Below are 72,089 nucleotides of genomic sequence, written 5' to 3' on the forward strand. Positions count from 1 at the left end.
TCTGGCCACGATTGGTAAATGTGTCTTCTTCACTAAACAAGATACATGATACATCTGGAGTATCTTGCCCTAAGGCCCATGTACAGAAGTGAACACGATTCTCATAATCGTTTCCATGCAGATCTTGATGGAGAGAGATATGATAGGGATCGAACCTATATTGATGGACAACGTGCAAGACACTTGCCTTACTGATGTCACTTCCTCGTGCGATTGCACTAGAGCTAACGTACGGATCAACTGAAATACGACCTAGAAAATTAATTTCTCCCTCTTCTGTCGTCATTCGTTTCTTTCTTCAAGCTGTAACTCGTTGAAGAGGTTGATAAATAATTGCCAAGATAGTTGACGTCTGCTGGTATATCTTCCCTCATACACCGTACAAGAACGAACTGCATTCTTCCTACACTCTCCGTACACCATGAACATGTAGGCTTTTTCTGTATTTGTAAATCCCACCGTCCACTCACGACCTACTGCTTGGACTGTAACGCACTAACTGACTAGCAAGTCGCAAATCCAATCAAGGAACACACAAGCACACGGTAAGCAAACGTAACAACATCGCACCTAGCAACTACACAGGTTGAATGGCACACCAAGTGTCGGTGTGGAAACTTTTCAAAGTACGATATCTCGTAAACGACTCGCACTAAAATCCTGCAACAAACACCACTAGCATCGTGATTCACCCTACTTTTAGTTTGTTAATGTCAATATTCATTGTTCCATTTAAAAAAGTGTATGTTAGCACAAAAATAAACTTTCTAAGTAATATTACAATCTGCTGATTGGCTAACAACACGAGCCCCTGACTACCAATCCATTCTGTGAAAACCACACATCACCATAGCTTTCCATTTCCTCAATATCTGCGACGCAAGTTTTAGACTATCTACCCTGTACGCAGAATAAGAGCCGCCCTGACGATACCCTTGTCTCTGATGAACCCTCGCCGTCGAGGACGACGTGCTAGGATCTGTCACTTAAGAAGTATTCCAGCCATTCACGTGTCTGGAAACCTATTCCGCATGCTCGTACCTTCGTTAACATTCTGCAATGGGGCACCGCGTCAAACGCTTTCCGGAAATCTGGTGATATGCTGTCTGCCGGTTTCCCTTCATCCACAGTTCGCTAGATATCATACGAGAAAATGGTAAGCTATGCTTCGCACAAGTGATGCTTTCTAAATTCGTGATAATTTGCGGACAAAATATTTTCAGTCTCAAGGAAATTTATTATATTCGAACTGAGAATATGTCTGTTAAGACAGGTATTAAAGTATCGGTGACATTGTTGGCCATGGTTATGCTAATGCCATTATCGCTCATTGCTTGAGAAGAGATTCTCATTGTTGCTTTTCTTGTTGTGTTTAGTGTTATGTGTTTTAGGTGGAAAGTGTCTTGGTTAGTTATGCAGCTAGGGGTCTCTTGTGGGCGATAGCTCCTTGCCGCATGGGAGTTGACTGGCGAGGACACAACTTCATTCAGTTCGTCGGCCGAGTCCTGAGAAGGTGTTTCTGATCTTGCTTTTCCAACACCCAAGCCATGGGGATTCTTCTACAGAGTCGAGGGTGTCGTATTGCTGCATATAAAGGAAAGGGCGTGCCTGCTTTTGGCATTACGAACGCATTGTTTTTCCTTATTTCTAGTCCAATCAAATAAGGATTTTTAGAGGAAAAAATTAGTAAGACGCTGGATTTTTGCACAGACCTTCCTTATACCTTTCTAAACAACGTACTACAAGTCCTCACCGATCGCGCTAGAGCTCGTCCGCCGTATTGGAAAATGGCGGCAAAAAAATCACCTTTCGCATGTTGTGGAAAACGGTTGCATTTATGAGCTGAATACTTCAGTATAAAATTAATGCACACATAATTATTTACAAAAAAGGTCCTATATACTGTTTTCATTGCATTAACGGTTCATCTTCAAAACGTGTTTGTATTGGTTTCTTTTCCTCCTTTTGAAATGTTTCGTTGCTTATTTCTTCCATGCAGACATGAACATTTGTTTTGAATAGTTAATTCTCCGGATGGACTCAGTTTACTTCTGGATGGTGAAATTAGCAGCTGCGTATTGCTCGTACCAATGGAAGTTTGATGTCTCCCGCATTTCTTCATAGCACTTTCTCCAGTATTATCTTTCCGGCAATCAACGTGAAGTTCACACTTCATGTCACCACGTCTTGCACCGGATCTTACCAGTGTAGCAAGAGCTTTATCCGATGTGTACAAGTAATTCCTCCAGTAATTAATCCATCACCAATCAAATACTTCTCATGACTCTATATTATAAACATTATTATTTTCCATTTTCAACCATTTTGCGCAGTAAATGTTCAATACTGCAGGAACTAGAGTTCGTTAACAGCGTCACGATGTCTTGGCTCATCACCACACTGCATTTAATTCCTGCAAAATAGAGATAGAGCAAAATTAATAGTGCAGCTCTCAATGAAACACCGTATGACAACAACCCTTAAATACATAACCATCGAAAATTTGACAGACAAAAATCATTTTAATTTCTTGTGGGAGACCATACGAAAAGGTTTCGTAAAAGGATGTTAAATACGAGGACTGTGTGGTCATATTATTAATCCTATGAAAACAGTACCTCGGTCCTTTTTTGTAGATAATTTTGTGTTCTTTAATTTTGTACTGAAGTATTTTGCTCATAAATGCCACTGTTTCTCATAAAAATAAGAAAACGTTATTTTTGTTGACATTTTTCCGATATGGCGGACGTAGCTCCACCTGCTCGATGGGTACTTCCAGTATGTTGTTGAGAATGATATAAGGAACATCTGTGCAAAAATCCAGCTTGTTACTAATTCTCCCCTAAACGTCAACCTTTGGCCTAGTTTGACTGGGCTATTCCTAGCTTTCAGTATTCTTCGTTATATTTGGGTTTCGGATTTGCCTTGAATCGCCTATGAGCAGCACCCCAATTGTTCATTATTTGACGCCTCCTTTTGTTGTCAGCTATGAAATAGGGGTTTTATCACGCAGACTGCGTATAGGGTAATGTTTGTCGTATAGAGCAGTGAGTTTATTAGCCTATACGGTATGTTTGATGTTCCTACAGTTGACAGCAGACAGTAGACAAATGGAAACACGGGAAGGGTGCATACCAGTCAATTAGTGAAGCGTCATCAGTGGAAGGTTTGTGTCAGTAAAGTGTAGACCAACGAAGAGAAGACAGAAAAGGTAGAAATTTTACATATTACGTGATCGGAGGTTTTCCGTGTTTCTCGGGTGTACTGCTGGACCCAATTGTCGGAAGTGGGTGACATTTCAGTGGAAAACCGCTGCTCTAACGTCAGATGGTGCAGATGGATTCATCGGCACACCGTGATGATGGCGGAACGGTTGTCCACCGAAATATCGTGGACATTCGACGATCGGACGCGGGTGTACATCCGGGAACCATGGGAGCGTCCTACATATTGTTTAAAAGTACTGGGGGGGGGGGGGGGGGGGTTAATTAACTTGCAGCTACTCACGGAGATCTAGTGTGGGCTGTAATTATCGTATGGCAGTGAAACCTGGTAGATATGCTAATGCGTTATCCGATTTATGATTGAAAAAGATTGGTACCAATTTGAGCCACTAGGTGCAAATCTGGCGCTGTACAGCGTCTCATCGACGTCTCCAGTCCTCGCATGACGCGGCATGTGAGGTTGCTGTGTGTGGTCGGGTTACTCCTGTAACCGAAATTGCAGATCTGAAGATGGTTCTAGAGGAACCGAAACCGGTCATGTGAATAAACATTTTGCAATCAAGACGGATCATAAGTAACATGAAATCTGCACATGGTGGCCCAAATTGGAACTATTTTTTCCCCTAGTGTAAATCGGTTCCACATTAACGCATTAGAATATCTACCAAGTTTCGGTGCCACACGATAGATACAGGCCACACTGGATACATGTGAGCAGCTGCACTTTAATTATAACCACCTGCTACTGTACTGTGTGAATCTGTGTAAACAGAAAAATATTGTAATTACTATCCTGCTAACTTCCACTGTCCATAGATGAGTAGTATTTCTTCCTTCTCTTCGGTGGTGTACATCGCACTCGCACAAACCTTTAACTGGTGTGTATTTTCATTGTGTTTCCATTTGTTTACTGCAACCCCAGCAAGGGGACGCGTTACGTTATCCCGAGTACTTGCACGAAGAGCTGGTGCAGGGGAGTCAAAGTCAATTTCGTGTTATGTTTTTAATAATTTCATGTTTACATGAATAATACTCTGTGATAAGTTTTTGGACATGTGTTGAAGAAAGAAAGTGGATTACCGAATAAAAAATGTGAAATGTTAATTAAAAAGGCGTACTGCTGCTCATCTCTTCGCAACGAACGAAGTTGCAAGTAAAGCACTCATGCTGGACAATGCCGCAGCGGTAACTAAGCAACATTTGTTTGACAAATTTTTTAAATTTTGCTTCTGAACAAAAAAGTTATTTGGGGTAGTGAAGATAAATCGGACACCCTGTATATAACGTGTTCTAAGAACTGACAGCAAAAATGTATGTTCTTTTGCACAACTTGTTTCAAAATGAACTGTATAAAAAAAACGGCCAATTTAATTAGCTAGGTGATGGATCATCAATGAAGACAAATAAATATGCTTAATTGCTAAATGCTTTTCAGTGTAGATTTACTAGAACACAAATAAATTGTCTTGCTGATTGGTTACTGCTAAGAGGTCATAGAACTGGTAATACAAATACGTAACATGTTACAGGTTTATAGGCGCCCATCCCGAGGGATTTTGCGGCAGCATCCAGCCCTTGGGCAACGCTGCAGCGGCCTTGCAATTGTAGTTGGCCTGTCAGTCGCTAGGGGCGCGGGGCGCGAGGATAGGCAGTTAGGCACCTGTGTACTTCACCTCAGTCTGACGCCACGCGGGCCGCGGTCGTGTGCGTCTGCGCCTGCTCTCGCTGATAGCACGCGTTGCTTTTTTTTTTTTGCGCTGTTTTTGCCGCAGCGGCTGGAAGTTAGGAGTTTCATTTTTGAGTACCGTAGCAGAAGTCTTCATGATGTCGTTGTTCCCGATTGTATTATCGTCACGGGTAGTTCTGCAGACTGCTATGCTAGTAATGATGAATACTAGATACCTCGAGCCTGAACCGACTGCATTCACCCCCGCTCCTCCACTGTCAAGCACGGAGACCATCCAGGGAGGTAAGAAACTGCTTTTCACCAATATGTTCAGGTGGGAAAAATATTTTGTAGTAGTACTAAAAGGATTCTGAGTGTGCGTAATCTTTTGTAATTCATCTGATCTTTCGTAAAACTATGTTGTTGAACATTATTCATTGATTAGTGAGAGAAGAGTTTGCGTACTTTGTGATGCAGGTAACGCTTGTTTTGAAAGTAGCGCGTCAATATTGTAGGTGGCGTGAAGGCCGCTCTAAACAAAACAGTACACAAGTTCAAAAGCGAATCAAAAACAATAAGCGTCCTGCTTGTCTTTAAAAACAGATACCCTCAGAGAAGACAAAACTGCAGTCAATAACATAGAAAAATGTCTCGCATGTCGCGTAATTTCATTTCAGTAACATGTAAAAAATGATAACCTTTATTTATAGGGACCGTGGAGGTTTAAGGCCAGTTACATGTAATTAATCTCCCGAACGCAGTATATGCATGTACTTATGAGACAGGTACTTATTTCCTGTGCGATATATACCACAGTCTAACACGAATGGAAAAGTAAGACTATTAGGGGAATTTAGTACTTGCACATTGTGCAGGTAAGTTTTACGCTTTTGAACTTGGGGATTTAGTAAAGTAGAGCTTGTAACTCGATCTCGACATTGGCCGTGATTAAACCTCGATGAGGCTATTACTCCTTCGGTACTTAACACGTGAAAACGAGCCAAGTGCCGGTGGCTTTTTCGGACGCCGGGCCGCGCTTGCGGCAGCTCGCGCGACGGCAGGTTTCTCGTGACGTCACATCGGACCATGCGGACGTAAGCCAATAGGAAGTGCGGCAGGTTGCGTGGTGTAGCGGTAGCGAGTGGCCTGACCGAGGCTCGTGACGTCGCCGGCGTCGGCGTGGTGTTACACCTCGGGATAAAAGCGGCGCGTCACGCCACCTTGCCACTACCGCCAAGTCCTGGCCCTGAATTTTGGCCTCTGTCCTATATATTAAACGGTTACATCACAGGGTTGTGTATTGTTGGCTATTTGCGAAGGTAACTGAAGCTGCGCTCTTAAACGTCACTCCGTGGGGTGACTAGTTCGGCTGTCACTGTGTTCATGTCAGTAAAGAGTATGGAATTATCGTGCCTCCGTACTGAGGTTTGACCTGAAGCATTGTTCATAATTAGCTGCGTGACTGAGACTAAGCCTTTTGAAAGGATTTTTCCGTTATTAGTGGGAGTTAAATCTTCTGTAACAGCAACGAGGAAATTCACGAGCTTCACCTTTCACGTAGTAACAGTGGAGTGTTTCCTTTAGAATTTTAGATGGATCAAATGCATTGCCTGAATGAATGTGTTAGGTTGTTTACCATAGCAAAGTTTTCATTAATAATACTATAAAGTTGCAAGGAGTAGTACGCATATTTGATTTTCCTTCGAGCTGTTTACATTAAACACAAGAAAGAAAATATTTACTGTAGTAACTACTATATGTTTTAGAGAGCTAGTAGAGTGTTTCTTGCTTGTACCTTCAGATGAATTTTGCAGGAATGAAAGCAATGTAGGAGGGTGAATTCTGAAAGATGAATTGAACTGTATTGTTGACGTCCTTCACGTAACTGATTGGAAGGTATTAGTGGCAAGACAAAATTTGTCTTGCTCTTCACCAGTTGAATGCTGTAGACAAGAGCGTCACTGTTAACGCTATTTCCGTAATTTGTCAGGCGTACGCCAGCGAAATGTATCGCATGACGCTGCGTTTCTTGCTCGGAAGCGGCTATGATAACACTAGTATTAGATAAGTGCCCATCCTCGGTTGTGACACCCATGGTGATTTGTTTGTTCCCGCCATCTGTCAGCTGATAGGTTGTTGCAGTTTACTCCACGCAAACATGCACTAAACGGCGTTAGACTAAATTCGATCGATATCGCACTACTAAGCGAGAGATCGATAACTGTTCCACCGCATCGAGGGACGCACCTGACGCGAGTGTTAATTAACCCTAGCAATATCAACAGCAGAGGGGGCTCTTCATGCCAACTATAGTAAATATCGTGTTCATATAATTTATATTTCAAAATTTTGAGGAAATATTTTCAATTAATGCCTTTACCACATTCTTAAAAAAATTCTGCTAATAATTCAAGGAGTAATCTAAAACATCTCAGCAATGTAGATCACTGAAGCTACTGACAGCTGGCAGATTAATACAAATGAAATGATCAAGACAGCTAACGGCAGCATAGTATTCATTTTTAAGTCATAACCACACTAAAACTGGAAATTTAAATTGGACTAGCGAGGTGTGGGGTTACGTTCATTGGTTTACGTGCTAAATTTTCGCAGTTGGATGCTGAATTGTTTTGAAGAACTGAAGTCTACGCTGTTGTGTTTTTGGTTAGTTGCTGAGGTAGTTACGAACACCCGAAACTTCCCAACCCAGATACACATTTCACTCCTAGCGAGTGCTTGGTGTAGTGATGTTAGGCAATATGGGGCGAGATAACGATGTTAAGGCTCAGACAAGCACGAGCTATGGGCTGTCAGATATTTGCGAAAACTGACTACACGGGGTAGACAGCGTAAATGTCTTCAGCTGACTAAGTGGTTAGCTCTTTTTAATTACTCCTTAGTTAACACTTTCGGAAACTAGGTATACCGATTGGATCTTGTGCAGAATTCTACACACACACACACACACACACACACACACACACACACACACACAGGACACGGACGAATTCCTTCCCCAATCCGAGCTTGTACTTTACTTAGTCCCTAATGACGTAGTCGTCGACGGGGCGTTAAACGGTAATCTTCCTTCCAGTCCATCTTACTGTCGGTACGTAAGAGTTTTAAAATAGCTTTACAACGAAGAGCCGTGGGTGGCACTCGTAAAGAGAAGCTAAGAAGCCCGTGCACTATTATTGCGGCTGGCCGAATGAGAAGGCCAAAGTTAACACTGGAATTTTAAAACGGGCGTTTTCTTCATAAGCGTGAAGATTCGTACTTACTTGAAACTTGCAATTGGACGGCTATTTAACTGTTTTATGAATAAAAGGGGTTGTAGTTGCAGGAAACCAGCGACTGGCACAAATAAGCTCTTTCAAATGCACTGAAACGTGCTAAGTTTCTAAAACGGGCAAAAGATTGTCGGTTAAAGATTCATAAATCGTCTGGTTTCGTACAGTTAGTCTTTTGATGTGTCATTTTGCGCATGTTTGTCGGCAAATTTTACCTCCTGAAATTAGATTAACATGTCAATTCTAGGAATACCTGAGGTTTGGTTATTAAAGCAATTCGCGTTACAGATACGGTCTTGAAATATTTCATTATGCGATATTTAAAGTATTAAATAATTTAGGTCGTAACTGATTGGCTGCCGAAGTAGTTAAGAAATTCTGTTTTCTACCTTGGCATGGGATTCTCATTTTTCTACAGGTGTCGTCTGCAGTTCACAGTAAGTTTTTGTACACGACGATGATACGTCTGGTACCACTAACATCTCCTCGCTTCCTTGTATTTGCGAATGACGGGCGGAAAGAGTGTCGATAAACCTCCGTATGAGCTTCAGTTTGTACTTTTCTCCTCATGGTCATTTCACCAGTTATGTGGAAATAATGTTGCATGACGCTTCCTGGAACGTACGATCCAGTAATTTAAATAGTAAACCCGTAATATAGTTAAGTTTGCTGAATTTTAAATAAAAGTATATTATTAAAGCAGTGATAATTGCTAGGATAAAGTGGCTCATGGAGATCTTTTCTATATTTTTTACGATATATCATAATTTCAGTGCCTCACAGTACATGTAGTTACTGCTCCAGTCCAAAATTTTCTTTAATGTGAACACGTGTGCCTATGAACCACATCACCAGATTATTCTTCCCCATCAAATGTTTGAATTGGAAAAGTGTTTAAAATTATCACATTACTCTAATGATTGTAACTACAAAAGTAGATACTCCTTTCGGGAATAGGCCTACAGACGTGAAAGAACAGTTGATTCCGTGTACAAAACATAGGACTCCACCTATAGTTTACCTTTTGCTTTGACAACGCTACGGAAACCAGTTGCAGCATGTGCCTTTTGTATTACATTTATTTTTTAATCAAGACAGCACCTGCTATTAGCTCACCTCACGGCCCTGTGGCTATGCGAGCAGCGGTGTCGATACCTGTAACTTGCTCGTCACAGCCAATCTAGTCAACCGTTCTTAGCAGACGACATAGTGTTCAGTGCATCTACACGTTCGTATTCGAAAGGATACGCAACACTCGGGGTTATGTATCATAAATGTTGTATGTAATCGCTCCAAATGCTCAAAACTTCACACGTTCAATGAAGACCACCTTTGCACAGAGTATTGGAAGTTAAGGTTGTTAGCGACTTAAAACGAATGTCAGAAGTCATGCACTGTCTTGAGACTTCCATCGAAACAGCTACTCCCGTCTTTTTAGAATGAACTGGTAAAAATAGATTACGTTGGACTACGCAAACTAAAACAATAAAACAGTTGATTGATAGACTTTGATTTTCTGTTAGTCAATAAAGCTACCTTAGTGCCGGTCGTAACGAGAAGTCGGTCGCGTGCCTACTTTCTAGTTCAAAGTAGCGCACTGTTACCTCGCACTGCAGGCGCGGAAGGTGATCGCGGAAAGTGACTTGACGGACATCCGCACCGGCTTTCCGTTAACGTCATTAAATTTGCTAACAATGATAATACTGATGAAACAGGTAATGGAACATGCACGCAAAAAGTGAACGTTCAGTATATAAATGGTGTACTATTTGCAGTACGGAGGACACTATGCTGATTGGAGTAAGATTCATGTCTGCCCCAATGAAGAAAATGCACATCCTAAATATCACATTGATGATATGAATAAATATGCTGAAATTTGTCATACGAATAATACAAGAAAATAAAATTTTAGTTCGAAAATTATTGTAGCGCAGAAGTGGACTTCATCGGTAGCTAGCAGAGAAACGGAGATAAATCGGACTGTTCATGTGGACTGCTTTTGAAAGGTGCATTCAGAGGCTGTTGCACGCAGTGACTGTTATATTGACTTGTAAATAATAGATTCCAGCTATCAGTCGTCCTTTTGAAATTTTATTGGCAGATCTATATTGGCAGATAGAAACTAGCCATTCTCAATGCACTATGATTTTATCAATTCATGTGATGCCTGTTGGTCGGGCTTCATCCACAGTTCATTGACTACTCATAGCTGAAATCTATTATTTACAATTCATATCCCATAGATTTTTGCTATGGCTTGAAGTATCAGAATTAGTGGCCAGTGGTTTATTCAGATGAAACGTAGATTAATACACAGCATGGTGTGAATATCTTCAGTCCAGTATGCGTGGAGTACTGTAGGATAAGTGCTGGTCATCGTTTAATTATTGTGCTAAGCATGGCATAGTGCACAGAGGTATGGGGGGGATTGGCCGTGCTCCACTTGAAGGAGTAGGGAGTGTACTCAGTAGCTACCTCCCTTCCGCGTTTCTCGGGCGTAAACAAGCCCGTGCTGCCGGACTGACCAAGTAAATGGTTTGCTTCTCCGGTTAGCTTACGCCGGACAAAACGACCAGGCAATGGGCATTCTTCAGCGATTTGTCGCACGTGACCAGTTGTTACACAGGGGACGAGAACTGAACGCTCAAATCTCTGGCGCAATGTACCTGTGAATAGTGTGCACGAATATGACTGCGAGGGTACGTGGTGGTTTCACTTTTGCAATCAGTGAACTCCTGACCAGAATAAGCTGCAACAAGTATACGAATGCCAGACGCAGAATGTTTCGGGCATCTTTCGTGGTTATATGGTAGCTTTCATTCGCTCTTGTAGCAATTCTGTTTACGGAATGGACAATAAATAAACTGGAGTTGGACAAAAATATGGAAATACGAGAAATGCGTGCTGGAACATAAATGCAGATGGAAGCCAAAGCTGCAGGTTGCATTGTTAGACCACGAACGGCACATCTGCAATGCCCTCAACAAATTGCAAGAGTCTGTCGTGGTCACAACAGTGGTCTGTGGTTTCAAGAGGCACCGTATAAATTTATACCACAACCACGGAAAGCAAAAAACCTTATCCACCAAGCAGGAAATGCAATCCGAAAACAAAGGAAGTAGGTTACAGTACACTTGTTCGCCCACTGCTTGAATACTGCTCAGCAGTGTGGGATCCGTACCAGATAGGGTTGATAGAGAGGTAGAGAAGATCCAACGGAGAGCAGCGCGCTTCGTTACAGGATCATTTAGTAATCGCGAAAGCGTTACGGAGATTATAAACTCCAGTGGAAGACTCTGCAGGAGAGACGCTCAGTAGCTCGGTACGGGCTTTTGTTGAAGTTTCGAGAACATACCCTCACCGAGGAGTCAAGCAGTGTATTGCTCCCTCCTCCGTATATCTCGCGAAGAGACCATGAGGATAAAATCAGAGAGATTAGAGCCCACACAGAGGCATATCGACAATCCTTCTTTCCACGAACAATAAGAGACTGGAATAGAAGAGAGAACCGATAGAGGTACTCAGGGTACCCTCCGCCCCACACCGTCAGGTGGCTTGCGGAGTATGGATGTAGATGTAGATGTAGATGCCACCGTGAGGACGAACGGGTGTAGAGTGATAGTGACAGGTGGTCATTGAAGAGGATTCTGACGAAAAATGAGAAGACGACAGCTGCAAAAGTTAACGGCAGACAAGTCACAGCAGAACTGAAGCCGCACTCGTGAGCCCTGTCAGCACAAAAACGCGAAGGGAGCTCCATTACCTGGAAATTGCAGGGCGAGATGAAATTCCAAAACCTCTCATCAGTGATGCGAATACGAGTAATATGAAAAGGTGCCGTCGAAGCCATAAAAGCTGGACTGTGGTACAATGGAAAAAGTCATTTGATCATGGACTTGTTTCACACGGTTTCCAACTAACTGCAGAGTTTGTGCCAATAGTGGAAACAAGGCGAGGTTCCTGTGATAATTTGGGCAGACATATCGTGGTGTTCCATGGGTCCCATGGCTGCTCGACAAAGTGGCATTCCTGCCAAGCGATATGTGGCAATTTTGGCTGTGTAGGTCCATCCCATGGTACAGTGGTGGAGCTGTGTTTAAAGACAAGGCCCCCGTTAACACAGCTCACGTCATCCGGGTCCTGTTTTGTGAACATCAGGCTCAGTTGTCGCCTCTCCCTTGGCAGGTCTCAGTAGTACTTTCTTCGTGGTCTACTTCGGAAGGAGGCGTGCATGGCTGCTGTAAATCTCCATAACTGTTACCTGAACGTATCTCTGTTTTGCAGTGGAATGGTATAGTTCCCTTGAAAATCACACAGGGTCTGTATTTATCCTTTCCGACACGACTGAAGCTGTATGGAAAGCCAGTCATGGTAATGGTTCTTGGTATTTCCATGTGTGTCGAACCCCTGTATGTACACTTGGTGTAGCATTCTATTCACGCAGCCGACAATTCAATTCACGCCTGAATCCTCACTTCGACTACAACGGATCTGGGATCTGACGGTTGAGAGAGGAACGCCTCCCGCCGCATACTGTGCCCAGGGGCCGCTGGAATGCACCATCTACAGACCTGACGGTAGGTTGGAAATAGGAAACACTGAAGGTACGAAATTCCCGATTTTAAGAAAGTCAGAAAAACAGTGACAGATTCACATTACAAAATTCATCCGAAGGAATGCAAGTTATTTCACCTCACTTGTAACGTTAGACACAGTTGCAAAATTGTTGTAATTACATAATTAAAAAGCAGGTAAATGAGTTGGTTGGTAGGGTGACATTTTCGCTTCGAAGGAATTATTGAATGTACACAGATCACTTTTTTCTGAAGAGTCAGAAAAGAAATCGTAGTGACAGACACAAAGAGAAATAAAATTTCCTGTATTTCACTTTAAGAAAATTAACCATGGCTAATACCAATACGCAGTTAAATTCTAATGATTTCAACTTAGTTTTGTGGTGGTTCTTTCTATTTGTTAAACACGGCTTTCCTAGAATTTTTAGTTCAGTTTGTAATCTTGCGTTTCCTTTCCATCATGGAGGAAGAGATTGTTTAACGTCCGTTCGACAACGAGGGCATTGGAGACGGAGCACAAGTTTGGACTAGGGAAGGACGGGACAGGAAGTCGGCCGTGCACTTTCGAAGGAAACATCCCGGCATTTGCCTGAAGCGATTTAGAGAAATCACGTAAAACCTAAATCAGAACTGTCGGACGCGTGTTTGAACCGTCGTCCTCCCGAATGCTAGTCCAATGTGCGAACAGCTGCGCCAACCCTCTCGGTTTTCCATTATGAAGCACTGGACACAATATATTCACGTTGAAAATAACTAAAATTAAGTAAAATTTACTATTGTTTGTCGTAGGAAAGCAAGAGAGAGGCAGATTATAAGATGTTTACCACAGCGGTATACAACACTCGGCCCATCCAGCGTTCCTCATGTCACGAACAAAGTAACTTACTGCTATATGTAGTAGAGATATTTTGAAGTACAAGGAGTCTTCTTTGATTCTTCCAATCCTTCTCAAGGTATTAGCCATGACACATCAGCGGTTTACAGCGAAAAAAGTCCAATTTTTGCACTTTTGTTTCCAATTTCCAGTCTTCAATTACTTTTCCTTGTTGGTCCTAGTGGTGTCCATTGGATTTTTAGCCATCTCAGTTCTACTATTACAGATCTCCTCCCCACCCGCCTGAAAGGAATTATGAACGGTGTTGAAAAGAAAAGTGTAGGAGACACAACTGCGTAGAATCGATGTCCACATTCAAAAGTAATTGCCACAGGCCTGAGCAGAGACTCACTGTTTCACGAGTTGAAGGATTCCCGGTTTCCAGAAGTGCTATGGCTGTGACAGGAGCCAGTCCTCCGCTGTGTCCAGTTTTTGGTAGGAGTGGAAGCGTTCCATTTGATATGCTTTTTTAGAGGAGGAAACACAGAAGTCTCAGGGCGATGTGTCTGGACTACAGTGCGGATGCTGAAGCTGCTCCCACAATAACTTGGGCCCTTAAACCTTGTGTGACCAAGGAGACGTGTGGTAGCGTGTTACCGTGGAGCAGGCTCACTCCCTCCGTGAGCAGCCCAGGCCGTGTGCTCTTGATGGATGTGGACAGGCTACAGTGTCTAACAGTACAGGTCACTGTTAATGTTTTTTTTTTTTTTTTTGTGTTAGAGGAATTTGATGAGCATCGGATCTCGGACGTCGAAAAAGATGGCGTAAATCTCCTTGTCTGCTGAGGGCACAAATTCAGATCTTCTAAAGGGATGTAATGACGCATGTTTCCGCTGCCTAGATGTCTCACCACGTAAAACAGATCGTGTCTTACCTATGTGTGAATTGATGATCCTTTTCAAGAAGTATTAGTGCAGTTCTAGTAGGCCTGGCATGAAAATTAACTTGGTAGTTCGAAACTAGTCGCCAGCTTAATAAAATGCAACTGTGACGGAATTACAATAAAGAATAAATTGACCTTCTTTTTTAAAAGATAAATTTTTACCTTGCTTAACGCCTGGCCTGTGCTGCACATCCCCCCCCCCCTACTACTACTACTACTACTACTACTACTACTACTACGGGTGTGTCGGTAGTACACATACGTGTGTACGCTGTCGACTCCGTATAGCCGCGAAATATGCTGGCTCATTCAAAGAGCGCTGCCAAGTCACCAACACAGCTTTCTTTTACTGGCGGACTCCCACGGAATGTGATAAAGCGTAGCCTTCAGCGCTGTGAACAATAAGCCGTCCAGAAATAGGTAACATCTACAGCACAAGAAATCTGAGCTAGTACCATTCTTACCTCTCTCGCACTGTTCGCGATAAGTGAATCACATTGGTCGCCAACCTGGTTAAGAGGGAGAGTTCTGGAGCCCTGGTATCGTCACACTTAATTTGAAATTCTAGTCGTAAGACTAATGAAGAGTTAAATACAGCAAGCTCCCAATTATCCGGGTTAATACGTATCCGAGAGTGCACGGATTCCAGAGAAAACAGCAAAGTTTACTTCTCTTTTCCCTGAACTTTCCCTTTCCAAATTTCTCCTTGGCTTCCTTCATAGCGTGCTCGATGTAGAGACTGAAATATGTCAGAGAAAGGCTACAACCCTCTCACCCCCCCTTTGTCAACTACTGGTGCCGTTTCATGGTCCCCTTTCTCTTGTAACTGCAAAAGTCGTGAGTAACCTTTCTCTTCCTGTTTTACCCCTGCTATCTTCATAAGAGCAAAAAGTGTGTTCCAGTCAGTATCTCAAAAAGTTCGTCTAAATCTACAAATGCTGTAAACGTAGTGTGCCTTTTCTTGCCTTCTGAGATCAGTCATAGGGTCAGTATTTGCTCACGTGTTCCTTACACTTCTCTGGAACCCAAACTGAGCTACCCGAGGTAGCCTCTACGAAAGCGCCATAGAGATGCCCAGTCAACTCGACTGACAGTCGCTGCAAGGGATGAGTTCTGCGCCGCGGTATGGTTTACTGTTAGTTTAGCGACTGTACGCCCCTAGAAGAGTCCACCAATATATTGCCCCCTCTTGCGTGTATCTCGTGAAAAGATCGTGGACGTGAAACTGCCGGTATTAGAGCTCACACGGAGGATACCAACAATGTTTCTTCCCGCGAACAATTCGCGGAACAGGAAAACGGAAGTGAGGTACACGAAGTACCTTCGGCCATATTTTGAGGTGGCTTGCAGGGTATTGATTTAGATGCAGAAACATGGATGCTGCAAAATACACATTGCATTTACCAAACATTCCACATGTTACATTTGAAAGCCCACTGCGTAAAGATCAGATGGGTACGTCGAAAAATGGATGAGGTAAGGATTCAAACTGGGATAAAGTAAGTTTACGCTACAACCTGGCTGAAAGACATACTCACCAGAATTCAGCAACATTTTTACAAAATTACACTTAAAACACACTTGTTTTGTCTAACTCGCTTTGCGTTCATTTTAGACAAATCGTACAGTTTTTTGTGTTTCGATCACTTTTCTCTTGACTGTGGTTCTCATTTTCCGGGGAGTCAGAACATCGTAATCAAACGAATTGTTCTGCGTATTCCAATAATCGATAAACGCGTTTTAGCGCCTCTGTGCGCCTGATAATGAGGTTCCTCGATGGAAGATATACCGAGCACACTTAGTTCACCACGTGCACGTCATTTAGCTGCTCATATCCCCTTTCATAGGCATCACTATTTAACCGCTCGCGGATCTTCTAAGTCTCCATCAGAAATGTATATAAGAGCTCTTTCAGTGGAGGGTTAGTTTTCTTCCACGAACGTGCTAACCTTACCTAATGTTCACACGTTACGTGAGTCCATGTATTTATCTGAAAATGAAGTGGGGGGGGGGGGGGGATAAAGGAAATACACGGATGCGTCGAAACATTGAACAGTGTTCACCGCGAAACGGAATGCGGCTTGGCGACCTTGCGGGCACGTGACGCCATAAGAAACGTATGTCGCTGGAGTATTCAGTCCGAAGAGGGGTTTGACGCACCTCTCCACTCTCTGAAAGCTTCATTTCCAAATAACTACTGCAACCTACATCCATTTGAACCTGCTTACCATATTCATCCCTTGGTCACCCTCTACAATATTTACCTCCAACTCTTCTCTCCAGTATCAAACTGACGGTATCTGTATACTTCAGGATGCGTTCTGCCAACATCAAAGAATACTAGAATATACTGCTATAAAGTCAGTTGATTTAAGCAGGTGGTTTTGCTATATAAGCAAAAGGGCCTAAAATGTAATTCATATCAAAAGAACATAATGCTTCAGTGGTTTCATTTCGAAATTGCTTATAACAGCAGGGATACAACTCAAATTTACGTTGCTATAATTTTATATATACTTACTTTCACTGTTAGTTAGCTCCTCAAACTGATCCCTATAATAAAAAAAGAAAGTCACAATCACGAAGAACAATCTCCGCGGTGACTGTTGCTTTGAACGCTGTGCGTGACTGCTACAACGCACTACTTTCGTAGAAGTACCTCACTGTACGATTAGGCGTCTCTTCAAACTCAAACGGCATTGGTGATTTCATGCTAAAGGCACAGATACTAAAAAAAGTGGTTTCAGGTGGAAACCACTGATACTTACAAGGTTAATGTACAGATTCAGTAACACTAAGATAGCCCAAAACTGCGCAAACCCCCCCCCCCCCCTCTTAAATCACTGTTTTTTCATGCCCTTCGACTCATAATTACAGTGTAGTTCCGTACAAGTTAGTACATAACCATTCGCTCTTTGTATTTTATCCTTCCTACGTTCTGAATTTCAGAGTATATTTCCGTCAACACTGTCAGTAGCTTTCTCTAAATGTAATTATACAACATCGTAGGTTGTCTCAAGGTAAGACGTGTTCCTACGTTTCTCTGGAACCCAAACTGCTTTTCCCTGAGGTTGACCTCTACCAGGTTTTTTTTTTTTTTTTTTTTCTCCATACTTAAGTGTAAATAAGAATTCGTCCCAGTAGCTCGAAAGTGTGAGAGATAACATTCACACCTGACGGCACCTGTTATATTGTAATGGTTCAACAACACCTTCCTTTTCGGCACGAAATTCTCTTTGAGTAAATAAATATCACTGCCTGTTCATACTTAGGCGAAATATGCAAAGCAGTGAAATGTTGGTACCCAAGGAAACAAGCGAGCTGTAAGTTCCCGCTGAGTAAAAAAAGTTCAGAATAGGAAAAGAGTAGTCGGTTGCGGAGACGTTTTCACTACGTTGGATACTGTGAAGTTTGGGACGGAACCCCGACTCGGCACGATTTTGTGGCCGCAGCCTATCTCGGCTGATAGAGCGCGCAGCTCAGAGATAACACAGCTTCCCGGGATCTCGCGGATCGCGGAAGTAACATGGCGTCTAGTTCGTACTTCCTTAATCACCCAAGGCAAATTATCCGATCTCTTCATTAACGCCGTCTGTAATGAACGACCGCAGCTTGTTACACGAATAGTTATTAAACATAATCTGTGGCAACGTTTGGGCCTTGGTAGAAAAATCACCATCACGCAGCCTAACTGCCGTACCAAATGTCCTACATGGACGGACGTTTTATACGACTTAAATTGTGTTAAACGTGTTTGGTGAACTTGTCGAGCTAATTCTGAACTTTCTGATACATAAATATCTAATTATCTAAGGAGTAAAACCAGTTACGTAGATGTGAGTCGTATAATGCCCACTACATGTCTGTTTTGTTCGAACTGTCATTGGTGAGTTTCATTTCCGTGCAGGACTAAAATGAAGACAAATACCCTCAAAGACGTTATAACACTTAAATTTAAATTCGTCGTTAAAGCATTTACCTTCCAGACTGAATATTCACTCAGCAGCGGAGTGTGCGCTGATATGAAGCTTAATGGCAGATTAAAACTGTGTGTTGGACCGAGACTCTAACTCGGGACCTTTGCCTTTCGCGAGCAAGTGCTGTACCATCTGAGCTACCTAAGGAGTGCTAGTTCTGCCATTTTGTCTGCAGGAGAGCTTCTGTGAAACTTGCAAGGTAGGAGACAAGGTACTGGCGGAATTAGTTATGAGGACTGATCGTGAGTCGGCTTGGGTGGCTAAGATTTGTAGAGCACTTGCGAGCGAACGGCAAAGGTCCCAAGCTCGAGTCTCGGTCCGGAACAGTTTTTGTCTGTCAGGAAGTTTCAACATTTACCTTTTCAGAACCGCTTTTGTCATTTCCAGTGCGCACTTTATATCCTCTCTACTTCGGCCATCCTTGTTTAATTTGCTGTCCAAGTAGCAGAACTCATTTTGTCGCGTTTTCCTGTTGTCAGCATTGCTCGATTTAATTAGAATGCGTTCCATAACTCTTGGTCTATTGTTCATCTTACGTTGCTGTTATTTAAGTAGCAGATAAAGTAAATTGCCCGTTGCTTGGTGTGACAGTCAGGAAGCGAATTGCATATAATTCGCGCCCAACTGAGAATGCAGAAGCTAGACGACGGTAAACAGTGATGAAACGCGTCTATTTAAGTGCGTCCTGTGGGACTGGTGTGTATTTTAGAGCTGGACATTGAACTGCAGGAGGTTTGCAATACTTACCCGGTGTCAACAGTTCGTTCTAATGGCGCCCTCACTAAATGAAACCTAAGAGTTCGCGGCCAGCAACGGAAGGCGTATCATTAAGTTTTAGGCGCTACCCTGTCTTTCAGGCTATTAAAATGGCTCACTCACAAGGGAACCTCCCCATCGCACCCCCCTCGGATTCAGTTATAAGTTGGCACAGGGATAGGCCATGAAAAACTGAACACAGATCAATCGAGAAAACAGGAAGAAGTTGTATGGAACTATGAAAAAAATAAGCAAAATATACAAACTGAGTAGTCCGTGTGCAAGGTAAGCCACATCAAGGTACGTGTACACCGAGGAGCACCGTGGTCCCGTAGTTACCGTGAGCAACTATGGAGCGGAAGGTCCCTGGTTCAATCCTCCCTCGAGTGAAAAGTTTTAATTTTTTATTTTCAGACAATTATCAAAGTTCATTCACTCAGACATGATCAACTTCGCTTTCCAAAATTCCAGGACAAATTCAGATGTGCTTGGACACATGCAGGATTTGACGGTCTACACACGGCAAAACTTGAAAACGTATGTTTTGACAGAGCACAGGGGAAACTGTGCGTCTGTGAAACTGTTGCATTCATTTGTTGCCGTTTATGTGACAAACTCTTATGTTTTCATCACTTTTTTGGGAGTGATTATCACATCCACAAGAAAACCTAAATCGGGCAAGGTAGAAGAATCTTTTTACCCATTCGCCAAGTGTGCAAGTTAGGTGGGTCGACAACATATTCCTGTAATGTGACGCACATGCCGTCACCAGTGTCGTATAGAATATTTCAGACGTGTTTTCCTGTGGCGGAATCGGTTGATCTATGAATTTGCGATCAAATGTTTTCGGTTCCTATTGGAGAGGCACGTCCTTTCGTCTACTAATCACACGGTTTTTGCGGTGCGGTCGCAAAACACACACTAAACTTATTACAGTGAACAGAGACGTCAATGAATGAACGGTCAGATCGTAACTTTGCGAAAATAAAGTAAGTAAAATTTTTATTCGAAGGAAGAGTCGAACCAAGGACCTCTCGTTCCGCAGTTTCACTCTAACCACGGGACCACGGCGCTCTTCAGCTTAAATAGCCCTTGATGTTGCATATCTTACACTTTTACTACTCAGTTTGTATATTTTGCTTATTTTTTCATAGTTCCACACAACTTCTTCCTGTTTTCTCGATTGATCTGTGTTCAGTTTTTCAAGGCCTATCCACTGTGTCAATTTATAACTAAATCTGAGGGGGGTGCGATGGGGAGGTTCCCTTGTCAGAAGTGCGAAGGAGCAGCAGCAGCGAAGCGAAAGAAGACTATTTCTATTGTGCATTCTCAAGCTTCGTATTCGGAGCGTGTTATGGCCATTGGTTTACTCTGTATTTGTTTCGCAACTGGAAATAGTATTAGTGTCATTTATTCCTGTGATAAGAGATATTATCAGTGTTACCGAAATTCGAATGTTTTAAAGAGAGGCAGGACTTCAAACGGGCCAACTTGGAGCAAGAGATGCACCACAGGACATTTTAATTTCCACCGTCTCTACTTTTACGAATAAATTCGTAAAAATCTGCCTGCATGACAAGGAAGGATTCAGGATTCACGCTCATGTGAAATTCTCATTTTTTTCACTTACTATTAGCTGCATTTGTTGCTATAGGTACACTTTTCTTCATAAGAGATTCTCCGATGAATTTTGCACAGCATCAAACCATACTTACTAAAATTTTCCAAATGTTAAAAACTGTGGTAAAAATTGAGAATTAACTAAAATTCATTTTTTTAAACATGATGTTTAAAATGTAACTCATTCATTTTTCATGAATAAATTCTAGAGTTTCATACACCTGTAAGTGTCGTTTGTATTTTGTGCGAAAGTCAGTGAAGTATCTCTTATGAAGAAAAGTGTACCTATAGCAACAAATGCAGCCAATAGTAAATGAAAAAATGAAATTTCACATGTAAAATTTTTTTATGTTTTTGAGCTTCTACTGCTATTAGTGTGAATGCTTTATCCTTCCAGGTCATGCTGACAGTTAAATAAATTTATTTGTAAGAGTGTAGACAGTGGAAATTATGTGGTGCATCTCCTGCTCAGTCAGCCCGTTTTACGTCCTACGTCCTCCCTCCCCCTCCCCCCCCCCCCCCCCCCACCGACGGCACAGATATGCCGTTGTATAGCTTAGTGGTTTGTTCCGGTGAACGTATTTTCATTATTTTCGTGAGTTCGCAGTTTTTACGATGGATGACCTGAAAGAGTGAGTCTGTATAAACCTTGAAACTAAACTTGGTAAAATAGATGTAGGAACGTACCGAATGAAGCAAGCCTATGGAGACAGCGCTTTCATGCAGACTTAACTGGAATATGCATTTCGATAACGGGCGAATATAGACGGGTGACGAAGAGCGTTCCGGACGGCTGTAAACTGGCATTAGACCATAAAAGTTCAGATAGTGACAGCAGATTCTTCATAAATGGCAGACCTTAACGGACCTTCGCAACGTCTTGAGAATAGGCCACGACATACGTGAATGTAATATCAGAACTGAACGTCTGAAAGACTGCGGCGAAGGTTGTGCCACGACTTCAAGACGATGAGAACCGACGTTGCACGAAACTCTGCAAGGAACTTTAATAACTGATTCAAGATGATTCAAACTTTTCTCAAGTTGTCACTGCTGACAAAAGTTAATTTATGGCTATGATTCTGAAACTAACCAGCATTAGTTACAGTTGAACAGTCCCTCTAAGTAGAAAGAAAAAAGTTCAGAGCAACATTCAGTGGTTATCGATTTCCTTGGTGGATTCTGCCGAGTTCCACCACGGCATTCTACGATGTTTGAGAGAGGAAACGAATAAGAAACGTTTTCAGAAGTGACGCACGAATGATTGGATACTCTAGACAATACACGACTGCATACACTCGAGAGTAAGGATTTCTTTAATTAAACCCGAGACGACAGTTCAAAAAGTACCATAATCACAGTACTTAAGCTCGTCTTTATTAAAATGAAAATAAAGTTTAGGGGGGCGAAGATCATATGCAGGGGAACAGATTAAAACTGAATCGCAGAGGGTGCTTAACACATTAACAAAGATCTAAGAGATGCATTTCAAAAGTGGCAATAACTCTTGGATCGCTGTATTCACTAGCAAGCAGACTGCTTGGAAGCCGATGGTGCAGAATGAGATCCAGAAAGTAATTTTACTATTTCGGCAGCTTTTGCTACCGCCCCGTAGGAAGTAGTGGCTTGTGCTGATCCATACGGGCTGGTCGAAAAGGTAAGCGTGTCGGAAGTGTTCAGGTCTTATGACAGTAGGCAAAGGAATTAGATAATTAATTGACCTTGATCTGATGCAAAACCCAATCCATAAGGCAGTATGTCGGACTAATTAGATTCTCCCATTTAGCGGCGACGTCCCCCTCATTTTCCCTTAATTTTCAGAAGGGTTCTATTAACACGATGCCGTCCGGCGCCACCACAGTGGTGTCGTGTGCATAGTATCGCGCAGTGGCCGGAGACAGCACTTTAGTATCTTCTGCACTGTTTTCTTTAGGTAACAAGTTACACACGTTAATACTTCATGTTTTTATAAGTACTTGTGCACTATTATTATTTACGATGAAAGCGCGGACGTCTTGTCTGACGTTCCGGACGACTTGGCCAATTGGGAAGAAGTCATTGGATATCAAAAAATGGGAGTGAAGCAGATAATGAAATACGTCCAAGAATAATCCTGCGAACGCTACGGTTGCCAACTGATTCTGGTGAATCAGACGAAGAAGACAGCGCATAGCGGTCAGACTTTCATTTACCGAGGACCAATAATAAATTTAAATTATCTCCGGGTCCAAACATATATTGGGAACGATCTATTTGAATATATTAGCAACGAAACCACCAAGCACTACAGTCAAAATTGCATAGAAGGAAACTATGAAAAAATGCCAAGTTTGTCGACGTTACGGGACCCGAACATAGAAAATGGTTTGGGGTTGCTATGCTTAACAGGAACTGTTAAAAAGCAAGGATCGATTATTATTGGTCAACGAAACCGTTGCTAGAAACACCGATATTCCGCAAAATGATGTCTCGCAACATTTTTCCGACAATAAACCGGATAATGCCAACCGGATTTTCAAAGTGCAATTCTTAACTGATTATTTTTCCAAAAAGTTTAAAGAAACTATTAATCTAAGCCAAAACATCAGTTAATAGATGAATGATATACTGACGTGGACGGTTAAGTTTTAAAGTTTACAATCCGTCGAAAATTGCGAAATATGGCATACTCATTCGGATGCTGTGTGATTAGAGTACGGGATACACATTTCCTCATTCAAGATACATTCCCTGGACAACCTTTAGCAAAAACAGTGATGGAACTATTGACACCTTCTTATGGAGAGTGGCATCACCTCTACATGGATAATTATTATAACAGTGTAGAACTTGTAGAGAAGTTACGTGAAAAGAACATTCGAATTTGTGGAACGATACGGCAAAATAGAGGATTTCCGGAAAAATTAAAGCGTGCAAAAGTCAACGTGTCTGAAGCTTGTCATAAACGGAAAGGTGACAAGTGGCCGGCGACAAGCCAAGTAATCCGAATTAGCGCTGCCGGCTCCAAGCGAATAAATTTGTGAGACACGTGCGGACCGCAAATTTCTAATCAAAATTATTACACGCAGAACTTACGTCATCTCCAACCGCAGATGCAGCCCGACAGGCCTATCTGCCTCTGACCTACTCGCCGGCTCGTTTTTTACATTTCATGAAAATGCTTTTAACTTAAGATTTTTTGACAGTAAACCGCAATTTGACTATGTATTACTATCTTCTGTACTATCTAAATTTCGGCTTTATACCATTTTAGAGTCCAATGCTGAAATCTTTTAGAGCGTTAACATACGTTAAGGCAGTCCAAAACAGGTAAAAAAGACTAACACGTGACTTTAATATATAATTATTACTTTAATAGTTATCTTAATCATGTGCTAGCCTTGATTGCCTGTTTTTGTTTGCTTAGACAGATAGGACGTGTTAATACTCTAAGAACTTTCAGTATTGAACTCTAAAATGGCATAAAAGTCGAAATCTAAATAGCACAGAAGACAAATACAGTAATATAGTCACATGGTGGTTTATTCTTTAAAAAAAAAAAAGTGAGGTTGGCTAAGCACTGTCGAAGAATTTTTAAAAGGAAGCGTACACCGACGCATCAGATTTCATTCCTCTTTCGCACGGTTGTAGCCTGTACTTAGACGTAAATACAGTTTTTGTACATTACCCTTCTCGTGCGTTCTCAAATTCTACACCATCCGTCCAGATGCAGAGTTAGCGCAGTCTGTTAGATCGGGGGATTAAGAAATTGCCCGTACTGATTTAGTCTCCATTTTATTTCATAATCGAACACCACACACTTACGTCGCTATAACTAATCATGAGTCTTCGGAAAGGGATAGTAAAACAACCGCCGCTGTCGCCTCCTCCTCCTCCTCCTCCTCCTCCTCCACCTGCACCACTGTGTACTTTAGAGGCGAGGTATAAGGAATCGTAACTCTATTGTCTACCTTGCGATTGTAGAACGCGTGCCGGCCGCGGTGGTCTCGCGGTTCTAGGCGCGCAGTCCGGAACCGTGCGACTGCTACGGTCGCAGGTTCGAATCCTGCCTCGGGCATGGATGTGTGTGATGTCCTTAGGTTAGTTAGGTTTAAGTAGTTCTAAGTTCTAGGGGACTGATAACCACAGCAGTTGAGTCCCATAGTGCTCAGAGCCATTTGAACCATTTTGTAGAATGCGTAAACAGTGTTGCAGCACCAGGGAGAAATATCTCGCCCAGATTGAATTACTCTTCCTTCCCTGGTACTGCATCAAATGAGTTCTGGTGTTGCGCATGATTTGTCAAAAAAAAAGAGCTTGAACGGCCCTTTCTTAAATATGAATGGTGTGTGTTCTGCTGGCATTATTGAAAATCAAATGTACGTGTCAGGAAGGTGACATTCATACGGTGCGCTTGCAGCAAAACTGTACTGTGAAAACTGCTGGTACTTAAATGGTACTCAAATGGGCTCTGAGAGCTATGATCAGTCTTTTTAGTATTCGTACTTTCATTTGTGAACGAATGAAGTGCAAACCACTTGACTTGGTTCAAAGTTCATACTGTCTTCATAAGAAAAATATTATGTCGATAACTATTTGTGCCATTGCTGCACAGTCTACGATTAAGTAGTGAATCCACGAGACACTGGTGAGTAGAGCAGACTGAATATCCGTAATTACATATATAGCGTGGCAGCGCTGTGGACCTAATATGTACGATCTGATTCATCTACAATGAGTAGACTGCGTATTACAATCATATCGACAGATATTCGTACTCTCTGCGTAGCTTAGGAGAGCCTTATATGTCGGCCATCATTCGTAACAAGCCTAGAATTCGTTTATTCAAAATTTAGAGTAATAAACACACAGCTATTTCGACAGATAGTTATTGCTACAACTTCTTCTGTTCGTCCGTTCAATCTTTCTAATTTTATTATGGGAGTAATACACTCTGTTTCTAACATAAATGGCCATATCTTCAGTTCAGCTTTTGGATCTTTGTACTTTCCAACAAAATAACAATAGGTCATACCAACAAGAGGATTTATCTTGGAACAGATAAGTTTGTGACTGCAAATGAAACCTTGGAGGCAGTGTGGTATGAATGTTAAGAATTCATGAACTAACAAACAGAAATCTTTCTCGCTTTAACTGAGGACACTTCGTCGAAATTCGCCAAAGAAAACACAGCCCCGTATGGCAAACTTAGCAGCAACATATTAGTTAAAAGAAAATGAGTAAGATATCAAATGGTTTAACACCACAATATTTCCTCACTGAGCCAAACGTTATGGGTTCCTGAATGTCGAAGACCAATAGTTTACAACAAAACAGAGCTAAATTTGCTCTGCATGTGCTTTTGAAATATTTAGAGTTTTTTTACTGTAAAGGTAAAATTTGGTGTGTATTGGAATTTCAATATAAAAGGCTGTTCAAAATTAAACGAAGCATGAATTCATGCTTTGTTGATAGGCCAATAGCACTTCCGACGTAATTTCAGTGAAGACGAAAAATGGTGTAAACAATTCAACTTTTTAATGTGCGCATGACTGTATCGATAAATGCTAACCACGATTCCTTATTATACCTCGCCACGAGTATCTACATCATTACACTACAATTCACAATTAAGTGCTTGGCTCTCGCTCTCGAATAGCACGAGTGGAAACTCTAACACTTCAGTCTTACCATGTGAGCTTTCATTCGTCATATTTTGTTACGACGGTCAATATTCTCTCTGTAGTTGGAAGTCTATAAAATGTTATTACACTTAGGAGAAAGTTGTTGGAAATTTCGTAAAAAGAAAGGTCCCGCCGCAACGAAAAAACCTTTGTTATTGCCACGCCAATTGATTACCTCCGTAACTCTTCACTTTCTTGCCGTAATAAGAAACAAACTGCCCTTCTTTATTCTTTTTTTGATGTCCTCCGTCAATTCTATCTGGTCAGCATCCCGTACTGCGCACACACACACACACACACACACACACACACACACTCCTCAGGGCGGACAAGCCTAATGCAGGGGTATATACCGACTGTAACTGTTTATGTTCCTCTCGAAGGAAAATAATTCGTTGTAGCAATAAGAGTGATCCATGGAGGATTACAAAGAATGACTAGACGCAAACGCAGTGCGGCTTGATAACACGCTCAGACCGCTTTTACTTCTAGGAAGTAACTCCATTCTGCATGGACTTATTTCGCGAACGGGGGACTATTCATCTCTTAATTTAATCCCTTAATCCCCATAGAATGAACGAACGAACCAGTCACTTAAGGGAAGGAGTTGATAGTGACAGTTGACTATCGTTGATTATATCAAAATCCTGAGGCTCGTGTTCTTCACGACGGGCTACTTACGTAAGTCAACGTGTTGGTCCTTGAGACTGTGAGCAGGGCAAGGTTTCCTGTGCGCTAATCGTTGACCGTTTTGAAATATTCAAACACGCCGTGATAGCCTTTGTCATGTTTCCTGCTGATAGAATTGGGCATTATTCACTCTGATACACGTAATTATTTTTGATCTTCGCTTGTTGGCGAGTAGAAAATGGCCTGTTAGCGGAAATCTAGAAGCTTCTGCAGAGTCCGAGCCGTTAAGTGGAATGGGGACACAGTTGATTGTGTGTCCGTTGGTAGGGAAACACATACAGATATCAAAGTTTCAGCGCGTTCTGGGCCCTAATTTGCGTGTAATTAACTTACAATTCATTGTATTTTGGGGTGTAATTGCACTAGTGATGTGAAAGCTCTGCAAGAAGTTGATGGGAGCAATAGAGAAGGAAATTTTTCGTAAATCGCTTTGCAGTGTCTTTATAAAAATTCTACACTGTGCATAGATACTACAGGTGACTCAGGTATGTTTTCAATGTCTGGCATCTGGTCAGTGCATCGCACAATCTGTCACTGAAAAGTAGTAACATAATTAAAGAGAAGACTTGATCTAGTCAAATGTTGTGTAGGCGTCGTTATAATTTTTTACGAGACAACACGGTCTGCATCACCTGCCGGCCACGAATTTCCTTTTCCATGTTTTATGATTAGTGCGTCTTGTCTAGACTGTTTCAGCTCCTTTCCGTAATACGTGTATTGACTTCCTCCCCACGTATCTGAAGGGGGTGTTCATTACATCAGGTACCACCTCTAGGTAGAGACCGGGCGGGGAGGGGGTACGGGGTGCATCTGGCCGCAAATCAGCCCCATCTGTTCCGCTGTACATTCACTTTACACTGAGGAGACAAGTCATGGGTACCTCCTGAACCGGCCGGAGTGGCAGAGCGGTTCTAGGCGCTACAGTCTGGAACCGCGCGACCGCTACAGTTGCAGGTTCGAATCTTGCCTCGGGCATGGATGTGTGTGATGTCCTTAGGTTAGTTAGGTTTAATTAGTTCCAAGTTCTAGGGGACTGATGGCCTCAGAAGTTAAGTCCCATAGTGCTCAGAGCCATTTGAACCATTTTTGAACCTCCTTATATCGTGTTGGACCTCCTTTTGCCCGGCGTAGTACGACTTACTCATTCGTGAAGGGGCCTCTAGCACTCTAAGGGAGGGCTCTGTAGCCTTATCGGCCCATTGAGGGGTTAGCAGAAAACTCTGCCTCCACTGTCCTGACTGGACTGCGACTGTCTTGGCGTGGTGGTCCAGCCCGGTGCTCACCCTGTGCGCTCTTCCTCTTCTTCCCCCTTCAGTCTCTGTGCTTATCTTGCACTGTCAGTGTTGCAACTCTTTCCCAGGCATTTTGTGAGTGGAGTACATCTGTTAAGCTGCGAGGGCTGGTAGATGTATCCTTCCTCATTGCTCTTTGCTTTCGGGGCTTCCGGCTGTTTCCTAGATGGGGCACCTTTCGTGCCTTTCTTCCTCTGTCTCTTCTTTTTCTCCCATATCTCGCCTTCATTGACCTTTCGTAGAACTTGAATTTTTTCCCCTGCGTTTTGCGGGGTGGGCTGCCTGTTGTACAGTCATATAGACCTGTCAGTTAGAGGAAAAACTAACTGATGACGTAGTAGTTTGGTTCCTTTGATCGATCGATCCATCCATCCAAGCAACCAACAGGCGTAGTGCAGCAACTATACGCGGCATGGACTCAGTCGTTGGAAGTTCCCTGCAGAAATATTTAGCCATGATGTCTCCACAAATTCCCATAATAACGAGAGTGTTGCCGGTGCAGGATTTTGTGCACGAAATGAATTCTGTTACGTCCCATGAATGTCAGATGTGTGGCCAGATAATTCGCTCGAATTGTCGAGAATGTTCCACAAACCAGTTGCTAACAGCAGTGACGCCGTGACATGGCGCATTGTCATCCATAAAAATTCCGTTGTTTGGTAACATGAAGTCTATGAATGGCTGCAGATGGTTTCAAAGTAGCCGAACACAACTATTTCCTGTCAATGATCGGTTCCGTTGGACCAGAGGACCCAGTCCGTAAACACAGCCTACACCCACCAGCTTGTACAGTGCCTTGTTGACAACACAGGTCCATGGCTTCGCGGGGTCTGCGCCACTCAGGCGCTATCATCAGCTCTTAACTGAAATCTGAATTCATCTGACCAGGCCACGGCTTTGCAGTCATCTAGGATCCAACCAATATGGTCACGAGCCCAGGAGAGGGCTCTGCACGCGATGTCGTGCTATTAGCAAAGGCAGTCGCTGCCGTCGCCCATTAACGCAAATTTCGCTGCACTGCCCTAACGGATACGTTCATCGTATCCGTTGATTTCTGCAGTTACTTCACGGAGTGGTGATTGGGTGATTGGGTGATTGGGTGATTGGGTGATTGGGTGATTGGGTGATTGGGTGATTGGGTGATTGGGTGATTGGGTGATTGGGTGATTGGGTGATTGGGTGATTGGGTGATTGGGTGATTGGGTGATTGGGTGATTGGGTGATTGGGTGATTGGGTGATTGGGTGATTGGGTGATTGGGTGATTGGGTGATTGGGTGAGACTAAATGCTGGAAATTTAGTAGTCTCTGCATACACTTGACACTGCGGCTCTCGGAATATTCAATTCCATAATGAATTGAGAAACAATGTTCCATGCTTCTAGCTGTAACTACCAGTCCGCGTTCAGAGACTGATAATCCCCGACGTCGTGCCATAATCACGTGGGAAACTTGTTCACATAAATCACCTGAGTACACATGACAGCTCTGCTAAAGCCCTGCACTGCACTGCCCTTTTGTACCTTGTGTACGCGATACCACCGCCACCTGAACATGCAATATCGAGGCGTCGGTGTGCAGGCCCCGGCTTGGATGTGATTACTAGGTGGTGCGCCACATCCCACAAGGTGAAAACCTCATGTTCCGCCTCGAATACACGCTGTGCATAGATTTTACTCTACACGGAGACAGATTGGGTACACTGCTTCTGTCTTGGAGGTGAATGTGAGACCTGTTCGGTCTCCTGAAATACGTGACAAGCACAGCACTAAACTTTCAGCGCTTGTTCTCTTAACGAGCGAGCCGCGCGGGGTAGCCGCCTTGCCCAGGGCGTCTTGCCACGGTTGGTGCGGCTCGCCCCATCGGCAGGTTAGTCCTCCCTCGGGCATGGGTGTGTGTGCGTGTTGTCCTTAGCGCAAGTTTGTTACATTAAGTAGTGTGTCAGCTTAGGAACCGATGACCTCTGTAGTTTGGTCTCATATCTTCTTACCTCAAATTTCCTTAACGAGCGTCAGGTGACGACGTAGTTAGACCCTTATAACCTCCTTACTGCCGGCGAACTTCGCAGCCGAGTCACTCCCTGAAAACCAAACTGATAATGCTCAGGCTGAGTGTCGAGTTTTCAATTTTATCCTTCAGAGTGGATTGTGTACTTGCGAAACATTGTTTTGGTCCAGCTGACTGGCTGCTCCCGGACCGACTGCTGGTCTCCCCCCCCCCCCCCCCTCCTCGACCTCGACATACTTGCTGGAATCAAAATTAATGGTATGCCTATTCGCTGAATCAGATTTGCCGTAGGCGTCGCTGTATCGGCAGAGTGCAAACTCTATTAGCGATTGGATCTCAGTACAGTACAGAGTTGCATACATTTCTGTCTTTAATTACCTGCCTTGTGTCGAGTTGGACGGGGTAAAAAACAACAAAATGGTGCCATTGAGATACGCTGCACCCTGATGTCTGCACTGAGTGGCAGTTCTCTTGAAGCTTCACATGAAATTACGTTCCGCTTGAGTCGCAGCAAAATGCACCGTGCAGGAATGAGTGCTGCATTGCATACGCCGTCTGCGGGCGGGCTTGCCGGCGTTATCTGCGATAGCAGTGCTCTCCAGCGGCACTAGACGGAAACATCTGTCGTGCCATTCACGCACAATTTGTTTCCGAAATTTGACACGCGTGAAAGAAAATCCCGAAAACCGCTGTGGTGATGTAAATGTATTAAATGACTGTTAACATGTTCGAGAAAAGATCGTTTAAAATGTTAAATTCCGTCTCAAACGTCCTTCACATCTCAACTTGTGCGAAGATTTGCGATGAGTTAAAATTGTACGCTTGACCAGGAATTCAACAGTAAACTCGATTTCAAAAGCAGAGTGCTGCCAAACACATTACTGGGTGCTTTGTTAATTGCTCTAAAGTTATTTCTATCTCGTTTGCCTCAATAAGTCGGAAGTTCATCTTGCAAAAGTTAAATCTTTACATAATCATATTGAGTTGGCGTAGGCACTGGTAAAGCGTCAGGTAAGGTTTATATTCACACCCATTCCTATGCACTGAACGGTATGGTAGCACTTGTAACCACAGATTACAACAAATCGTATCAAAACTGACGCCTCTTCTCCCCCTCTCACCGCACAAACGGATTTCACTCAGTGCTCTGAACAATTCTGCGTGCTCTGCTCTGAAAAGTTGCTTTCTTTTTTCTTTCTCAGTGAAATTTCAGTCGCAGAGCTTCTACACGGAAAATGGTTTCTGAGAGATGAAATGTAGAACGTGGTGTGGACAGTTCTGTCAATGCCTTTGTGCCCGGAACAGATGGCCGTCGGGCTATCTTAGTAAATTGGCCGCATCAGCTGTAACCGGTTTGTAAAGTGGCAGAATTGAACTGTCCGACTGACAGTGGACGCAAAGCCGCGTGGTCTCCAACTGAGTTACTGCTGTTAATACGGATGTTGTATCCCGATTAAAAATTTCCGTGGTCTTTTGTCAAAGTGTGTGTGTGTGTGGGGGGGGGGGGGGGGCAAGCTGTGTGAACGCAGTCGCCAAAGTGGTATATTACAATGAAACGAACACCCTTAGCTGCTTCCAGGCGTTGACATACGTCAACGGGGACAGATGAAAATGTGTGCCCCGTCCGGGACTCGAACCCGGGATCTCCAGCTTACATGGCAGACGCTCTATCAACCTGAGCCACCGAGGACACAGAGGATAGCGCGACTGCAGGGATTTATCTCTGGCACGCCTCCCGCGAAACCCACATTCTCAACGTATTGCCCCGCAGTACATTCGTAGTGCCCCCGCCCATTATACTCATCACTCGCGGCGCGTTGCAGATTCCCGTAAGAGTTAGGGCACTGTTTGTGCATTCGCACAGAAGATGGTATCTGTTCTTTCGGACATGTCCGAATCGGACATGTCCGAAAGAACAGATACCATCTTAGTAAATATAAAGTGGTATATCACTTACTAGTCAGGGATTCCACACTGAAACGGTAGTTACGCCGTATGATGCGCTTCAGTGTAAGATCTGTGAAACGCTGCGGGAAGATACGTAACGTCTTTCCAACGCCAGTTCAGATATCGGGCAAATACACATTAGAGGCTAATTAGCAAATGTGATGACAACGTGTACTTAATTTTAGAAGTCGTCTGTTGGTATGTGTGTGCTCTGCCGTGATGACTAGTCTGACGATAATTAACTTCTCATTACCGGCAAGAGTTCCTGAAATTAATTACTGACGGAAGGAAAAGGGGAGAGTTTCAAACCTATCAGCGACAGCATTAATGAAGGTGAAGGCTAATAAGGCTCCAATTTGCGAGACAGTTGGCATTGAACCCATTCTAATTAAGAGTGTGGAGCATTTTCGAAACTCTTACGCTTGATAAAGCAAATGGAAGTAGATTGAGGCGAGAAAATCAGAAACCCTACCTGCATCTTTTGATCGGCTGTAATTGTCGTGAAACATGTGGCTCGCTTAAGGCATCAATCAATTTGTCAGACTTCACGTGTTTGTCCAATTATTTGAAAAAGTGCTGCTTTCTTTAAAGTTTGTCAAACGGAACTTGTTAGAGATGTTGGGAACTTTGATCGACGGCCGATCTGACAGTTTACCGTTTACGCATGCGTTCGTCACACAATAGCTATTTGCTTGCCAGACTATTAGCTGTAATTTTGATATATGTCAATTGGAGCAGGTTTCGAAGACTGCAAGTTTATATTCTGCATTGCGCCTCGTACATTGCACGAGTGCCAAAGTACTTCACGACACGTACGTACAGTGTGACAGCCGCTTAAAAAGTTAGGTCAGATTCGACAAAATTGGGTTGTACGACTGCACGCTCTTTTGACAAACCCGTGGCTGTCAAACTGAGAATTTGCCTTCTCAACTGCATTGTCGTCTACCGTGTGCTGTCTAGCCTCGTTGCGATGTGGCAGCGTTACCTTATTCTTTAGCTCTTCCCGCGGCATCATAAAGTTCGGCTTCAGGATACCACAATAGTTTAATAAACCTAAGATATGAGAGAAAAGAAGCAAAATGGCCATAAAATACAAAGTAAAATCAAATAATGAAAAGCGTTCCCAACAAAATATGGAGAGAGCGGAAGTAACATGCGTAGAACATGAATAAAATTAGAAATCTGGAAACTGAACTTACAGATATTGATTGAAGCAGACCAACCACAGAAAAACATACATATACTGCCACTCGACCGGCTGTTAAGCATGAAAGCGCTATACGTATTTCGATAATGTCTGAAAGTAGTGCTTGCACAAGCGATGCTTTACTTGATAAAAGCGAATTGTTCTTAAACTAAAAGGCTGACACGACCAGTCCAGCCTATGGTGCCATGTATGTAGACGAAACAATCGTTTTTCGCTCAAAAAGAACAAGACTTCCCAATTTCGTTGCCGTAGAGTTGAAGATTTCCCTCGTCGTGGAGTGAACTACAGTAGCAAGTCTGGAGAAAGAACACGGTGTATGACAATTATGACCATAAAATTAACGAGCCATACAAGATTATTGGGATAAAATGTTCACATATGCTTTAATACCTGCATACTCGTGCCAAAGATTTAGATGTGACAGTTGCAGCTATTGATACTGGACTATTGTAATGCGGATACACAGGAGTGGCGCGTCCACATATTGCCTTTGTAAAGTGTGCATACTGTTCTACTCCACTGTATTCGTTACTTAACTGAAAAAAATGCTGCTCATAATTAAGATCTGTTTTCCTCGGTCTCTTGGGGTTCGGTACTAAGGATTCGTTAACTTTCATACATAGATTGTACACACATGAAGTTTTACAAATATAATAGTAGTAGGTGCTACAGCACGCGCCTCCGTTATTGCAAGGAATTCTTATTCGGTTTTAGCATTTCGAACTTGGGTACTTCACTTGCTAGTTAAGAAACTGGTGTTTGCCAAAACATGGGCCATGTACGTTATAGATCAACATCTTGAGCTTTGGCATCATTCACACCTTGGGGTAATGACTACCAAGCGCAGGGAATCACCATCAGGGACGTTAAAAAAAAAAAATTCTTGACACTTCCATAGAAGCTACATAATAAAAGTGTAGATTCAGTCGAAGTTATACGAAGGGCGACATTATAGCGAATCCCTGTTGGTTAAATGTACAAAACCCAAAATGAAGATACCGTTAAAATAGTAATCACCTCCATCGCGTTCCTAGCAGTGATGATGAGAATCCAGAAGGAGAAAAGTGCGCGTAAAGAAGCAGTTGTCTCTCGCTCTCTACCTTGGTGAATAGGTACACACATTAGCGGCTAGGCCCGTCGACAGTAGTGATTATTGCCCTTAAGAATCTAGAGCCGGACGACAGATAAAAAACGCAATATCTAAACGTGACAGTTAAAGGAAACCTCTGAGGTGAATATTCAGGAAAGTCACACTGGGTCAAGCGGAAATAGGTGAACGTGGTGAGGTTTCTATTTAAATTAGGGATCCGTAAGCCCAGCATAACTGCGAAGGACGGATTCACTTAACGTAGTGTGTTCACAAACACTTGACACTCTGCAAACCAGGACCTAGAAAGACACTGTGGCAATTTTGATGGGAACAAAATGACTGGAGAAGTTCAGCTCAGCGAATGTTGTATCAAAATAGTGGATTTATTCGTATGTAGAAAACAGGAACATCAGTCATAGATATGAATGCAAATGGAGTATGAGAATAGAAATACTCGTCCTAACAAAAAATGATTCAAATGGCTCTGAGCACTATGGGACTTAACAGCTGAGGTCATCAGTCCTCTAGAACTGAGAACTACTTAAACCTAACTAACCTAAAGACATTACACACATCCATGCCCGAGGCAGGATTCGAACCTGCGACCGTAGGAGTCGCGCGCTTCCGGACTGAAGCGCTTAGAACCGCTCGGTCACCACGGCCGGCTCGTTCTAACATATGGACATACTTCAGTTAATTAAGCTAGAAAAGTTAAGTGGCAGAACACTACTAACAGTCTTGACCCGTAAAATTCATAAAATAAGAGCTTGTATTTCACTAAAGACGTCAGTATTGTATGAGTTTATCATCCAAGACTACATCACAATTTGAAATTTACTTAAGAGTGATTTCCTTGTGCCTAGTCATGGGTTATTAATGAAACAGTTAAGTTCCACATGCCTGCAAACACGATGTAAATTCATACACTTAGACGTTCTCTTTATCATGCACAAGTGCTTGCCCTAAGGACACAACATACCTCGTGTATGTAGTTAAACCAGTAATACACTTTACGATCAATTGCTGTTAAAGCAAAACGTCCATTGCCTCGGCAGAAATACCGGTAGCTCTAGTATTAATGCGTGTGTGCACAATTAAGTTTCCTGGGAAGTGTCATTGTTGCTAACTTTCAGCAGAGCGTATTTTTCTTGCAGTTCCGCCATTATTTACTGTAATGATAAAAGCCGAATAATTTCACAGAACGCTTTATTTTCTGAGTTATAAGGATAGAAAAGGGAAGTGTGTGGTCGGTTGACATTTAACAGCAGTAACTTATTTTCCTGGAACCACAGAGCTGCGTTGTTCATAATGAAATAATTTGCGTTACACATTATTTTACTTCCTGGTAATCTAAATCCACGTCTTCATGACTACTTTCCAATTCACCTTTAAGCGCCTGGCAGAAGGCTCTTCGAAGCACCTTTAAGCTATTTTTCTACCATTACTCTGTAGCAGCGGGTAGGAAAACTGAATACTTAAATATTACTGTAAGAGATGTGGTGGTGGTGGTGGTGGTGGTGGTGGTGGTGGTGGTGGTGAACATGTACTGATAGGTTAGCGGCAAAATATTTTTCACATTCAGGGGAGACAGTGCATTGACATTCCTTGAAAAGACTTCGCCTCAAGGAAAAAGACCTTTGTCTTAATGAGTGCCACCCCAACTCTCGTATCACATCCGTGACTCTCTCCCCTGTTTCACGATACTACGGAATGAGCTGCCCTTCTTCGACGTCCTCCGTCAATACTATCTGGTAAGGATCCCATACACAACAGCAATACTCTGGCACCTGTGATTTAGATTTTCCGGTTTTTTTTCTTTTTTTCTCCTAAATTGGTTCAGGCAAATGCCGGGATGGTCCCTGTGAAAGGACACGGCCGATTTCCTTCCCTACTCCGATGGGACATAGGACCTCGCTGTTTGGTCCCCTCCCCCAAGTCAATCAACCTATCAATTCTGAGGACGAACAAGGGTAATGTAGGCAATCTCTTTAGTAGACCTGTTGCATCTTCAAAGTGTCATGCTAGTAAGACGTAGTTTTTATTTTTCCTTTCCCATAACATAAATGTGACAGTTCCAACTTAAGTTGCTCCTGAGTGATTCCTAGGTATTTAGTCGAATTGACAGCCTTTAGATTTGCGAATTATCGTGTAATTGAAATTTAACTGATTTCTTTTTGTACTCACATAGATGACCTCTCACTTTTCCTAAAGGAGAGACAATTTTCACTTTTCAAACCTTCCAGATATCTTGTCTACATAACTTTGCAATTCAGTTCGATCTTCTCATGACTTCACTGGACGCTAAATGACAGCGTCACCTGCAAATCTTCTAAGGGGCGTTCTCAGATTGTCACCTATATCGTTTATATAGATCAGAAACAGCAGAGGGCCAATAACACTTCCTTGGGGAACGCCGGATATCACTTTCGGTTTTTCTCGATGATTCTTCGTCGATTACTACCTACTGTAACTGAGTCAAAGCATAGAAGACTGATTTAAATGGTAAAAAAATAGGCAAGTTGTAAGCTCAGAGTGGATTAGGTTGATGTACGCGCAGACGTGGAAAATTCCTCGTCTGTAGTGTGTTGGTGCTCGGTATCGTGATTATTACCAAATGATTTCGGGACACGGTCAAAGCAGCGTAGCCGACGAATGGTTTGTTTATGTATAGACGCGTTCCTAATCAGAACGTGTCAGATGGAGAGTTATTGGCGAGCGGAGGGGGCCAAACGATTTATCGCGAGATCAAAGTTCGGCGGTGTGGAGACACGTGGAGGGGCGTTTGACGTCAAGGGCTGGAGGCGTGGCCCGGCCCTCTGGAATAAAAGCTGTTGGCGCGGTCGTCTGCCGCATTCCAGTCGCAGCCATGACTCACCCCGCCGTTGTGATGGAGATGGCGCTGGTCGTCTTCAACCTCACGGCGCACAACGCTACCGTGCCGCCCGTGTCGAACGAGGTCGACTTTGACATCGACTCTATCGGTGACATCGAAATAGGACCAAGTAAGTCAGGCATTACCTGTCGCACGCGTTTAGTTTGTCATACTGACAGACGAGGTTTTTACAGAAATAATGTCGAAGATATGTCACGCTCCACCGTTGTTTACAGGAAACTGAGCGAGCATCCTCTTGATAACTGGTTTTGCAATATATTCGATTTGAAGCAGTATAACGTGTTTAATGCTATCCCACCAGGTAGAAACTAAGTTCTCGCAACTTAGGCAGCTGTAGTCTATGGATGGCGGCTGTCGCTGATACAACCTGTAATCGGTTATTCTGGATTTTCATCTCCAGTTCAGCCTATTAAAACGGCTGAAAATAGCCAGTTTTTTCCAAGATAAATAGAATCAATATGTCAGAATAACTAAAGAAATCTTTGTCCGTTCGCTGTTCGCCGCTTTTCTCGAAAGCAATGAGACGATGAATACTGCAAAAATCATATTCCTCTGTTGATTTAAATTTTTTGAAACTCTGCTCAAAAATCGTGTTTTAATCGAAGATCATACCATTATTTGGGCTAAACGAATAGTGCTCGAGGGTCTAAACTGAGGTTGGAAGACTCTATTTTTGGTGTTTGTTACAAGGGGCTAGAGAAAGATGAAAGTATATTACATACACAGTTGATCAGCTACTTTCCATTTTTATTATAAACTATGAATGAATTGTTTTTAGTTTGATACCTTAATTTCCTTAACTTTTATAATTGAGAAAAAGCGAACTAGTAATAAGCTTACGCTTAAAATTTCTGGAGTTATTTGTAATTATTTGGGACAAAAAAATCTCGTATTCAAATATATTTGCTTTGAAACAGGAATTTGAATAAAACGGATTTTTTCAGAAAATTCAAATGAACACTTTTGATTTCAATGCAGTCGAAATTTTTCAAATAAAAATACTCGTTTTAAAAAGTTACATTTAAAAACCAAAAAATTTATCACTGCTTCTATAGTGAATTGGCATACTGGTTTCTCTCCAGTTACTAATAAAAAATTAAAGGCCTATCGTAAAAGACCAAACAAATACCGAAAATACCAGTTATTCAGAACTAAAATACTGGTATCTGTTGCAAGCGGTCGGTTTTTCCCCATCACTGCTGTAGTTATAAGATTCGTCAACTTTCAAACATCGATTGTGCAAAGCTGCAAAGTCTTAAAGATAATCACCTGATAAATGGTAAAATAGACAAACCTCCATATTTTACAATCAGTTGACTACATATATGAAAAAAATTACTAGGTTCCTTAGCTATATTGGCTAGCTCAGCGGCACTAAAAGTAAATTTTCCTCATCTTCAAGAAGTCAGTTTAAACTCTTGCGGTTTCGCCATAACACGAAAGCAACACCATGGCAAGTGGCTCCGTAGTTCTGTAGTCGCCACACGAGACGCGTACAGGTATCACAGTAGGTTTCTTGTATCAGTGCGCCTCGTGAGTCTGTGAAACAGAATTTGGTCCAGACTTTCGCGAGATTAGATTTTACTATCACTGTATCTACCGTGTAATCTAAACGCGGTAATTAGGAGTAGATACTTCCTCATTGCTGTAATTACATCTGCATCTTAGTTTCTTGCAGGGAAACATGTTAACGTTAAATTTTATGGAATAGCATACTGTGGTTCCAGCAGTATTGACTAGCGACCAGACTGCACTTGTTTGACACTGGTGAACTGTAAATATAAATTTAGACTTCCCGAGCACAGTCTACTCCGCTGATGAAACGCTCACAGGTCTCCAGTCCGACGGGAATAATGATATAACCGGACCACCTTCAGACGAGTGTTTTTCTGCCATCTGGCAAAATGAAAATGACTACGTACATCAGACAACGAATGACGCGCGGCAAAACGTTGTGCTGATGATTTTAATGGTGATACTAGTTGAGTACTCCGTTTCATGTACGAGCAGCTCATGAAACGTATGCAGCTCTGCAATCCAATCTGCCGGATTATGAGAATATATTCGTATCTTCCCTCGTCCTGTGCCAATTTTAGAAAAACCTTTCGCATTTTTGTGTAAACCAGTAATGTACCACTAAACTGCTAATTGTATGAATAGTATTTTGTTGTTGCAGTGTCATCCAGTTTACTTGCGGTATTTTGTGCTCCTTTTTCCAGGTGTTTTGTTAGTATTCTGTTCTGGCTGCCACACAACTAGGTTCCAGGTTGTGGTAGTTGCATTTTATGCAACAGTTACTACTAGGCCGTAACAAAACATTACACTGTTACCTTGTATTCAAAACATAAAGATGGAAAAGCCCAGGATTATGTTCAATGCATTGAGAGGTGGGAAAAAGTTCAGATGACAGTATTCACCCAAGCTTAACACACTGGTGTTTAATGTTGTAAATTGCTCTCTGCTTAGCAGTCTACAGTTGTTAATGTCTGTGCAGTATTTAAATGATTGATTGTGGTAACTGGAAAAATTATTTTCCAAATACCACACCTATAACATTTGTACTAGATTGTAATGGAATTGCTGAAATGGAATAAGGTAACCAACCACTCAATGTAAGTCAGAATTTCAAGAAAAGAAATGAAGAACAGACCAGACCAGAATAGAAAAGACAAGGTTTCAGGTTTCCATTCATATTGGAGCAGAATGTGTGTGAGGCTTGTAATTTGACATTTAATGTATTTTGGATTGCTGCAGTTGAGGGAGTTAATGTCAGATTACAGGCAGTTCTCCAGAATGGTATGTAGTTTGGCAGTGTGTGGTTTTAATCAAGAATGTTCCAGACCTTAGAAGTGGTGACATGCACTGCAGGGACAGAATTTTATACAGTAAGACCAATTTTGAGAAAATAACTTTGAAGGCTTATGGTATGTCATGTTTGTGTTGCAGACTCCACACGTTGTTACGGCATATATGGTTGCTTCAGTACAGATAGCCCATGGACATCTGAGACCCGACCAATCAGCTTGCCTCCAGAATCTCCAGAGAAAATAAATCCCTATTTTTGCTTATACACACGAAGGAATCGACATGACTGCCAAGTAAGAACTTCTGTTACAACAGTATTTGTAGGATACTTCTGTACTTTGATTGTAAAACCAGAATTGTCACTTATTTATGTTTTCATTTGCAGCGTTTGGAACTAATGAGATGGAATGCTTCCTATTTAAACCCCAGGCAAAATGTAGTGCTAATCAGTCATGGATATTTGGAAAATGGACAGAAACCGTGGCTTATGGTAAGCTGAAAAGGTGTTAATGCTAAGATTATATATAATCTCATAAAATTAATGGTTTTCACGTATTAATCTGTAACACAAAATGTTTTATTGCAGAATATGACCAGGGCCCTTCTTGACCATTCTGATATGAATGTTATTGTTATTGGATGGGGTGGAGGCTCTAAACCACCATACTCCCAAGCAGTTGCAAATATTAGAGTTGTGGGTACAATGGCTGGTCATCTTGTTGCACATATGGTGGTAAGTTCAGTTCCCACCCTGCCTGTTCACAGAATAGTATTATAAATAAAAAACTAAGATGGTAAGCTTTGTGTTTAAACCTACAACTAAAAATTTGAGCTGGGACTTGAACCTGGATTCTTGATTATTTTAAATCATATGTGGAAACTCAGGTGGCAGTGGAAGTTTGAGTAAGGTGTAAAGGCATACTCAGTCTGGTGGCTATGGCAGCTGCTCATGAAAAATCAGGACATTTGGATTGGTTCCTTTTTTTTCCAATTGTAACTGTAGGTTTATTAAAGTGCAGATAGATTTCATTCTGGCCGATCCATTCATTTAGTTCGTCCATTTTGTATTAATTTTGTTTGTGCATATGTTAATTACACAATTTTGTCTTTTTGCAGAATAATGTTGGAGTTGATGTGAAAAAGTGCCATGTCATTGGACACAGTTTAGGTTCTCATGTAGCGTCATACATTGGACATACTCTACAAACAAAATTTAGAATGAAGCTTGGTCGCATAACAGGTAACAAAAGTTCTTGCTTTTGTTGTAACACAGTATGAAATTACCTCTCATAAAGTATATTATCTAGCTAAGCTTTCATATCATTTTAGGACTGGATCCTGCAGAACCACATTTTACAAAAACTGACCCCATTGTGCGTCTGGACCCATCTGATGCTGATTATGTAGATGTTGTACATACTGATGCAGCACCGTTCATGAGTGGTGGTGAGTGTCTGCAAAATATGAAGATGGTGGCATGTTTGCATTTTTTCTTCATAATGAAGAAATATAATATTTTGCTTAATGCTTTTAGGCCTTGGGCTGAAAGAACCTGTTGGTCACGTGGACTTTTACCCAAATGGAGGCATTCGTCAGCCTGGCTGTACTGATGGAGTCTTTGGGCATATAGGAAGACAGAAAGGAAGTTTGTCCAAAGGTATTGCAGTCAATGCACAGCTAATAAGCAAAAGAAATGTTTCCTTGCCTCACTGTAGGAAGAGTTACATCCAGAATTGCATGGAATATAATTAATGAGTAATGATTTGGTTTTTCCAATTTTCAGGTCTGCGCAGTTTTGTCAGCTGCAACCACCTTAGAAGCTATGAATATTATATGGAATCAATAAATACAAAATATCCTTTCATGGCTATAGAATGCAAGTCTTGGGAAGATTTTCTTAATGGTTCTTGCTTTTCTTGTGGAAAGCACTATGATATAAAAAATGGTTATAAGAATGGAGAATCATACTGTACAAGATTTGGTTACAATTCACAACCACATATGGTGACAAATTCAAAAAACAGAATTCTACAAAGGAGAAGTGTTAAAACATACCTAATTACAGGATCTGAAACACCATTTTGTCGTAAGTAACTTTCACTTTCTAAAAATAACGAGATTTTTAAAACTCTAGTGAATCTTGTACATTAAAGTATTCCTTAACCCTCATTGTGAGTTTAATTGTGAATAATTTCTAGAATGAGATAGCTTTGTCACCTCTTGCTGTCAAAACATTTTATGGCAGTATTACAGCTTAATTTTACAACTATAATCTCTGGATTTGTACATAAGATATTAGTAACAAATGAAGAAATTTAGAAATGTCTCTGATTCTACATAGTATGTTGCTCAGATATGTTTTCTGTGTTGGTTTTTGTTTGTGGGAGGAATGCATTGTCAGATTCTTCTGGACAACACTATCACAGTTTTAACACTAATCTTCTGTAAACCCCAATGCTTCTTCCATTGTATGGAAAGGAAGTTATAGAATCTCTCTAACGTTCTTGCATTTTCTAAATAATTCCATGATTAGGTGCTGCTCATAATACAATCTTCTTGTTTATAGTAACCCTACCTAATAAGGGTCCCACACTGACAAACAGCACTAAAAAAATTATTCGAATGGTTTTCGTAAGCCATTTCTTTTGTAGATGAATTGACTTCCTTAGGACAGAATAAGACTCTGCTTGGCATCCATTTTTCTTACACTTAAAATACTCTTTATTTTACTTAATTTGGTTATGTTTATTGAAAGCAGTCACAAATAAAATTTAGCACACTACTGAAAAAAAGTGTGGCAAGATTGTCATGAATGAATGCTTGTAGCACTCTCTTAGCATAGTCTGTGAAAACAAACTCTGAAACAGTTTGCCAGTGGTGGTGAGAACTACTTTAAATGGTCTACTTGGGTACTACTGCTTAAAGTGGAGTTTGTTTCAACCAACAACATAGTACATTACGTGAGTGCATTGAAATGAACTGTGTGCTAAACAGGACATTTTGTTTCAGGTGAACATTTTAGAGTATTAATAAACGTTTCAACTTCACCTGCAAGTGTGAAACATGGGAGTGAAATTGGACACTTCTGGATTGTTCTAAAACGAGGAGAATCTGTTGAAAGAATCCAAGTGAATACAAGGTATGCACAAGTTAGTGGAATCCACCATGCACACAAGTTAATAACATTTATTCTGCCTCTTAACATATCTGTAGTGACGCCAGTAAAATAAATTTCCATAATGAAATTGCCATTCAGTAAAACTATTTTGCCATGTTGCACATGATAAATAATTTAGAGGAACCAGAATGTTCTTCTGTTGGCCAAAAGATGAAAATAATTCTCTTTTGAAGGGAACACAGGAAACTATCTTGGAAAAAAGTTTAGACAATAAACAGGGTAAAATACAGTAACAACCTGCAGTTGGATAGTATACTGATGTTGATCGGAAGTGCAAAGTACAACCATTTTTTGGGAAAAATGATCCTAACTAGTTGCTCTTCTCTCTGAAAGAGCACTGGTAAATCTGAGTAATACCAGATCATCTTGCACTAGAAGTTCACAGCTTCTGTAGCAGCACTATTTCAGTAGACTGTAAGGCAGTTGAGAGTATAAAATATTACTGATAATGGACTCGCAATATGAGGATATCAACCAGGTGAATTTCTGCTAAGTGGTGTGATGTAAAGTATTTGATTCAGTTGAGTTCCATTTGCAACAAATCACAGGTTCTCTTCTCTTCAGTCACATGTAGGCAAAATTAATCTGCTATATCCATCTGCTGACAATATCTTCACTCAAGAGAATTTTCAAATAGTTATTTGAAATTGTAGTTTTAGTTTCTTAGTAAGTAGTTCTTATGAATACTTCAACATACAAATCTTTACTCTAAAAAATGGTTTATGTATATATATTTTTCTTTTTTTTCCAATAGGGCTATACTGTTTGAACCAGGTACACAACACAAGTTCATAGTATCAACAAAGTGTTCAGAATCTCTTGAAGGAGTTAGTATTGAATGGGTGTATGAAACATCATTTTTAAATCCTCTTACATGGAGATTTGTCACACCTCCAAGATTATTCTTGCAGTCTGCTGTGGTTGAGAACCTGGAGCGGTCAAGCAGGTTGGTCTAAATGTGAAATATGTATTTGAAAATAAATATTAATGTTACTGTCCAAATTTCAATTTGTGTGTTAAAGAAAGAGTTAAAATAGTATGTATATGTACACTGTAGTGAGGTTTTCAGATATACTTACTAAATGCATATTCAGAGATTAATGTAACTGCAGACGTAATACCTGGACACAACACATCTGCTTTGTCAAAATGAAAGACTAAGGAATTCAGTGGACATATTGGTAGTGGTTCACAGATGTGGTCATCTGGGCAAAACTTTCATGGAACTCAGACGTGACAAATTTGCCTTTGTGATGTTACTGTGAAGTGAAAGCTTCAGTAATGTATAAACTCATACTTCCCTTAGGACAAATAATTTCATTGCTTTGGACTTCTACACTATACAGTGCATTCTCTGTGGCATGCAGGAACAAATACCCGCATAGATAGGCTGCAGTTGCCACATGGTGCTCTGGCTCATTGGTGGGGACTGTTGTTCAGTGGAGTAGGTTGTGTATCAGATTTAACTGAGAATAAACTAGAAAAATTAGGAGTGGGTTTTGAAAGAAGTCGGAAAATTGTTGATATTTAGTGCTTCAGACTGGTGTTGAAAGCATGTGCTGTGAGCTGTGAACAAATAATTTGTAATGTTCCATTTTGCAATTGTTTTTAAACCTGGCTCAATGCAAACCCTTAAAACACACATGGGTTCTGAAAATACTGATAACGCAGTGTGTCTGCAAAACTATAGAGCAGAGTGGTGTACTATTTGGTGCAACTGGAATTATTGGACTTGTCTTTCTCCACCAAACCATAACTGAAAAGTTTGTGAACAATGTATGCAATCTATTACAGACAATAAGCAACAAAGACCTAAGATTATTTCATGCAGAATAAAAGAAAAGCAAACCACTAGTGTGAGGCGTTGTTACCGACTCAAAAGAATACCTCACAATATTATAAATTTTCTGTAGGATAGCACTAAGGTGATCAAAATAATATGGACTTCATTGAAGCCTGGGGACTGCTTTCACTAATTTATGGGGTACATTTAAAAATATGCTCATGAAATAGTGTTTTAATGTAACTTATTCATAAGGGCATTGCAGTACATGAAACTGGAAATACATTCATTCCATCTTCTCAAGTGCCCTGAAAGTGTGAAGTGTGCATGCTGATCCAATAAAAGTTGAAACAATCACTCCCATCTGCTTACAGAGTGTGGGAATTTGTTTTTCTGCTGGTGATGTGGCATGAGTAAGCAAGCAGATGACTAGCAAAAGTAGTCTGCACTGAACTTTGTACAGTCACATTAAATGCTGTCACTGCAGTGCATGACTGAGTAACTAGATGAACCACCAGTGTAAGGAGTGGTGCTTGAAAGTGAAGCAAATGGTATGGCTTGTCAGTGTGAGAATTAAGCCCTGCAAGCCACTTAGGCTTAACACACCACTGCCTGAATTTTGTATGTCTGGAGGACGCAATGTGTAGAGTGAAGATCCACTGCCATATCTTGAGTGATAGTTTCACATTAGATGAGATCTACTGTTAGTTTTCTGACAGATAAACCCTTCATTTTAGCACACAGTGATATACTCATAGTATGAACTTCCACTATGACATGCTGGTCTACTTTTGTAGGTTGTTTTAATGTTACATTGGTGGCTGACTCATCATTTTAAAGTTACATGCCTGCTAAATATTCTTTGATGTTTGTTGTTATATGTAGAGTAGAATGAAAGAATCATACATACTTCAAACAATATTTTTATTGTTGTTGTTACTGTTTCAGGCACACGTTATGTCCACCTTATGGTAGGGCAATATATCCCAAAGAAGTAATGGAAATGAGGAGGAATTTGGACTGTAAACAAGAGTGACTTCTATAAACAATTTAACTAAATTATTACTTGGCAGTTCCTAATACTCAGTACCAACAGGTACTGGAGATGCTGTCAGTGAATCTGTGATAGTGTGTTGTTACACAAGGACAGTGTGAAACATTGTTCTCTCTCTCTCTCATAATGTACCAAAGAATTGAGTGTGAGTTAATTTTTTGCAAGTGTTAAATATTTGCAAAAGGACTGAAAACAGAATGTTTCATCTGCTTAGCAGGAGTGGGTGTAGTTAGCCATAGACTAAGTGAAGAAACATTGAGGTGTTCAATTCTAAGTCTCTGCAGTCATCTCTGCTGTTCCTGCCATAATGGAGGTTATACTAACAAACAAGACAACTGTTAGATTAACTCCTGGCACTTAGTGAAAAAAGCAAACATTTGACATACAGTATTATTTTTATAGTCATATTTTTAGATGTAATATACTGTTGTTTAAATGTGAGAACATTTGACATGATTTCACATTTGTTTTTATAGATTTTTATATTAGTAAACAAATTTTGAAAAATGGAATTGCTGCATTCATTAATTCATTGCTTCCTTCTGTTGACAAAATTCCTGTCCTTAACCAGTTGCTCATGTCAATATGGCACTGATGGTCTACAGAATCTTTCATAAGAGACTGAGTTAGAAAATAAAAATATGAATTTTTGTGAGACGATAGCAATTTTAAACAAATGCTGATGTTCGGAGAATAATACAAAGAAAGAAATACTGTTAATCAAATTGCTGGACTGGTGACTTGTGTCAAGTTTGATCTTCAAGTTTCAGTAGTAACTTAAATTGTCATTGGTAGTAGACTCTTAAATGCTTGCATTACAGCCTTGATAATTTTCTTAAATAGCTTTGGTGTAATGTCTTGGCGAACACAGTACTTCTACACACACATTCAGACATCTGACACAGAGTATTAAATGAAACTATGGACAAGGGAGGAATTTTTTCCATAAGATTAAATTTTGATGCAAAATTACACTTCTGTACGTAATAAGCTGTTTAAGAATTGTAGTTATTAGTAGGATAAACAAATTATTTATCTTTATATCATGAGAGAGCATTACACACTTTTTATGTATGTATTCCACACTCAACACTACAGCTTATATTCTTCAGTGGTCCAATTTTCATCTAAAATTATACTTTAGCATTCACTTAAAGCTAAATAATAATGACCTGTGGTAAAAATGAAAGATGTTTGTATTACTGCTCTTAATACTGACGCCACCATTGATGCTACCTACTACCACTACGTCTGCCTCCATTATTTCTACTATTTTTATGAATGCTTAACACACAGCCTCCTTCGTAACTGAGGCACCTCTGTTTTGTCCAATGATGGTGAAACAAAAAAAAAAAGCAACACAGAAGATTGGTGTGACATAAAGAAAAGTTGGTAGACTTGTTCTTACATATGAAAGATCTCTCTTCAGATTTTGTTCCAGTCCCATAAGAGTGGCACTATCAGAATGCAAATTGTATTTGTTTTAAATACACACTCTAATGGTTGCGAGTAAGTTACCTTTGAGAATGGACATAGTGAGTTGTCAGTCAAGAATGCCTTTAAGGCAACAAAGAAGCATTATCAACACACTGCTGAGTTTGAATGAGGTTGCATAATAGGGCTACGAGGAGCTGTGTCCCTTCTGCGATGATGCCGAAACACATGGCAGGAATGTAGCCACTGTACATGATTGCTGGCAGGGATGGTCACAGGAATGTATGGTCAAATCAAGCCTGGGCTTCAGATGGCCATGTGGCACTACTGAGAGGGAAGACCACTGTCTTTGGCGTACAGCTCTGGTGCATCATTTTGCATCTACAGCAGCAATTTGAGCAGCAGTTAGTGCTATAGTGACACAACAAACAGTTAAAAATCAGTTACATCCGGAACAGCTCAAAGCCAGATAGCCTTTAGCATGCATTCCGCTGACCACAAACAACCGCCATTTGAGACTTCAGTGGTGTCAAGTGCGACTCATAACGGGCAGGGTGGAAGTGTGGTGTCTTTTTCCAAAGAAATCTTGTTCTGCCTCGGTGCAAGTGATGGCCGTGTGTTGGTTACAAAGAAGCCAATTGAGAGCTTGCAACAAACCTGCTGTGTGCTACACACACTGCAGCACTTGGAGTTATGGGGTGCGATTTCTGTATGACAGCAGCAGCAGCAGCATCCTTATGATTATCCCACACACACTAGCTGCAAATTTGCACATCAGTCTGGTGATTCGACCTGTTGTGCTGCCATTCACAAACAGCATCCCAGGGGATGTTTTCCCAACACGATAATGCCCCCATACCCCTCTTACAACCAAACACTTTTTACAACGTGTAGACATGTTGCCTTGGCCCACTTCAACAACAGATCTGTCTCCAATCAAGTGTGTATGGGACATCATCCACAAACAGCATTAACCCTGCAGCACGCATGCTTAATATTGTTGCGTTGGGGTGCGTGCGGCACTCAGTGCCGCCTACATTTAAATACATAAAAAAGCAGGTTTTTAATTTTTTTGGTGGAATTATTTATTGTTCATAACATCATTCTTAACAGAAACTTTTAATATGGTCTATATATATATATATATCCAAGGTGCATGAAAAAATTAAGTTACAGAATATCTGACATTTTTCCAGGATATTTCCTAAGTGCTACTTTAATAACTAATTCTAAATAAATTATAACCACAGATATGATTCAATTGTTTACCATTATTAAAGTGAGTTTTACAAAAATGTGTAATATATATATAAAACTTTGTAGTAATAATAAAGAATAAGGCAGTCAGTAAATACATAACAAGAATCGCACACTTTCTTCCTCCGGAGAAGCTCTGCAATCATTACATGTGACAACATTGTGGCAATGTTGCTTACAAACGAATCTTTTGCAGCTATTGCAAGTGACAGTTTTATTTTCTTTTACTACCACAAAGATGGCACCTCACACACCTTCTTACAGCCTCATCATGATTGGCGGGAATTGAGTGATGAGGTGACTGAAATCCTTGAATATCTCGTGGTAGAGTAGAGAGCTGAACCCTTTCTTCCAAATGGCAGTCCATCAGAGGCAAGGCCAGGTTTGCTAGGTAGGTTCTTCATCTGAATCTTTTTTCTGGATTGTTTGCAAAAAAAAAAAAGACCTGGGAATTTATCCCAGCAATATCCAGATAACGAAAAACAGTGCCAAGGGCCATCTTCTTCTGGTCCATGGTGTAGAGTAGGATGTACACATACAATCCACAGTATCGACTCCACCTTTTGTTGCATTGTAGTCCAAATTTACAAGAGACTTGCCTGTAGTGGTGTCTTTCAGCAGTTTCATGCATTGACGACGGGGAAAGCACAGCCTTGTTCCTTTTTGTTTGGTACAAAACAAGACAGAAGTCATCTTGAAATCCAAAACAGACAATTTCCAATTTCTCACGATTTGTTGGGCAAAAATTCCGGAGGAATTTCCTTCTTGTTCTTTTTCAATGTTCCAATGAATGTTAGCCCATTTTCTAAAAGATGCTGGGCTACAGGGTAACCACTGTAGTAGTTGTCTGTAGTTACATTCCTGTGAGTTCCCTTGATTGGCTCAACCAATCTCTTCATAATATCCAGTGGCTGGTTAGATGCAACATATGGTCCAGGATTCTGTCTGCCACAGTGTACTTCAAAATTAAAAGTATAAAATGTCTTGCTATCGCACAATGCATACAACTTCAATCCATACTTAATGGGCTTATTAGGCATGTACTGAACAAAACTACAACGTCCGCGAAATGAGACAAGCATTTAGTCTATGGTTGTGAACTCCCCTGGACTGTAGTTATTTCTGCAGTTGTTCAGAAATGCTGAGTGGAGATAGCCGATGGCAGCAAGTTTATCAGTTGCTAGTCGTTCTTTTCTTATGGAAGTATTATCAAGTTTGAGTGACCAGAGCAAGAACAGAAAAAGCTTGTAGCTAAATGCTGCCCTTAGAATCATCATTCCTGTTCCATTTGATGCCCACAGTTCTAATACATTTGTCCGTACTCCTTTTTGTACAGCAATGAGAAATGGTGCTCCTAAAAGAGCTGTTACTTCAGAAGCAGTAGTAGTTTTGCAATCTCTAGCCCCTGAGTAATTCAGATGCTCTTGTTATTATGTACTTGTTTGTGTTTGCAATGACATAAACAATTATCTCAGGATCAAACAATTTGAGAAAACTTTCAATTTCAGTTTTAACTTCTCTACCATTGCGTTTCGGGCCAAGTAGGACTTTGATTATATTCTTACATTTTGGTTTCCCTGGTAGTGCTAACGGATTATTTATCGACAGTTTCTTGGTCCTTACCAATATAAAAATGGCAGTCGTCATGTGGCATTCCTTTCACTCCATTCCCGTCAATGCATCACTGCTCAGATTCGCTGGCATGATCTGCCATTCTAATTATTTCTGCTTCCTCATCACTGTCAGAGAAATCTGTGTAATCTTCGTCAGATGATTGCAGAAGACGCTCAATTTCTTCTGGTGTTAGTCCTTTCCTTTGTGCGGACCTGGGAGACAATAAAATAATTCGAATACCAAAGCAATGTTAATAACTAAATCATTCACCCACAGAGTTGTAAAACAAAGCTTCTAATCATCAAAACATTTGACAGTGGTACAGCTACATGTACTTAATTACAGGGTGCGTGCGGTACAGTGCTGTCTCGGTGCAGTCGTCCACTTCACAGGTAAGTCACAGCTGTTATGGTGGGTATAATGAGGGCACAATGCAGTTTGGCACATGACTAAACAATCTAAGCATATCTAGCACCACTGTTGTGTGCTTGGCGCGCTGACGTAATTATTGAATGAAAACAAAATTGGTGGCACTGTATGCCGCCATGCGCCCACTGCAGGGTTAAACACCCTTGTACTGACTAAGTGCAACAAGCATGGAACTCCATCCCACAAACTAATGTGTGGGCACTGTCTTGTACAGGTGCTGGATGATTGGAGGCTTGTATTCAACATTCTGGCATTTACACCAGTTTTTTTTTTTTTTGTGTCGAAATTTCTTGTTTTTCTGTGGCTTCTCTCTCATTTACATTAATCTGTCACCTTATGTTAATAGCTACCTAGACAAATGTATCCTCTAAATGTCATTACTCTGTTAATTATTCATTGGTGGTAAGATCTTTTCCTATCAGTGTACATGCTGTACTAGTACAGAGGATACGTGATGGAATCTCAATTCTTCCTCTATTTCACTGCAGACTGTGTGCACAACTTTCTCCTGTCCTCCCTGGTCAAAGGGGACAGTGCCATGGTCTAGCAGCACATTTTGGTATCTAGCACAGAATGTAACCACAGGATGACCTACCTTCATCTGACTCCTAGGATTGGCAGGCTAGTACTTCAGCAGCACGGCGATTGCATTTATTTAAAAAGTGACTCCAAAGTCTTCTTGGACACTGCCTCACCAGTGTTGTTGAACATCACAAACTGACTAGGGGTGCAGAATCTCATCTGGTGTTTTGTGGAAGGTCACCCAGCACTAGCCACATCTGCATGCAGATGGAATTCCCACAGAATGCTTTCCCCACAAGCACATTTGTTTTGTTTCTTCCTAATTCACTGAAAGTATGTGGCATATTGATGTGGTCCATCAGAAAGTGGATGAATCCCATTCAGGGATTATAATTTAGCAATTGTGTATTTGGTAATAGTGTGTAGGTCTATTGTCCTAATTGGGTATCATCCCAGTGTTCCCATCAGAGGATGACCTGGTTGTACTAGTTTTTTTGATCTGTGGCTGGCACTCCTAGGGAAGCCATTCCCCTTCAACCAATACATAATGGCTTTCTCCAGTATTTGTAGGTCAAGTGGATATTTCTGAAATGTTAACTCCACAGTTACAATGCAAAAATGCACCTGACAATGTGAAGAGTAATACTCATCGTACTGTTAATTGCTTGAGCTGTTAGCTGTAGCAGTGTGAGGTTCCATAAACATGTAGAGCAGCAGTTAAAATTGTACTATGAGACTATAATATTATTGACATTTACAGTTTATAAATGCTTCTGGCCAAGCTTTTCCTTTTATTCTCCATTACCTTTATGCCTCTTACCTTCTTTGAAATGGAGTATCTCATTCAGAAAGATGCCAAAATTTCTGGATACAGTTTTCCTTTTATGCCAGTATCAAATTACATTATCATGTCTTCTGACAAAATGTAGATAATTTTTTGGGGTACTACTGATAACTTCTCTATGCACTTATTGAATTGTTAAAACTTTTTAAGTTTTTCTCAAACTATCCTTCACAAAAATCACTTAACATATGCCGCCAGATCTAGGCCTAATTTCCATACAGTTTTCTGAAGAGTGAATTCAGCATAAAGTCCCAGTACACAGGACTGATGGATCCTTGTGGGCAGCCTTTGATTTTGTTGTCTGTGTAGAACTGGAGTTACGAATCTTGGTCCTCTGTCCTGACAAGTCTTAGAAAAGGCAGTAATATACAGGGTGTTACAAAAAGGTATGGCCAAACTTTCAGGAAACATTCCTCACACACAAAGAAAGAAAATATGTTATGTGGACATGTGTCCGGAAACGCTTACTTTCCACATTAGAGCTCATTTTAGTACTTCTCTTCAAATCACATTAATCATGGAATGGAAACACACAGCAACAGAACGTACCAGTGTGACTTCAAACACTTTGTTACAGGAAATGTTCAAAATGTCCTCCGTTAGCGAGGATACATGCATCCACCCTCCGTCGCATGGAATCCCTGATGTGCTGATGCAGCCTTGGAGAATGGCGTATAGTAACACAGCCGTCCACAATACGAGCGCGAAGAGTCTCTACATTTGGAACCGGGGTTGTGTAGACAAGAGCTTTCAAATGCCCCCATAAATGAGTCAAGGGGGTTGAGGTCAGGAGAGCGTGTAGACCATGGAATTGTTCCGCTTCTACCAATCCGTCGGTCACCTAATCTGTTGTTGAGAAGCGTACGAACACTTCGACTGAAATGTGCACGAGCTCCATCGTGCATGAACCACATGTTGTGTCGTACTTGTAAAGGCACATGTTTTAGCAGCACAGGTAGAGTATACCATATGAAATCATAACGTGCTCCATTGAGCGTAGGTGGAAGAAACTAAAATGAGCTCTAACATGGAAATTAAGTGTTTCCGGACATATGTCCACATAACATCTTTTCTTTATTTGTGTGTGAGGAATGTTTCCTGAAAATTTGGCCATACCTTTTTGTAACACCCTGTAGAGCTACAGCACAGTTGCACTCCCTCAGGTTGTCAGAGTGCTGGCCAAAAACAGTTGTTAAATGTTACAGTGATGTACGAGGGCTATTCAGAAAGTAAGTTCCGATTGACTGTGAAATGGAAACTACTGTGAAAATCCAACAAAATTTTGCACAGCTGTGTTGAGTACTGGGTCTAGTATGCCCATAGATTGCAGCATGTCACTCATTTCTGTTCTGAGCATACAGCGAGCATGTAAAGCTGCCTCGAAAGTAGTGTCACCAGCCAAGTATGAGGGCATGGTGAGAGGTTTCGCCTGATGCCGTGCAGCCGACACAATGGAACTGCCATGTACTTCATTCTTCTTGACAGTTCTTAGCCACACTCTGCAGGGTCAGTGCGCTGGATGGGAAGAGTTTGATCACCCACAACACAGCCCATAATTGGCTCGTCCTGAGTTTCATCCCTGCTCACATGAACTGATGGCTGTGAAGACAACATGGTGGCACAAATGAGCTGTAAAATATTCCCCCTTCTGACTTCATAATCCATTGGCTGTGCTACTTATTCCTCCACCCCTGAGGTATGTGGCAAAGTTTAATTAGCTAACAGCTGAATTCCCCAATGTCAATTAAAATTAAGCACATCGTAAAACATTATTCTCTCTGTAAGTATTTTTGTTTGTTACTGAACAAAAAACTACACTTTCTAGATGTTCTTAACATTAGTAGAAGTTTTCAAATTCGGCTTTTAGTTGCTAGATGTATATTGTAATAAAATATGGCTGAGGAGCGCAAGCCACATGAATAATTGATTTGGGCCACATGGGGCCCACAATTCCATGACAGCTGCTTTATATACTTTCCTTTACTAAATCCAAATGGATGGCTGATTCTATATAGCAGTCTGTTGTTGCAGTGTACTAATTAATTTTCCAGCATTTTTTTCTAAAATCTGTAGCAGACAGATTGGACAGCAGGACTTGTAAACTGGAGAAACTTTGCCCTCATAAAAAAAATGAATTTACCTTTGGCCATATAGGTCATGTTCTGCCTTGTAGGAAACATGCATTGGTCAGCTGGCTGAAGTGTTGACTGACCAGCAGATAGAGCTAGTGAAACCTCTGCAGGAATACCATCTAGACTTGCTCTAACAGTCCATGGGTGTACTGCCAGTCCATAGTGTCCAATGGGCACAATATTTCGGTGATCATACATGTCACCATCATCAGGTGCGGTGACTAAATGAGCTCCTGTGGTCCACGGCCGCGCGTCCGTGGTTGCTGGCATCGGTGTCTTTGGTGGTGTTGGTGTAATTGCCTCATCTGCCCTGGCTGCCTGTTCGTTTTCTTTGCTGAGTGTCCTTTTAATTAGCCTCAATGCTGGTTCCCATGCCTTGCTGAGGTTATAGCCGCAATTTCGGTTGATGAGTCCATCCCCAGTACGAATTTAGATAGCCTCTCTAACGACGTTGTTCCAGTATTTAGATGTCTGTGCCAAGACCCTGGTATGTTGGTAGTCCATTTCACGATTTTCAGACAAACAGTGCTCTGAGACCACCGACTTGTTGGGTACCTAAGTAGAATGTGCCTCTGATGTTCTTGGCAATGATCTTCAATGGTGCGCACTGTTTGTCCAATATACGTCGTCTCACACTGACATGGAATCTGGTATATGCCAGCCTTCCACAAACACAGGTCATGTTTGACACTTCCCAATAATGCTCGTGTTTTATTGGGTGGGCAAAAGACAGTTCCTACTTGGTGTTTCCTCAATATTCGTCCTATTTTCCCCAATAGTGCGCCAGTATACAGTATATAGGCAGCGGCTATCTCTTCCCCCGTGACTTCTTCAATCTCCACATGCTGTACTGTAGAGGCGGGGTGGAGAGCGCGTCTGATCCACCATTCCGAGTACCCGTTTTTCCCGAATACAGTTTTGAGGTGTTCCAGCTCATGGGGCAGACTCTCTGCACCAGAGATGGTGCGCACCCTGTGCACCAGTGTTTTTAGCAGCCCATTCCTCTGCGAAGGGTTGTGGCAGCTATCTGCATACAAATACAGGTCGGTGTGCATTTCCTTCCTGTATATCCAGTGGCTCAGGGTGCCATCCACTCTTCTTCTGACCACAATGTCCAGGAATGGTAATCTTCCTTACACTTCGGTCTCCATAGTGAATTTGATGTTCGGATGTATGGAGTTCAGGTGTGTAAGGAAGTCTAGGAGCTTGTCCCTTGCATGGGGCCAGATCAAGAACATGTCAGCCACATAACAGAGAAAACAAGTAGGTTTCCATTTGGATGATGCCAGAGCTTCCTCCTTGAAGTACTCCATATAGAAATTCATGACCACAGGTGAGAGTAGGCACCCCATTGTGACTGCTTCTGTTTATTCATAGTATTCTGTATTAAAGAGAAAATACGTGGAGGTCAGAATGTGCCTGAAAAGGTCGGTCGTCTTCTCATCAGATTTCTGTGCTATAAGCTCAACTGACTCTGGAAGAGGCTCCCTGATGAATAATAAAACAATGTCAAACTCACCAGGATACCTGAGTCTTTCAGCTTGGATTTGCCAAGAAGTTTTACGAAATCCACAGAATTACGAACATGATGAGGGCATTTACCCATGTAAGGGCTTAGTAATTCTGCCAGGTATTCGGCCAGCAAATATGTAGGTGCCCTAATGTTGCTGACTTGCTGACAATTGGGTGTAACAGCACCCCTTCTTTGTGGACTTTTGGGAGTCCATAAAGTCTTGGCAGTACAGGTCCTTGAGGTGTCAATCACACCATCTAGACCTGGTCATTTGTTTTTAGAGTAAATATGTCTTCTTGGACTGCCTCCTCTGCAAAATGACAGTACAACCACTTAGGTATGTTTCCCTACTTTTGGTACTGAGTTCTATACATTCGTCTGCCCTTCAGTATCATTTGCTGTGTCCAAAACAATAGCTGATTGTTGCACATTTTCATACTGTCATTCTCTCCCATTAAAGTTAACCATGTAGTTGTGAATCTTCCTCACTTGCAGACAGTTTTGTATGGCATACTCAAAGAATGAAGAGCCATAAATTGCAAAAAGTAAGAAGGGATAGCTGGAAGCAAACTTAATTGGAACTGCTACATTGGGTTACTCATCATCCCACTCTTTCTTCCACAGTGCAGCTTTTAACATAAAAGAACCTGGCTCTTCTGATATTTGTCCTTAGTCTTTGGAGGCCCACATTACACAACTTGCCTGCTTGATAGAGCATGTCTGACTGCCGGTATAGCTAGCTGTATTGTTGATTCTATTTTTCAGATTAGCTTTTTTGCTTCTGTCTACATTTTCACCAATGTTGGAAGGTTCCAGACAGAAAGGCATTTCTCAAATGGTTCTACTTGTAATTCCTTATCCTGCTGTTTTTCCACTGTTGGTATCCTTCCCTCTCCCCATCCCCCTCCCCCTCCCCTGCCCTCCCCTCCCCAATCATGTCTGTGATAGTTCAGAGTAAAGAGTGCTAAGCTGTGGTCACTGGAAGCTTCTCTATACTGCCAGACTACTGGTGATTTCAGCTGCACAGTCATTTAATATATTGATGCCTGTCTGCTATGGCTGTGTATGTGGCTGGATTTCCACCTTTATTGGCAAAATTCATGCTAAGCTCCATTAAGACTTCCTGCAGTAATACCCTCATTAAATCCTGTGATATATTGTCACAGTGAGGAACTTTTCCATGTCTATTGCATAAATTAGTGGTATGTGACCAAATTGACTACCATCTGTAAATTTATGTATACACTAATCTATGGCATGGTTAAACTGAAAGTAGATTACTACAGCTAGGTGTGTTGTTTAAAAGTTCAACATAGGTATTGTGTTTACTACAATACTGTAAAATTTTTACAGTAGAGATATTTATATGGAAGATAAATCATTGGATTATGACCCTTTGTGATAACTAGACCAGTTGGTGTCATTCCAGGCCTCTTCATAGCTTTCATGTAAAACTAATAGACACATCCTCAGCTAGTCAGTGGTTTTTAAAACTGAGCATGATGCTTTTGCTTACCATACTACAGATGAGAACTTCACACTAAAGAGTCTTTAGGAAAACAGCCAAATGCTTGAGAATCTTGTAAAGCCTCATGAAGTGTTTACCGAAGCTTCTTTATTGACTGACTATGCATTTTAACATACTATTAGCTGCAGGTCAAATGCTATCAGATTAAGGCATGTATTAAATTGTCATGGCTGTCATTGTCTCAGACAACTCAGAACCCTGAACTAAAAGCAATACAATGAAGCCACACTCAGAAACATGATGGTAAAGTATTGATGGAACACATCGAAACTTTTAGAATGACGTAATAAATGTTTCCAAAGATGTATCTGATGGGGCTTCGTATAATAACATATGCTGTATATTATGCAAGTTTTCTCAGTGAGTTTGTAACTGTCACAATTTTAAGTTTTTAACCTCTTCCTTAGCACAATACTGCCACAGTAATTCATGCTTACACAATCTTGAGTCAAGTGACCTGTGTGCCAGAATACTTTAGTTTCCAGATGCATCTAATCTGTGTAGTTCTGGAATTTGATTACAGGGACTACTGAAAGAAAAAAGAAAACCTCAAATGTCTGAATACTTGTTCCATTTCTAAAATGGGTAACTATTGGTAGTTTTTAATTATTTGTATTTAATTTAAATACTAAAAAATTGTTAACACACATTTGCCTCAAAAAAGTTGCAAAACCAAAATATGTAGGTGTCTGAATGCATTCTACATTCATTAGTGAATTTGATGACTGAGTAGAGATTGGTTAGGTGAGAAAGCAAGTAATTACCTAAGGTTACTACAACCATATGCATACCATACTATTAAGGAACAAAATTTAAATATTTTGCTCGTTGTGAGCTAGCAAACTAACTGAAGGTATTGTATTCCACTTCATATTACTATATTGTCCTACTTCACCACACCTTCAGAAGACAAGACTTGACATTGAGTTAACATTGATATCAGTTTCTTTACTTTAACCAAGATTTTTTATTATCCATATTCAAAGTGCCCAAGTTCACACCATGAAATATTGGCACAAGCTATTAAGGTTCTGAGAAAACTTTCCTCAATATAGGACACTATGCTCAAACAACTCCCTCTATTGTCTTGAACTAGAAAAAAACTGTCAACAATAGTTACATCTGAGGGTGTGCAAAAACAAAAGGCAGTTTTGAAACTTATCAACTGCCAAGATACTTAAAAACACACATGTCTTACACCACCACCACAGGTAAAGATCTGTACAGGGAAAGTCCCATGCAATTTATCACCTCCTTCCACTTTTACTTTGTACTGTTGCAAATAGGACAGTGTAAAAGTGAGTGCAAAGAAATATGTTTCATAATTATCATAGAACAAGACTGGAAAAAAAGTAAAATTGAAAGTCTGCACAGTAAATATTGCACTAATGGAAAAAACTTAAATAATATCACAAATCTCTACCAATACTGGACATTTCTCCTTTCTTGTGCTCTATGCAATTAATGCACCCAGAAGCACCAAAAACAAATATTACTGCCTTCAGTAAACAATGTTACGATATTAAATTTAACAAGGCATGACAAAAATGACTCACAGTTGGTTCTGGCTTTCTCCTCCCTTAATAGGTTGAAATGGTTCATCTGCACACACAAGTTCTGTCGATTTCACCATTCATTAGCATTTTGTTAGATACTTGCTCGCTATTGAGCCCTAGTCTTGTACTTCTTCCAATGCTCTAAGAACATGGAATACAATGGCATTAGCGTTTGATCCGCATATCAGTTTCCTAACACAGAATAATAGGCTCTCTTGCCCAAGCTAGACTTTCCAAATGTATTACTAATATAATGTGTACAATTTCTATTATACACTAAACATTTAATTGGATACCCAGGGCCATTTCTACCACACACAAAATTAAGCAGATGAGAGGAAAAATTAAAACAATAAATTAATATCAAAAGCATATGGAACAGTAACGTAATACGTCTTTACTTAGTTTTATGAACGTAAACACATTGCCTCTACATACATCAAAATTAAAGCAGCTCCTACTGATGAGGAGAGGTACCCAGTGATGATGAATTTTTCCATATCATCTATACAGTGATGTAGGTTAAGGCTCCAAGTTTCACACTCTGCAGCCATTCACCCTGGTAGGCCTTCATTTGTGAATAATAGATGAAAATTTTTTGAAGTTTGCTCTTCAGCTTTAAGAAGTTGTGTAGCGTAACAATTAAGGTACAGGGTTACCATGCAGTATGTTGTGGGTTCATATCTTGTCAAGTGTACTGAAATTATTCATTTTTAAATCTTCATTGAAATGACCTTAATCATTATTTTTATTAAATTAATTGGGTTAAATGTATTTTTTAGTTCTATACATATGTCTTATTTTTATAAACATTGTAATTTTTGGAAATTGGTCTCATTTTTTCTTGATATCATGCTTTTTCCACCTGGAATCTTGAGTTTATTTTTTTTATGTATTAACTTAAAATTTATTTTTTTCAATTTTGTCATCCTATACTTTCGTCTATGTTATCACATTCATTACTTCAGTTAATGATTTTGCTTGAATTCCATTTTAATTATAAGCCCTTCTTTTGTTGAAATCTTCACCTGCTGTACTTTGTCCATAGTGGAATAATTATTAATGTTTTAAATGTTTGTATGATGTAAACCATCCAAAAAAAGTCCATCTTGTAATGAAAAATACATTTTTGACAAAATTGCACAGCCAGTGTAAATAGATGACTTTGTCTTTTCTTGTTTAACTGATATACTGGCAGTTTCAAATGTTGCAGTTTTGTGGCAGGTAAATAAAAATAATCAAATTCACATACACAAAGATCTGAGATGGAAAAAGCATGATAGGAAGAAAAAATGAGAGCAATTTAAAAAAAAATACATTGACTAAAATGGTGTGATGAAGGGGTAGAAATAAAAAAAAAAAAACAATAAGCCCAACTAACCAAATAAAAATAAGCCCATTGATGAATATTTAAAAAAATAAAGTTTCAACGCAGCTGTTGCATATTGCACTCTGCTGACAGTAGTAACATACAAAAGGACATTTTCTGTTTTAAAGTGTAGGGAGACTAGGCTTCGTGTACTGTCAGGACAAGAACTCTTAGAAGCATTTGTGATCTCGAACACTGAAACAGATATCATTAATATCATTGATGTTGTTTCGTGATAAAATTATAGATGAGTGTCACATCATCCAAAAGTTTGATGAAGTTGTTGATTGATTAATCAAAGTTCAATAAAATTCTCCAAATGCAATAACATTGTGGAAATGAGTTTTTGTATATTGTATAATTTAATTATTAAATTACAATTTACATTAAGATTTTAATTTAACTGTTATGTGTGTTAAAATAAGAATATTAGAATATGTAGGAATTCTTTCCTGTGTATTCCCCAAGCCCTAATTGCCTACCTTTTTTTTCATTGAACAATTATAATTTTAAAATGCAAGAAAACAGTATTGAAAGTTTCAAATTACATGCTTCGTAATTTTTGAAGGCCCCCCTGAATCAACACATCACCCAAGCCATTGTATCCAGTGCAACTTTGATCGTTTTCATTAATGTCATTGGCTTCTTACATTACAGATGTAATATAATGTAATAATGTAATATACAAGAAAAGTAATATACAGAATTATTCTATACAATATTAAGAATTATTATTGTCCTGTATATCTTTGGGTAGACAGCATAAAAAATGGCATACAAGAAAAAAATTCTCAGGCACATCTACATCTACATTTACATACATACTTTGCAATCCACCATACGGTGTGTGGCAGAGGGTACCTCGTACCACAACTAGCATCTTCTCTCCCTGTTCCACTCCCAAACAGAACGAGAGAAAAATGACTGCTTCTGTGCCTCTGTACGAGCCCTAATCTCTCTTATCTTATCTTTGTGGTCTTTCTGTGAAATGTAAGTTGGCAGCAGTAAAATTGTACTGTAGTCAGCCTCAAATGCTGGTTCTCTAAATTTCCTTAATAGCAATTCACGAAAAGAACGCCTCCTTTCCTCTAGAGACTCCCACCTGAGTTCCTGAAGCATTTCTGTAACACTTGTGTGATGATCAAGCCTACCAGTAACAAATCTAGCAGCCCGCCTCTGAATTGCTTCTATGTCCTCCCTCAATCCAACCTGATAGGGATCCCAAGCACTCAAGCAATACTCAAGAATAGGTCGTATTAGTGTTTTATAAGCGGTCTCCTTTACAGATGAACCACATCTTCCCAAAATTCTACCAATGAACCTAAGACGACTATCTGCCTTCCCCACAACTGCCATTACATTCTTGTCCCACTTCATATCGCTCTGCAATGTTACGCCCAAATATTTAATCGACGTGACTGTGTCAAGCGCTACACTACTAATGGAGTATTCAAACATTACAGGATTCTTTTTCCTATTCATCTGCATTAATTTACATTTATCTAAATTTAGAGTTAGCTGCCATTCTTTACACCAATCTCAAATCCTGTCCAAGTCATCTTGTATCCTCCTACAGTCACTCAACGATGACACCTTACCGTACACCACAGCATCATCAGCAAACAGCTGCACATTGCTATCCACCCTATCCAAAAGATCATTTATGTAGATAGAAAACAACAGCGGACCTACCACACTTCCCTGGGGCACACCAGATGATACCCTCACCTCTGATGAACACTCACCATCGAGGACAACGTACTGGGTTCTATTACTTAAGAAGTCTTCGAGCCACTCACATACTTGGGAACCATCCCATATGCTCATACCTTAGTTAGGAGTCTGGAGTGGGGCACCGAGTCAAATGCTTTCCAGAAGTCAAGGAATATGGCATCTGTCTGATACCCAACACCCATGGTTCGCAAGATATCATGTGAAAAAAGTGCGAGTTGCGTTTTGCAGGAGCAATGCTTTCTAAATCCGTGCGGATGCATGGACAACAACTTCTCTGTCTCAAGGAAATTCATTATATATGAACTGAGAATATGTTTGAGAATCCTGCAACAAACCAATGTTAAGGATATTGGTCTGTAATTTTGAGGATCTGTCCTTCTACCCTTCTTATATACAGGCGTCACCTGCATGTTTTTCCAGTCGCTTGGGACTTTACATTGGGCAAGAGATTCGCGATAAAAGCAAGCTAAGTAAGGAGCCAATGCAGTAGAGTACTCTCTGTAAAACCGAATTGGAATCCCATCAGGACCTGGCGATTTATTTATTTTCAACCCATTCAGGTGCTTCACAACCCCAGGGATGTCTATCACTATGTCCTCCATACGGGAATCTGTACAAGACTCAAACGGCGGTATGTTTGTACAATCCTCATGCGTGAAAGATTTCTCAAATGCTAAATTTAAAATTTCAGCCTTCGCCTTGCTGTCCTCCGTTGCCATGCCAGACTGATCCGTGAGTGACTGGATGGAAGCCTTCGACCCGCTTACCGATTTTATGTAAGACCAGAATTTCCTTGGGTTTTCAGCAAGATCTTTTTCTAAGGTATGACGGTGGTAGTGGTTGAATGCTTCACGCATCGCTCTTTTTACAGCAGCACGAAGTTCTACTAACTTTTGCCTGTCCTCATTCTCCTGATCTTTCTTGTACCGTGAGTGCAACTGCCTTTGCTTCTTGAGCATTCTCCGAATTGTGCTGTTAAACCACGGTGGGTATTTTCCGTCTGTAACCCACTTTTTTGGCACATACTTGTCCAATGTGTGATTTACAATGTGTTTAAAATCTGCCCATAATTCTTCCATATCCATTGTACCAGAAGTAAATGAAGTCTATTCATTTACTAAGTGGGATGCTAACAACTGCTTATCTGCTCTTTCTAGTAAGAATACTCTCTTAGCCTTCTTGACCGACTTTTTAACTTTCATAACCATAGTCGTAATGGCAACATCATGATCACTAATCCCTGTCTCAACACTGACACCGTCGATGAGGTCTGGTCTATTCGTGGCTACCAGATCTAGAATATTTCCATTACACGTTGGCTGTTAATTTAGCTGCTCAAGACAGTTTTCAGATAATGTGTTCAAAAGTAATTCACCCGATGGCTTGTCTGTACCACCTGTAATGAATCCATAGACATCCCAGTCTATACTAGGTAGGTTGAAGTCGCCTGCGACTAATATAGCATGATCTGGGTACTTCTGCGATACAGAATGTAGACTCCCTTTGAATGATTCTAGAACTGTCACGGTGGAATCTGGTGGCTGGTAATAACACCACACAATTAACTTTATTTCCCCTAGCCCTGTTAAACGTGTCCAGATAACTTCACAATCACACTCTACTTCGACCTCAGTAGACACAATATTTTTGTCAAATACAACGAAGACACCACCTCCTGTGGTGTCTAATCTGTCTTTCCGATACACGTTCCAGCCCTCACTAAATATTTCAGAACTTCCTATCTCAGGGTTCAGCCAGGTCTCAGTCCTGAGAATAATTTGTGCACCACATGCTTCCTGGAGGGCAGTAAATTCAGGAACTTTATTCCGAACACACTGAAAATTTACTGCTAATATCTTGATAGCTAATATGTCTATACACTGAGCGCGTCCTGATTTCCCTGCCTGCCTGTCGACTGGTGAGTGTTCATCAGGACACCTCGCACTACTGTCTAGCCTAAAAAAACCCCATGTGCATGCCACAAGTACTCTGCTACCCTAATAGCTGCTTCCTTTGTGCGGTGCACCCCTGAACTATCTAGGGGCATCCTACAATTCCCCACCCAATAGCACAAGTCTAGAAATCTGCAGCCAAGACCATCACAGAGTCGACAAAGCCTCTGGTTGAGACCCTCCACTCAGCACCAAACCAAAGGACCCCGATCCACTCTGGGAACGATGCTGCAAATAGAGAGCTCTGCTTGCACCCCATGTGCGAGGCCAGTGGTCTTCACAAAATCCGCCAGCCGCCTGTACGAACTGAGGATCACCTCAGAATCCAAGCAACAGGCATCAGTGGTGCCAACATGAGCAACTACTTGCAGACGACTGCACCCCGTACGCTCGATAGCCGCAGGCAATGCTGCCTCCACATCTTGGATGAGGGCCCCCGGCAGACAAATCGAGTGCACGTTGGATTTCTTTCTAGCCCTGTACGCTATTTCCCTAAGGGACTCAATCACCCGCCTAACGTTGGAGCTCCCAATAACCAGCAAGCCTTTGCCCCTGTGTGCCTGCTTGGACCCTGCTGAAGGAGCAACCACCTGCCCATTGACAGGATGAACAGGCGAGGCCAGCCGGCCAGCCTCCACATTGGCCCTCCACCTCAAGCAACGTGAACGCATTGCAGTCCGCCACTCACCCTGAGGTGAGGGCGGCCCCAACGCGCTGGGTACACTAGAAGGTGCCTCAGCGGCTGAGTCAGCGGATGCAGCAAGTGACACCTGGGGTGTCTCAAGTGACGCGCCAGACCCTTCACCATCGCTGCACCTCGAGGCAGCAGCCTGAAGGCGGCTGACCTGGCCAACAGCATGCTCAGCTGCTCGCAAACTGTGGCCAGTTCCTCCTGCGCCCGCACACAGCACGCACACACCCTATCCATCCTACTGCTAATATCTAACGACTCCGCAAATTTATACTCTACGGCTATCAATAAGCAATATTACTCCTCTCAAATACGAGAATATGTAAGGATTTTATGTAATTAAATATGCAAGTGCACAAACACTCGGAAAGAAATTAAGAATCAAACTACATAACAAAATATGGAAGCTAAATATGCGACTCGCTACTGCACTGCTGCTGTACTGTTACTTCACCAGCAGCTGCTCAAGGCTCTCTGTATAGAAGGTACTCTGTATAGAAAAAGGAAAGTGCATAGAGAAACAGAACTTTTCAAACTGAAGGGGTCTTTTGAAAACTTTCTGTGTCCTACAGAGAGTTCTGGAATTTCTACAGCATGAGCTACAACCTCACAAAAAGATGACATAGGCCTACCAGATACAGACACAGAAGTTAACAGCTGAGAGCAAGAACAACACATGATTTTATTTATATATTTATTTATTCATCCATAAACAAATTTCTTTCTATGGATGTTATCATTATACATACATATGTACATTATATTGTCATATAAGGTAATGAAAAAAGATGATGTGACTTACCAAACGAAAGTGCTGGCAGGTCGACAGACACACAAACAAACACAAACATACACACAAAATTCAAGCTTTCGCAACAAACTGTTGCCTCATCAGGAAAGAGGGAAGGAGAGGGAAAGACGAAAGGATGTGGGTTTTAAGGGAGAGGGTAAGGAGTCATTCCAATCCCGGGAGCGGAAAGACTTACCTTAGGGGGAAAAAAGGACGGGTATACACTCGCACACACACACATATCCATCCACACATATACAGACACAAGCAGACATATACGCTTGTTTCTGTATATGTGTGGATGGATATGTGTGTGTGTGCGCGCGAGTGTATACCCGTCCTTTTTTCCCCCTAAGGTGAGTCTTTCCGCTCCCGGGATTGGAATGACTCCTTACCCTCTCCCTTAAAACCCACATCCTTTCGTCTTTCCCTCTCCTTCCCTCTTTCCTGATGAGGCAACAGTTTGTTGCGAAAGCTTGAATTTTGTGTGTATGTTTGTGTGTCTGTCGACCTGCCAGCACTTTCATTTGGTAAGTCACATCATCTTTGTTTTTAGATATATTTTTCCTACGTGGAATGTTTCCCTCTATTATATATATATATATATATATATATATATATATATATATATATATATATATATATATATATATATACAATTTATCATTGAAATACATAATGCAGAAGAACCTGCTTCAATCAAAAGAAATATATCACAAGACTCCTCTAATACTTCTATGGGTAAATTGCAATCTAGAATTTCACTTCATAATTGATTAACCTGATTATTTATTTATGCCAATTTTATGCTGCATGAATTCTCTAATTGAGTAAAACTAATTTTATAATAAATATTCTTTAAGGAATGCTTTAAATTTACAGAGTTCCTTTATGCTTTTGGTTTATTTTGGCAATTTATTGTATATCTTGAAACCTTGGTAAAACATAGTGATCTGGGTTTTGGTTTTATTCATTCTGTCTAGTGACCAGCAATTACTGTTTCTGGTTTGGTGATCATGTATGCAGCTGTTTGCTAAGTATTGCTCAATATTTTTGTGAATAAAAACTGTAGTTTACAAGATATATTCACTTGGGATTGTCAAAATACCCCACTTTTTAAATAGCTCACTGCAGGGTGCTCTTTTGTGACTCTTGCTCATTATTCTGATAGCTTGTTTTTTCAATCTGAACACACATTTCACATTTTGGGCATTTGCACCCCAGAATGTTATGCCGTAACTTATTACAGAATGCACACAGTGACTAATATTTGTAAGGCATAGCATACTGTGCTAATTTTTTTCCCAAGCATCCTAATATGTTCATCCCATTTTAATTGTTGATCAACATACATACCCAAAAATTTGTGCTGGCTACACACTCTACAGTTCCATTTTGAACTTTAAGTTTTGTCATATTCGGTTTTTTCTTTATATAGAAGTTTATGTTATTAGTATTCATCACATTAAGGGTTACTTTGTTGTTATTTGACCAGTTGTGAACTTACATAGGTGCCTTTTCAGCTTTTACATTTAACATATCTGGTGTCCTGTCTGTAATTATTATATTGCTGTCATCAGCAAACAACACTTTCTCCTTGCGTTACCCACTGTGGGAAGTCATTAACATAAATAAGAAATAGTATTGGGCCTGACACACTCACTTGTGGCACTCCAATGTTCAAATATTCTTCATCTGAAAGATGTTTCAGTAAATAATTTGAGCTACTTGAAATTTGAGATATCTCCACCCTCTGCACTCTGTCTGCAAGGTAAGATCTAAACCATTTATTTACAACCCCCCTGATTCCTAGTGCTTCAAGTTTACCTAGTAGTATTTCATGGTCAACTGTATCAAATGCTTTGCTGAGACCTAGGAAAATGTCTGTTACTTGTTTTCCTTTATCTAGGGCTTCTAGAACTACTCTTGTAAATTTTTCTATAGCTGCTTCTGTTCCCTTTCCAGTCCTGATACCAAACTGTTCTTTGCATAGGAGGTGGTATTTATTTAAGTAGTCTATAAGTCTGTTTTTCATAATAGTTTCCATTATTTTTGAAAAAGAAGACAGCAATGAAACTGGTCTGTAATTCTCTATATTTTCTGTATTACCTTTTTGTGTATAGGAAGAATTTTTGCGTGCTTTAGATATTTAGAGAAGCAACCTGATGAGAATGACTCATTTATAATGTCTGCTAAGGGTTCTTTTATTTGCTAATGCAGTCTTTTAGTATACACATTGGAACTTCATCTAAACCTGTGGATGATTTACTCTTGAATTTATGTACAATGCTACTGATTTCATCTCCATTGGTGGGTAGTAGTAGCACTGTGTGAGATACATAGTTCTTTGCCATTGTGTGTTGTGTTTTAGGAAGCTTTTCTTGCAGTTTTATTGCTATATTACTAAAGTAGTTGTTTATAAAGTTTGCCAGGCCCTTAGGATTTTCTATTAAACTACCTTTATTTCTAATTTTTATGTCCATCTGCTTTGATTTTGAGTTACCAGCTTCTTGTTTTACTATATTCCAAATGGCTCTGCTTTTATTGTTTGAGTTCTGTATGGTCTTTTCATTTTGGATTGTCTTTGCTTCCTGCAACTGTTTTCTGTATGTCCTCTTGTACCCGAGAAAAAAACTGTAAGAAGGCTGGGTCACTCTTATCATTTTTGATAGATCTCAGATGTTTGAGTGTTTCAGAGGATTTTCTGATACCTTTTGTTACCCATGTCTTCCTACTACATCCTCCAACAGAAAGTACTACTTTAGAAAATGTTTCTGTAGTAACACTGTTCACGTTTTAAGTCGCACTTCACTTAGCATAGACCAGGACTGTGTCCTAGGTATGCCAGATGTTAACTGAATGGGCATGGCCCGTGCTGCCTGATTTGTTGTTGTTGTTGTTGTTGTTGTTACGCCGGCAGAGGTCGCGTCCGAATTCTCGCGTGCCGTCTGGTGGACGGGACTCTACTTGCGGCAACTACCGTCCGTGACGCGCCGTGCCAATGTGCGCCTCCCACGATCTATGTGGTAGCTACTGCACTCCTCCTCCTTCGGGGGGTGAAGCCACTGTGATCCACTGCAATGGAAGGTGGAGCGTCGGGCAGGAGCGATGACCTCCACATCCATTGGAAGGCTGGAGTCGAGGGGATCTGCCAACCCTCAAGCCGGAACCTTTGAATACGGTTGGAAGTGACCCACACGAAGAGGCCCCCGTCGTCCCACCACCAGAGCCAAGGACAGAACGGGCGACAAGCTGTCGAATGCCGGATCCTGATCCACCTCGGGAGGGGCAAGACCCAGTGACGGGGACGATGGGGAAGGGACGACCACAGGTGAACCAGCCTCCTGAGAAACCGGGCCTGCGAGGGGGGCCGACTCTCGCTGGGGCATCTCTAACAATGGCAATGCCGGTGCTGGAGCTACTGGAGGCTGCCAAGGCTGAGAACCATCGCAGTGCGGCAGAGTCACAGCGGGGAGAGGCGGCCATTTTGGCGCAGGACCACTGCCGGTATCCAATGTGGATTGCGAGCAAACCCACGTGCCCAGACCGACATACCCAGTGGAAAGCCAGGTATTTCGTTTTGCGAAGACTGGCGAGGACCAGGCCGGAGGAGGTGTAGCAGAGTCCTCGGTTGGCGCCCATGGAGGAGCTCTGTGGGGCTGCGTTCTCCAATTGGTGTGGTCTGGTATGCTGTCAGGAGAAACGTCAATGCCTCCTCCCCAGGAAATTCGTGCACATACTTTTTCATCTGCCTCTTAAATGTGCGCACCATGCGCTCGGCTTCCCCATTCAATTGTGGATGGAAGGGGGGAGAGCAAACGTGCCGAATACCGAAGCGCCTATGAAAACCCTGGAAGGTCTGCGAAATAAACTGCGGTCCATTGTCCGAGACCAGGGTGATTGGCAGACCTTCCACAGAAAAGATTTTTGCTAGTGCCTGGATTGCAACTTCTGAAGTGGTTGAGGAGCAGCAAACCACATATGGGAATCGGGAATAAGCATCAATGACAATGAGCCAAAAACCATTGAGAAACGGGCCCGCAAAATCGATGTGAACACGTTCCCATGCTTGGGTTGCCAGCGGCCATGAAGAGAATGCTGCCCTGGGAGATGCCTGTTGGCTCGCACACTGGGAACAGGCGGCCACGAAGTGCTCAATTTCTCTGTCAATACCGGGCCAGTACACATGTCTGCGAGCCAAGGTTTTAGTACGGGAAACACCCCAGTGCCCCGCATGTAATAACGTGAGGACCTCCCTTCGTAAACTTGCAGGAACAACCACGCGAGGAGCTGTATCATTGGTAGCCAGAAGGAGAACTCCTTCCAAGACCGAGAGGCGGTCTCGTAGAATAAAATAATTACGAAGAGGGTCCGAGGCCCGGCCTGAAGGGCGGGATGACCACTCCTGCTGAATGAGGTGAACTACATGCCGGAGAGCCGGGTCAGCTGCCGTTTCCCTGGCGACGCGAGAACTTGTGATCGGGAAGTCATCAACCGCTTGGCGGGACGCCACATCCAAATGAAAACACACAATCTCCTCTCGATCGAACTTAGGATCCAGGCCTACCAGAAGACGGGAAAGAGCATCAGCGTTGGCATGCTGTCCAGTAGGGCGAAAATGAATGTCATAATGGTACTTAGAGAGGAACGAGGCCCAGCGCTGTAGTCTGTGGGCCGCCCTATCCGGAATCTGAGAAGCGGGGCCAAATAACGATATTAACGGCTTATGGTCAGTGATTAACTGAAACTTCATGCCATACAAGAAAGGTTGAAACTTGGTAACAGCGTAGACAATGGCCAAAGCCTCTTTTTCCACCTGGGAGTAATGGGCCTGCGCAGGACTAAGAGTTTTGGACGCAAACGCCAGTGGTTGCTTGGAATCATCTGCATTGCGATGGGCCAGGACCGCCCCCACCCCTTACTGCAAAGCATCTGTAGCCAGGACCAACGGCTTATGGGGGTCAAAAGTAGGCAAACAAGGCACTGACGTGAGGAGGCCCTTCAACGAGGTGAACGCTCGCTCGCATGCATGCGACCAATCAAAAGGAACACCCTTGCGCAGAAGGCAGTACAGGGGGTGGGCTATGGTGGAAGCCCTGGGAATGAACCGGTGGTAATAGGCTATCTTGCCTGAAAAAGCTTGTAACTCTTTCAGCGAAGTGGGCCGAGGAAGGTCGATGATGCCTTGGACCAAACTTCCTAGCGGCTGGACACCGTGCCGAGAGATGGTGTAGCCCACATACTCAATGGATGCTTGGAAGAAGTTTGACTTACACAGGTTGCAACGCAAGCCCACAGACCTGAATTTGAGAAAGAGGGTGCGAAGGATGTGCAAGTGTTCCTTTGTGCTGCGGCCTGTGACAATTATGTCATCCAGGTAATTAATACAATGAGGGATTGTCGACGTGACATGCTCAAGATAATGCTGGAATATCGCCGGGGCATTGGATATTCTGAAGGCCAACCGCTGGTATTGGTAAAGGCCAAACGGGGTGTTGACGACCGCCAGCCGTTTGGAGTCCTCATCAAGTGGTATCTGATGATAAGCCTCTGAAAGATCGATTTTCGAAAAATATTGGCCTCCGGCCACGGCGGAGAACAATTCATCAGCACGAGGCAATGGATAGGTGTCCACCACCAATTGGGAATTAATGGTGGCCTTGAAATCGCCACAAAGACGTAATTTCCCCGAGGGCTTCCTGACAACCAGGGGCGAAGCCCACTCACTAGAAGAAATTGGAAGAACGACCCCTAGGGCTGTCAGCCGGTCTAGCTCTGGATAGGAAACTTCTTCGGAGACCAACTGTACGGTGTCAGCGATAGAAAAACCGAAAGCTTGAAAGGCATCCAGGCCAAAAAGGTTAGCTGAGCTCGCATCACTGACAACAATAAAAGTAATAGGCCGAGTGACTGATTTGTAAGTCACGTCGGTAGTGAATTGACCCTGTAGGTGAGTAGGGGAATGAACTGTTTACCGTAACCGCGTAGACGCCGGTAAACTGGCGCCAACGGGGGCGAGCCAAGATCGGAATAAGTTTGTGCATTTAACAACGAAACTGCCGCGCCCGTAATCTACTTGCAGTTGTAACCGGCACGACCGAACCGACACCTCGATAAAGAGTTTGCGTGCCGATGCGTCGGGAGCCTGGCCCGATGAAACTTCCTGAATGTCAACGTCCATGTCCTCTGTACCTGCTTCCTTCGATTCTTTTGAGGCTGAGCGGCAAACTTTAGCAATGTGACCTTTTTT

At 41.5% G+C, this 72,089-nt stretch overlaps 1 protein-coding gene across 2 annotated transcripts; it reads left to right on the plus strand.

Moving 5' to 3' along the window:
- The first annotated feature begins 5,009 nt into the window (after positions 1-5,009).
- On the plus strand, positions 5,010-46,986 carry LOC126248534 (pancreatic triacylglycerol lipase-like). Of its 2 annotated transcripts, none has more exons than XM_049949592.1 (11): positions 5,010-5,193; positions 40,601-40,752; positions 40,845-40,949; positions 41,046-41,192; positions 41,576-41,699; positions 41,789-41,905; positions 41,994-42,116; positions 42,243-42,545; positions 43,469-43,598; positions 44,392-44,583; positions 46,369-46,986. In XM_049949592.1, the coding sequence occupies exons 1-11, from the start codon at positions 5,046-5,048 to the stop codon at positions 46,454-46,456; spliced, it is 1,629 nt and encodes a 542-aa protein (XP_049805549.1). In that variant the 5' UTR covers positions 5,010-5,045; the 3' UTR covers positions 46,457-46,986. The 2 variants fall into 2 exon arrangements, with proteins under 2 accessions (XP_049805549.1, XP_049805550.1); XM_049949593.1 differs by lacking the exon at positions 5,010-5,193 and adding an exon at positions 37,615-37,763.
- Positions 46,987-72,089: the final 25,103 nt, after the last annotated feature.

This window comes from Schistocerca nitens, chromosome 3 (genome assembly GCF_023898315.1).
Source record: "Schistocerca nitens isolate TAMUIC-IGC-003100 chromosome 3, iqSchNite1.1, whole genome shotgun sequence".
NCBI classification, from domain to species: domain Eukaryota; kingdom Metazoa; phylum Arthropoda; class Insecta; order Orthoptera; family Acrididae; genus Schistocerca; species Schistocerca nitens.

Coding starts and splice junctions, on each gene's coding strand:
- LOC126248534 (XM_049949592.1), top strand. CDS start 5,046: ATGATGTCGTTGTTCCCGATTGTATTATCGTCACGGGTAGTTCTGCAG. Junction 40,950..41,045: donor GACAGAAACCGTGGCTTATG/GTAAGCTGAAAA, acceptor GTTTTATTGCAG/AATATGACCAGGGCCCTTCT. Junction 44,584..46,368: donor AACCTGGAGCGGTCAAGCAG/GTTGGTCTAAAT, acceptor TTACTGTTTCAG/GCACACGTTATGTCCACCTT.